Source organism: Cottoperca gobio, chromosome 12, assembly GCF_900634415.1.
Source record: "Cottoperca gobio chromosome 12, fCotGob3.1, whole genome shotgun sequence".
NCBI classification, from domain to species: Eukaryota; Metazoa; Chordata; class Actinopteri; order Perciformes; family Bovichtidae; genus Cottoperca; species Cottoperca gobio.
This window is the reverse complement of record NC_041366.1, coordinates 8907936-8980024: the sequence shown is the minus strand read 5'-3', so window position 1 is coordinate 8980024 and position 72089 is coordinate 8907936. Positions and strand designations below refer to the sequence as shown.

Genomic DNA, 72089 nt, shown 5'->3' with positions numbered 1-72089 from the left:
CACTTCAAAAGTGCTCCAAATAGTTTTTACAGCACATGTTTGATATCTTCTTACACAGGGACAAAACAAGCTTTAAATAAGTCAAAATGTTTTGATATGCTTTAACTTTATGTGTGTGGGATTTGATGCCGGAATTTAAACATAAACCATTATCAACAAAATATGAAGAGGTAACAGTGTTGACGTTGTGTCAAAGACTTCTCTGTGTTGTGTTGCAGAGATATCTACTGAAGTTAGCATGCTAACTGACTAGTTCCGCTCCGTCCAGTCTGCAATACCACTTGTTCCTCTAGAGGTGGTAGTGAGTCACTGTAGCTCCAGTCTGCCCTCAGACACGGGGAGAAGAAGTACAGCTGCCTGACTCGCTCCTAAATATTACAGCCATGTTCATGTCTGGTTTATAGTTTGTTTATTAGATTACATTCAAGATGGCAGAAACGAGAAAACACCCCCCCCCCCCCCCCCCCCCCATCACCTCGCTTCGTCCTCACAGCTGCCAGGAGGCTGTTTCTCTGAGTGTATATCTGTCTGCAGCCCCGGGAAAAGGCGTAGCTTCAGTTAGCAGTTAGCTCGAGTTCAGCCACAGCACCGGGGACCTGCACTGGAGTTTTAATTAATTAAATTGAATGGTGAAATTAAAATGTCTTTTTTTTGCTTCTTTATATCTACAAGCTGCGCTACAAAAGGGTCGGACACCATTAAAACAGGCCTGTAATGTATTTCACAGTATCGATTCATACAAAATTCCTCTTTTTTAAAATGTATATTCAGTTAATGAAATATATATTGTATATGAAACTTACGTATGTACAGCGTCAGAAGAAAGTAGTGTAATATATATGTGTCAATTTATTTTTGAGTTAGTATAAACAACGCGGAGCCAGATTGATTTTCACATTGTAGTCAGGGGAAAGGTAATACACATTATAATTCTACTGCTGTAATAATTATAAGTATGTGGGTTTATATGGGAATTTGTCATGAACAAAGCTATTTAGCACCACATGTACTAAACTCTGATACAGCCAACCAGGAGTACTGCTCCTTGCACTGTGTGACAAACTTCAGAAAATATGTGTGTTTGCCACAATAGTGGTGATAAACAATTCATTCACATCCTGAGCAGGATGTTCTTGTCAGCGCAAAGTTATTAAAACAAATTAAATATTAAACACATAGACTCCAACTAAACATTCTCTGCAGCAGGTACATCTGAGATTCCCGAGTGTGCCATCAAAATATAAAGTAAATATGACAAACTGCATTGGATTAAATAACATCATGTGACATAAAGGTGTCAGAAGAAGCATCTTTCCCCATTTCTGCCCGAAGACTGTATTTAGTATGATAAGGAAAGATGCCACAACATTTGTTCTGATTGGTTTAAAGTCTTGAAATCTTGTACCGACATACTTTCGGCAAGTATCAAACAGTATAACTGCAACGCTTTTAGATCGCATGAAAAATGACACTTTTTTGTCAATATTCAAATTCCGGATTTGAATATGAGACACTCATATTGTGCCTATTAAATGTTTGTGCTCCTTATAGTTTCTGAGATACAGCAATTTTATTATCATACTATATTTAGTCTTTGACACATGGGACTACTGTTTTTTCCTAAAATATAATAAAATACAGAGTTCAAATAAAATATTTCAGTTGCGGGTTGTCAGATATTCATGATATAAGCAAAACACCATACTTTCAGTTCAATGCATTTCAGACATCCAAACAGTTTTGAAAGAAGTTAATTAATTACTTTCCTTGACCCTGAAATGAACCGTATCATCCCAATGATGAAAATCAAAGTCACAAAAACTATAGTCAAAACTGAGCTGTATCTTTTCTGGGGGGGGGGGAGCTGAATATTCTTTATCCGCCGATCCTCCCTCTGGAAACGCATCAGATACAAATACCTTGTGCCTGCAAACGTCACAATTTTCGCCTCGCCACAAGATGATTGACAAGTGAGACATCGACATGAACCTGTTTGGCTCAATGGACATCTGTCATTGGTTTCTGCTTCCATTTTTTACACAATATAAAGTCATGACGGCTGTCCGAATTATCTCTCAAAACCAGGAATAGGCTTCATTGTATATCTAAAATGTCTCATTTTAATAATTGATCTCTTGGGTCAATAGTTTCCAGAGGTGGCGAGTTAAACCGTCATTTAAATCCCCCTCCATTATTCACTGGTTCAGCTTCTGGCTCAATCGATTTGTGGCGAGGTCTTGCATGCTGAAGGCTTGCAGACAGCTGAGCGTGGCAACCTCACCCGGCTACGCAAGGCTGAAGTCTAGTGTGAGGTTATATTAGTCATCACCACTGCTGAGCTGCATTCAGAATTTTTCTATATGTGACCAGTGGGAATAAAACATCAGAGAGGAGAGTGCACATTTTTTATTCCTGTCCGAAATAGAAACATTAGAAACATGTAAAAAATGTGCTAATAGGTCAGTTCAGAGCACAGGGGTGGTGTGTGTGTGTGTGTGTGTGTGTGTGTGTTTGTGTGTGTGTGTGTGTGTGTGTGTGCGCGTGTGTGTGTGTGTGTGTGTGTGTGTGTGTGTGTGTGTGTGTGTGTGTGTGTGAGAGAGAGAGATATTAAAGAGTTTCCTGTAATTGGAGGGACAGTTGGGAAAGCCCTTCTGGCATTTAACTGGGAAATCCCAAGCAGTGGTTTGGAGGAGGGGGAGGCGTGTGGGAAAGATGTTGGGGAGAACCTTCCTCAAAGGGCGGAGGGAATGTACACAGTATGTAGCAACGTGTGTGTGTGTGTGTGTGTGTGTGTGTGTGTGTGTGTGTGTGTGTGTGTGTGTGTGTGTGTGTGTGTGGATTTAGCAGTAAATGTGTGTATTGTGGGTTTAATGTATTTATAATTGTGATTTCTGTTTGGGTGTGTATGTGTGTCCTGCTATGCGTGCATGCATGTGTGTGTGCATGCATGTGTGTGTGTGTGTGTGTGTGTGTGTGTGTGTGTGTGTGTGTGTGTGTGTGTGTGTGTGTGTGTGTGTGTGTATGTGTGTATGTGTGTGCGCAGCTGTGGCACGCAAAAGAAGGCCAGGGCCCCCGAGACAAACGTGGCCGCTTACCAGCTCGGTTGCCATGGCGATGAGGAGATGGGAAAGGCTCTGTTGGAATTGCCATTAAAATGGAGAGCAGCACACCACTGCATGCCTGCACACACATGCCCACAATATATTCACATGAAGACAAAGCAAGCATAAAATCTCACTCACACACACACACTCACAGAAACATGCACGCAGTGGTAAGGTTCCTCTGCATTACCAGCGTTGTTGTGCTGTTCATCAAGAGAGATGTGAATGATCGTGTTGAAACCCAGACACAATTACAATATCACAATTAACGGCTCGTAATTCCCCTGGGTACAGTGTGTGTGTGTGTGTGTGTGTGTGTGTGTGTGTGTGTGTGTGTGTGTGTGTGTGTGTGTGTGTGTGTGTGTGTGTGTGTGTGTGCTTCTGCTACTGTATTTTACATATATACATATAAAAGCAGTCCATATATCTTTGTGAGTGACCACATTTTTGAAAGCTAATATAAGTTTGAAGGTTGAGGAATGTTTAAGTTAACGTTAGGGTCAGGGCATGAAGGTTAATGTTAGGGGATTAGGAAACGGATAATGTCTATTATGGGTCCTCATAAGCAATTGTTGAAGAGCTATTGGCTGGTCTCTGCTGCCAACCAATATATATTGGATCATGGTGGAGCAGAGAGACCTAAGTGCTCAATTTCAAATATAAGAGTCAAGCTCCACTTTGCCCCTCGTCAATTATCACAAAAATAATGAAATCCCAGTTATAGGAGAGAAAGATAATATTTTCCCTATTCCTTACAGGCCTAAATGTAGCTAAGCTCAGTAATTCAGGAGGATATCCCATTTGACTGTTCGCTTTTGTCCGTTGTCTGTCCTTCTTAATTACTAGTCTTGTTTCCATTCAATCACATCAAACCACATCAGATGGGTAGTTTTGTCAGAAGTTGGCAGTATAGGCTACACTTTACACATGGCTGTAAGCATTAAAACAGAGTAAAGGTTGCAAATCAAAAAGAAGAAAACAAGGCGCCTTGGCCATGAACCCATCTACTTTATTTATTTATTCAAATTCAGGAATTTGAATAATGTTAATTTTTTTCATGGATGAGACCAAGGAATACTTTGGTCTCTTCATCGGTCCACATGAACCTGTAGTTGCTACTACCAGCCATATTTTCGCACGTCATGGGAATAGCCAGGAAGCAGCGGAAACAGCTGATCAGTCATATGTGTTTAATGTTAGCTACGTTAGAAGTTATTCAGAAAAACTGTTCCATATTACATTTAGCGCATCAGCAAGTAAAAAACCCACCTCAAGCAAGCGTAAAAGCCTTTTTGCGCAACTGAGGAAATGTTATCAAATGTTAATCTGTATCCATACAGCTTTTCTAATGCAATACTTCAAAATGCACATACAAACATATTTATGGAAACAAGGTCACCGTTGCTATGCCTTTCTAGTTTTCCATACTCATATAGCACTTATACTGTCTCCAGCATATTTTATCAGCTGTAGCAAGCTAGCTAATTAAGCTAACGTTAGCTTCATGAGTTGGTTGAAAACGCTGGCTCCAGCTGACTTTTAAATGTTTCAGCTGGCTCATTTTAAAACATGAACCCAATACAATGATCTTAAGTGGCTGTATACTGTACATGAAGAAGTGCTAGAAGACCTGCTGATGAACCAAATTACAGGACACGGACACAAAGACACTGCATTGCTGCTCTGTATTGTAGAGAGAGTGAGTCAGAGAATTATAATCTTCCACCAACGTTTGATACATCCATGCTGCACTGTCATGGAATTGCAAGCTGACAACAGTAAGCTTACATGCATTTTTATATTATCCTGCTGATTTACATTGGTGGCTTTGTGTGTCTGACAGTGGACGAATTCTACTGTGCTGGATTTCGTCGAAGGCATGAATACATTTGTGTGTGTTTTCGTTTATAGGCCGAGCAAGGGTATTCAGTCCACACACACAAAAAAAGGTGAAACTAGATGTTATAGAAAACCTCAGGGCTAAACGCTTGATTCCCAGCTGACTTTCATGTTACAAAGAAAAAATGCATTCAATGAAACATTGGTATGAGGATCGCTGCAGCTTTGATGTGATTTATACAAGTTTTAATGGGAGATCCTGTACATGTATTTGTATTTGAGTCTGTTTTACACTCTGTTGGTTGGCTTGTGTGTTAGACCTAACAGATTCAAGTCATTGCCCAAGGCCACAGCTGCAAAAATACGATTTCATAATAATGCTGCTTTGCCGCCTGCATAATCCTTTGTTTTTTCAGTCTCTGGATCCCCCTGCCTTCATATCCAGGTTTTATGTATCCTCTCTCCTTTCTTCTTAGATTCTTTCCCCCTAATTTAGGCTGCACCTCCCACTTCTTCTCTCTTGTTGTCAAAATGTCTTTGTTGTACTGCCTCCCTTCACTTTCAATGTCCTCTAAATGTCATCATTTATTTTTAGCCTAAATATTTTATATCTATTTTTAGTAATTGAAATACCTTTTCACCAGTATTTGTATCATTTGTCATTATTTGAACTTGCCAGATATAATTGTTTGCATTAAAGACAAAATAATTATTTCTCATTTTTTGCATTTTCGGTGTGACATAAGAAAAACCCATCAGCTCATCATGACTTCACTTGTTATGGTTGAGACACATATTGTACACAGTTGGACAAAATGACTGTCTGTTTCCTGTAAAGTAAAGTTTTAAATAATTTCTAAAACCTATTACAAGTATAGGAAGTTGTCTACAGTCGCGTTGGAAAGAATGGCATACAACCAGAGCTTGGAGGAGGCTGTAATTAACGCAGAGCACCACCCTTCTGCTGTACTGCTCTCTTCTTCAAAGGATTGCAAAAACAAAGAGATTTTAGAGAAAGCTTGGCAGAACATTAGCTTGGCTGCAGGTTTGCCTGGTTTATTTTTAATTTAATTAATGCTGTGTTAATTTGACAGATCATTATCTAGCCAAAAATGCAAGTTTTTTATTTTTTTTATTTATACAGATCTGTGTCAAAGAGTGTGCGTAACAATCGCTAAAATGAAGACTGACACTAAAGCATGAGAATTTCACAGTAAGGCGCTGCGCAGATGTCACATGCCAGGCTACCAGTAGATACACAGTCATCCCAATTCATGAATAAGACTGTAAGCGTGTTTAAAAAATGCAGACAAAGCAGAGAAGTCAGCGTGATGTCCCATTTATGTTGCAGCATCACGACGTGACAGTCAAAATAAAGGTGCTTTCAGACAGTGTGCTGCTTTGCTTGGTAACATCAAGTGAATCCAACTCAACGGAAGGAGATTGACTTGCAGTGTTGAGTGCGAGCTCTTGAGATGGAGGCATACTTGTCAACCCTCCTGTTTTTCCCGGGATTATCCCGTATTTTTCCTTCTATCCCGCTGTCCTCCCATTTAAATATTTTCCTGTATTTTTAAACTTTCAAAAATAAAAATAGGCCTAATTTAAAAAAGTGTACAGTGGTAAAGAGGCCTCCAGTAGAGCAGGTGGCAATATTATGTTTAACTTTAGCTGAAAAACATTATCCGCCAGTAAACACACAGAAGAAGAAAACAGGAACAATAACACAGAAGAAGAAGACGACAACATATGGATGAGAGTCACAGTGAACGGGAGATAGATGGAGACGCAGTTGTACCTGCCAAACAAGTTAAAACTTTATGCAAGTACCTGAACAAATGAGAGGAGACCTTCCCTTCTTTAATAAAAAGCAGTCTTGAAAAAGTGCTTTTTGTAAAATGTGCCATTCAGACTTTAGCATTGCAAGCATCCAAGCAGAAGCACGCCAAGAGGCACAAAAACATTCACTGTCAATGACTTCATGTGTCACAAGTACTGTTTCGGAGGCAAACCAAGTGACCAAAGCTGAGGGAAAGATGTCAATGCTTTGTGCCAAAAATAATGTAGCCTTAATAATAATAATAATAATAAATTGAATTTATACAGCGCTTTTCAAGACCTCAAAGCCGCTAAAAAAAGGTAGTAATTCAGACGGAGAAGCAGCGAACCAACAACGCCAGCGTCCTCTCCTCTCTGAAGCCTTCAGCTTCTGCGATGATTTCAGTCGCAGTGTAGCGGACATGTTTTCCGACTTTGCCATCGCAAGGAAGTACTCGTCGGGGAAAACAAAAGCCACACAACTCAAAAAACCACAACAAACTAATACTGCATGGTTAGCAACATTGTTGTTTTATTTCCAGTGAAAAGGCTAGGGGCCTGTTCCCTAGAATTGGGATTGAGTGAGGATAGGCGGAGTCCGCCAGAAAATGTCCCTTATTTTGAAATTCCAAAGTTGACAGGTTTGGATGTAGGACATATGTATTAGTAGTGCCTTATGTACACACTTTGTAGTGTATTGAGAGGGGACCCTATTAACTGTTACACTGCGGTACAGCTCATTCTCCGCCAATGTTCATGTGAGTTTTTTCACACAAATGACGCGTATACTCTAAGATTACTAGGTCTTTTCCATGGCAGGTGTCTTGCTCTGCACCTAACAAAGAGCAGAGTCGAGTGTGACGTTGTTTGCTTACAAATAGACACATTTTCAACGGGCAATTTAGCAATATGACACAATAAAATAATCAAGCTAGCAAGTTAAGCTAACACTTATATATATTTGCTCACTGACTGGGAGGCCAGCTCTGTCCTGGGGAGCCCTCTGGACACTGTGGAGGTGGTGGGAGACAGGAGAATGACGACCAAGCTGTCCTCTCTATTGGACAACATGTCCCACCCCCTCCAGGACACTTTTTTCGCACTGTGCAGCTCCTTCAGTGACAGGCTGCTTCACCCACGGTGTCTCAAGGAGAGATACTGTATGTCCTTTCTTCCTGCAGCGGTCAGACTGTACAATCACCACGGCCCCCCTGGTAGACCACCACACCAAGAACAGACTATTCCACCAATGCTGTGCAATTATCACTGTCATGTGCATTATTCACTTTTACAACTTTTGATCAACCACTTTGTACTTATATTAATTTTATTCTATTTAATTGTGTACTCGCCACTTTACTTTCTTGTTCTTTTGCTGTAACAAGGTACATTTCCCTGTTGTGGAACTAATGGAGGATTTCTGATTCGGATATATCAGGGTCCTCATACCAGTATAACTGCATTGTTTTCCTTGGAGAGGTTTCTGTTTTTGCCTTGGTCAAGTCACATAAAGCACATTTAAAAACAACCCACGCTGCCAAAGTGCTGTACAGACCAGAGCAGGTAGCCAAAGACGGTCACATGGTGAGTTTGGCAGCAAGTTGAAAAGGTTCCAACCATTGTGAACTCTAGCAGGAAGTCTTTGATGACATAACAGAGGCAAATAATAGCAGAAGAAAATGTTGTTATCAAACGTCACATCCTGGTGATGCTGAATGAAAACCTAATTTACCAAAAAGAAACTATCAACTGAAATCAGTCTCAGGATACATTTAAGTCCTGTGTAGACCATGCAGTTACTTCATTTGACATATTAAACATACTGTTTACTTTTACTGTTTTACGGTCACAACAGTCTTTTTTTGCAAGGCTAAATGTCTCCGCGTGGAGTCATTTCAGTGACATCTACAAAACAGTGATGTCAAGCCGTACATATTACATTACCCCCCTTTCACATTCTGGTGATGTAATTACCGCAGTGGTGACATTTATAAAGTCAGCAGCATGACATCGATGTGTGTATGATTGAAGAAAAAAAATGTACTGCTGCAATCCAACATTATGTTCATATCAGTTCACTGCATTTATGATGACAAAGTTGTTTTAGTGAGACATCGGTGACCTTTGCATCGGGGCCACCGGGAAAAAAAGAGCTGAAAAGACATCACATTCTGCTCTGTTCTGTTCTGTGACACAGGAATCTTACAGCATGGAGGATGGTTATGCACAGACGGCTTGCTGTTTTATTTGCATCACATTTGTTCTTGTGCTGTGTTCCCTGACCTGTGAGAGTCTGTGAGGGGAGGAGAGGTGACAAAACATGAGCGAGAGGAAGGGAAGAAAAGGTTGTAGGTGTTTAAAGAGGGAGGAGAGGAGGAAACAAAAGATTGTATGTTGTATTATTTATCTCCTGCAGATGTAAGTCTACATTATTTATCCTCATGGGCAATGCATTTCTTCTCTGGCCGGCAATAAATTACATCCTTGGTGTGGAAGGATAGTTTTTTTTATCACAGTCTACAGCCTCTGCATGGAACTCGTGCCCATTGAGTACGCTTACGATGAAGAATTTAATCAAACTAACTCCACAAAAATGTAAAGTATTTGGGATACATTCTCATTTTATGTTTGTCTTTTGGACACTTCAGTGCCCTGAGCATGTGTTTGCGTCTCTGTTTCCTCAGCGTGTGCGATCGTGCGTGTATGTGTGTGTCTGTGTGTGTGTGTGTGCGGGTGTGTGTGTGTGTGTTTGTGTGTGTGTGTGTGTGTGTGTGTGTAGGTGTGATGAGTCACAGTGAGCTTTCAGCCCTGAATCTCTAATGGATATGAACGCTGCCTCCTCTACCTCACTACACAGATTTAATCACACAAATAGGCAGCCCAACTCACCTGAGTGTGTATGTACTATGTGTGTGTGTGTGTGTGTGTGTGTGTGTGTGTGTGTGTGTGTGTGTGTGTGTGTGTGTGTGTGTGTGTGTGTGTGTGTAATCCTCTGTCATTGTTTAGGTCAGACCACACGGCACAGAGTTTTTTGAGAGAGCACCCTAAGGCCTGCATATGAAATTGCACTAAAGCGTGTGACAGTGTGTGTATTTATGCATGTTAGTGTATGTCAGAAAGTGTGTGTGTATTTCCATACTTGTGAGGACAGTGCACTCACAAGAGACAGAGAAATCTGCGTTTTGAGGACATCCTCCAGCTCCCTCACATTTTAAGGAGTTATTTTTAGGTCAGACCGCAAGTTTACGGATGAGATTAGAATTATGATGAATTTGCCTGAGGTGAGGTTAAGTTTAGGATGTGAGTTTATCAAGAAAAGAAGGTAACAGCCGATTGAGGATTTGGGTTTTAAATTAAAATGTAAATGAATAAGGGTAAGATTAAATTTCAGCCTGAAGTGCCTGAAGGGAATGAATTCAGTCAAAGAAAATCCTAAATTTTTGTTTGTGTCAATTACCTTCTTTGTATCTCAAAATGCAGCTTAATCGGTATTTCCATGGCAACCATTTGAAGTTCTCTTCCAGTGACATCATAACACCATTCATGCTTCCCAAGCTACTCAGAGAACATCTGCTCCCATTCAGTTCAAATTGTTCACCTCAAGTCGTGACGTCTGAGCATCTTCACTGCTCACAGAGCCACAGCTCACAGTCAGCTGGATCTGCAATAGGACAACGTTTCTATTTTCCGTGAGCAGGAGTCATCTTTTACTTAGATTTTTTTAGCCCTCTGTGACTTGTTTGTGATTGTCATAGAAAGTACAAAAAGCATCAGCATCCGTTTGCATCAATGGCTTTTAATGTGCAGCATCCTCGTTTAGATGAAGATGAAAACTGGGCCACTGTGCTTCGTCAAGCTGTACACTCATTGTGAAGAAATTGTATAACAGCCCGAGACTGAAGGAGACTGGGCTCCATGTTTCTGTTTCTTTTCAGAGAGAATTATTTAGTATTTTTCAAATATGTAATTAAATGTGTCTAGTGTTTACGTAAACACTCATTAGTTCTTTTGTTTTGAAGGATAGTGGAAAGTCCTGTCCCACTTTGAACACAATGAAAGAAGCTATAACTTATCTAGTCATAAATTGTATATAAGAAGTGGACATCACCTGTTGGTTTGTGGACTAACTTTCACGAGTTTGATATTTTGGCCGTCACCGTCGTGTTTTTACATTTGCAGGCAACCCAAATGTTAAAACTAACTTTCATCAACTGAAAACACACTGTGAAAGGGTCAAAGTTTTAAGACGAAAATACAGACAACACCCAAACTCTGTGGTTGTGACCTGTCAATCATAAGGTAGCCACGCCCTAGAGCATACATTGCTTTATCGTCTCTGTAACCCTAAATTGGACCATCATTTACAAAATGAACATCAAGTTGTAATGAAGAAGACTTGGAACGAGCAATTGAGAACATGTTTTATTGAAGTAATGAATCAAGTAGGAAGTAGGATAATTTTCTCATAGACTCCTATACAATCAGACTTCTTTTTGCAAACACTGGAGTGGCCGTCTGCTGGCCGTTGGAAAGAATGCAAGTTTAAGGAACTTTTCAGATGTTGCCGCTTTGATGAAATCCATCCCATAGTTTGGGATGTAGTTCAAGTGTAACAACCAGACTTTTGAAATGTCAGATTTAATAGCATTCTGCCCCCATACTCCAATTCTGTAGGAACTGTTTGAAAAGTTAAATATACTGTGCACTAACACGGATCTGAAGCAAAAACTTTCAATGTGATTTTGTGTCTTGTGTTGTAAGAAAAGAAGATATCTTCTTTAGGACAACACTCTGGACGGCTTCACTCTTGTTGGATTTCTCTGGGGAAATCCCCCTTCCACGGTCTACACATACGCCGACGAGTATTGAGACGGAGAAGCGGAGAGATACAGGAGAGAAGCTGAGGGATGGCGAGTAGTCGCAGGAGCTGGAGAAATGCAAAGAACAAAGAGACAGATGAAGAGAGATGTATAAAACAGAGGCAACAACAACAGAGAGGGTTTGCCACTGGCTGTGTTTGTGATCACACAGATAAACAAAGAATGAAGAAGGACAGAAGAAAAAAAAACCACAGAATGGGGTGTGATGATTTATGGCTGTTGCAGATGAAAAGCTCCCGTTTCCTCTGCAGCTCCAGGCTTTTGTCTTGCCTCACTAATCCTCCCTGCACCCCCTTCTCTCTCTTCCTTAAGCCCACATCCTCCCGAACGTCCCCAGTCTGTTTCCCCATCATCCCTCTCACTCGCCTCACTTCTCTTCCCCTTCAAGTGCACCATATTTCTGCCCTTTGCTCCCCTTTAACCCTTCCTCTTTGATTTCCCCCAACATCTCCTTCTCCCCTATCGCCCCCTCTCCCTTCACATCAATCCTGCCCTCTGCACCCTTTTGCCTCCCAGCCACGACCCACCCCCTCCTCTCCCTGTGATCCCGTTAAAGCCTCATGTCAGCATTAGTGTCGGTTCACACAGCTGTACACCACATATTAAGCCAGACAGCCGCTGTGTGAGTCTGGAAGTTGGAGGCAGAAAAGAGTCTAGGTCAGCACCAGCATCTGTCCTGCAAGGCCAATGTAGGAGTGGAGGTCGGGGGGTTAACAACAAAGGAAAGTGGCTCTTTTTAGTAGAAGCACATTGTCTTTTTGGTATAAATTGGAAAAAGTAAAATAGTTTATAGGAATACTTAAAGTAAAGGCCACTTGCAACTTGCTCCAAAGTTCAAAGTATACTACAAGGAGTAGTTCAGCATTTTGGGATAAACGCGTATTCTATTTCCTGGAGTTTTGTCCAGGAAGTTACTGTTCCCGGCAAAGAAAAAAAGTCATAAACTCAAGTCATGCACTCATAAACCACAACTTGTCATATAACAAACAAGATACACTACGGTTCAAACGTTTGGAATCACCTGCCACAAAAGCTTGATTGGTTTCATTCAGATGCCCGAGGGGACTACTGCATATTTCTGAATGGTCTTTCATGCTTTTAGGTTGTAGAAAGTCCTATTCAAGTTATTTTGAATGAATGGAATGAATGAATAAAAACCTTTATCGCCCCCAGGAGAATTTGGTTTGCACAAAGATCATAAAAGAATATCACAAGAACACCAACAAGCATACATGATAGGAAAACAATATAACATAAAACACCTCTTAATACAGTTAAAGAAGAAAAGAAGAAATCTGGAGTCATTGGTAACGGAAATTACAAGCTGAGCCTCAAAATATGTGCAGATTTAAAAAGGTTCCTGTTTCAGTGTCAAGTGCAAAATAATGCCGATAACAAGCTTGAATTAAAAGGCAAGATGTTGAGCTACTCTTCAAACTTCTCAATAGAAACAGAAGGTTGATCGAGGGTTAGCACTGTTGGAATTGGATCAGGGAATATCAGCTGAACAAACAATGGACTGACAAATCACAGTTTAGACCTTTTATAAGGTAACCAAGTAGACTGAAAGATGCCCAAAACAAAATCGCTTCCCAAAGATATTTACTGCACCGTTGTAGTTCAATAACGATCGAGGGTTGGTTACGCTTTTCTTGACTGGAATACAAATTAAAAATTGAAAGGTATTTGGGGCAATCAAGTTCAGTAGTTGTCTTTAGACCTGCTGGTTGGCAGAGTGTGTTGCCTTTAGACAGAGCCAGGCTAGCTGTTTCCCCCTGTTTCCAGTCTTTTATGCTAGGCTAAGCTAACCATCTCACAGCTCCAGCTTCATATTGAAGAGACAAATAAGAGAGTGGTATCAATCTTCTGGCGCAACAAGGAGACTCCAGCCCAAACCATAAAAAACAGTTTTAGATTTGAAGCTCTTGACCAAATTGTATGCATTATAGGATATAATGTCTATAATATATTGTCAAATATACATTAATAACTGAAGAGACTGTACTCTTTTCCCTTACTCTCAACTCCCCTCCATATTTTCTTCTCATCCTATAACACTCTTCTTATTTCCTATCTTCTCCTCTTGCGTCCTCTCATCTCATCTTCTAGTTCTCATTCGTCCTTGATCTTCTTCCAATCCTCTTTCTTACTCCACTCCTTTCTCTTCTCCAGACTCCTCTTTTTATTCCTTGAAGTGTACTTGCATTTCATCACCACTCTCTACCTATCTATCTTCCTTTCTCCTCTCATCCGTCACCGTCTTCTTCATCATCTCTCCACTATCTCTCTTGAACATTGACTCTTTTCCATCTCCAGGGACCGATTCATCCTTTCCGACCTCCCTCTGCTGCCCTGTCCTTCCTCTTCTCCTTTACATCTTTCCTTTGTCGCCGCTTGTCCCTCCATTCAATGTGCTTTTCTCTTCAAGGAGATGAGCGCTCCCACCCTGGTTTGTTGGTTGCCACGACAACCTCCTGAGCCAAGTTATTTATAGCAGCTGATCAGCTTGACGCCGACACAATACAGGCTGTGTGGACGTGTGTGTGTTTCTTTTTTTATACATTTGTGAACTTTCCTTCTAGACATTAACTTCCTAACAGTCATTCCTAATTGGTTCAAAGCTCAGTTGAGCAATATATATACAAATGCATGGATTTCAACTTTCTCGCAGATATATTGCTATTTAATTAAGTGTAGGTCACAGATGCTCACTCTTTTTTGGAGGAATTTACTGACCTTAAATACAGTAGTTAGCTTAGCCCCAGTGACTGCAATCTCAATCCTCCAATGCTTCCTGCATGTCTATGGCAAGCCTCAAAATTTTGCGAAAACTCTCGCAAGGCTCGTTGACTGACGGCCCTTTCCTTATCGTAACCCTTCAAGGACGATGCCTGACCTTAACCATCTCACGAGAGTTTACACATTGAGGGTTACCTTTCGGTTGAAGCTAACAGTCTCACCACAAGCTAGCAAGCTAACCAAACCAGACCAGTGTGAATAAGAAGTGTCTTCTTCCGCTGTCTGAACCCCATGAGATGTGCCTATTGTGTGATACTTGATATCCATCATATTGGATCCATTATGAAAATGTTCTCTAAACAGATTATTGTCATGGAAACAGATAAGCCCAAAGATCTTTTTGACAATTGAATGTCTATCAGATTAAAATTGTATACTTTTTTTGTCAATCCAGTTAATTTGCAATGGTCACAAACTGGCCATCTCGCTTGTGTGCACATGCCAATGTTAATTTGAAAGTGTCTGTTGTATTTCTCTCTTTACACGGTTAAAAAGAATAAGATGTAAATGCTGGAAGCTGCTGGATCTTTCTCATTTCCCCTGAAAGTCATAAAGATGACAGCAGAACAGATGGGGGTGTGAATAACAGAATACTGTGGTGAGTCTGGTAGACAAGTAAGTATCATGAACAGAAAAGTGTAGCATCCCTTTGAAACTCATGACTGCTAGTAATTAATATTACTTTACACTTCATCACAGAATGTTACCTAAGTGGATCTGAGGAAATATATTTCCTGTAAAGAGAGTGTTTACAGTACAGTATTTTCTGCCAAGTTAATAGCCTATATAGTTTAGTGAAATGGATTGAGTCCATTGTAAAGTGATATTCTATTTTCTAAATGTACATTATTTTAGTTACGTTAAAGAAAAAGCTAATCTCTGGGTAGCACTGGAAACAGACAGTAGTACATATACAACCTCTAATTGTCTGGTCTTTACGCTGTGTGGTTGTGTGTGTGTGTGTGTGTGTGTGTGTGTGTGTGCGCGCGTGTGTGTGCGTGTGTGTGTGTGAATAGACGTTTGCAAATCTCTCCAGCAACATTGATCACAGCCAAGGCCGGTGCTTCGCGGCCAGCCTGTTAGGTTACCATGGAAACGAGCCCACCGCTTAGGAGCCACCGAGAAACCAAACACCCTCCGATCAATAAGCTTCTTGAATAATGGGGCCGTAGACACACACAAACACAAAATACAGACACACACACACAGACACACACACACACAGCAGTCTCAGCGCGACTCTGAAGCTCCATCAATACATAGAAATTCAGCTACTCATTCAGATGGAGTACAGTGAGGGGGAAGAGTGAGGAAGAGTCTTTTGAAACCCACTGAGACACTTAACTGAGTGCCGGAGAGAGGAGTCATGGTAGTTGGCACACTGCTGAAGAGGGGGATCTGGAGTGTGACTATCATTCGCCTCACAAAATGTAGTGAGATGAGCAGAGACTCTGAAATACAGAATACACATGGTGGATGTTATTAATGTAAAGATGACTTTCTCATGTCACTAATAGGATTATGTGACAATAGGGAAAAGAACACATCATTTTCACTGGTTTGTGACATGAAAAAGCTAATGGTTAATATTCTATGTTATATTAGGACTTTTATAAAGGTATCAAGGTTAGCGTTATTTTAACACAAGCCATGTTTCTTTATTGTTACATACGAATGTGGTCACCACTTTAAAATAATTTTGATGTGACAGATATCCAATTATTATATGTGTGAGATGTGATGTGTTTTTCATTGATGCAGCTTTTCAATAGCCTTGATGCGCTTATAATTACCCTTATCTCTATCACTTCTAATTGTTTCTTCCCACCAGCCCTCACGTCCTTATACCCACTGCAATATTTAAATATTTGTTATGTTGTACCTTTCAGGGTAAAATGAGGTCATCTAAACTTTAGATCAGCCTAAGAAATATTAAACTTTAGACTCTGGTCTTACTGGATTTTGATATGTCATTCTGCATCAGTAGGCGCGGTCAATAATAAAACACAATCTTATTATCGAGTGACCTCTTACCGACATGCTTTATTGCACTCTCTATTATCAGATTGGTGAAACACTGCACTGTCTTGTTGAGTCTGTGTGAAGCTTCTTTGGCAGATGGAGAGAATAGCAGCCATACAGTATATGAGATGACAAGCCACTGTGATGTAGTGAAAGCTGATATTCCTCTGTGTGTGTGTGTGTGTGTGTGTGTGTGTGTGTGTGTGTGTGTGTGTGTGTGTGTGTGTGTGTGTGTGTGTGTAGTCCCCTGGAAAAGAGCACATATGGATGTACAACACAATCGTCAAAAGACTCCTACATACAATGTTCAGTTTAAAAAATGTTTTGCATGTGTTGGATGGAAGTTATTCTTTATCAAATCATTACCTTGTCATCATCATACAACAAAGAACAAGACACTTTACAAGAATGTTTCAGTGCAGGAATCTAGCCTTGTCTACTTCAACGTCTGAAGAGTCAAGATGCACTGAGATACCTGTCTGCATGCCAACATTACGAAGCTGTTTGTGTACTTGTAAGTGTTTGTTTGATTGACTCTCAACTGATCTCTCTATTGTTCCCTTTTCCACCCAAGACTGCAGCTGACTGGATGAGTTCTCGCCATGTTAAACTGAAGGAATTCTGCAGCGGAAAAACGGGAGTAGCTGGAACCTGAATACATTAATTGACATTTTTCTTGAAGTCTTCCAAACAGCAGCTTAACCTTTTAACCCTGTCATTATACTTCATTCTTGCACCACTGGTGGCTATCATTCACATTCGTCATTATCTTAACACTAATTTACAGGATTAATAAGAAAGAAATCCCCTCACCCATGTCAGTCAGGCCGTTCTTACACTGTTCAAAGCTATACCTACAAAAAAGTAATGCAGTGTAATTTGTAAAAGTCCCACAAAATCCCTTCATATATAATCCACGCAATCGTCAAGCAGGAAGAATAAATAGCAACAAAGTCCATGTAAGGAGGACGTTTAGCTCTTATATACAGTCTACTTGTAGAACGCACAAACAATGAGGAATAACTTTTCATAAGATATCTGTTGTATGAGGATACGGTATTTCGGTATAAGCTTCATGTCACATGACTTCTCTGGCAGAATAACTACATATCACACTCAAAAAGAGGATACGTCTCATAAATCAACATACAGGAACCACACATTTATTTCAGCGAGCATCCGTTTCTGCTGAGAGTGCCAACAAAAACCTTTGTAAATTTAAACAACTCTCAAGAATCTCTTTCCCACAGCAGAACTTGAGATATTAAAATAATACATTAAGTTAAATACATCCATTATGATAATATAGCACTCAGAGCAGCTGTTTTCTGCATATTAACAACTATTATTCTAATTCTTAAATACATTTGCTCATAATACTTCTGTAACGTTTACAAAAGTAAGATTACAATGCTAATGTAGTACTAGAGTCCTCTTATAATAAAATATTTCTTCTTTTACCTAAGTAAAGGTCTGAATACTGTGTTGGTGTTCACCCTGTTTGTTCAGTTAGACCACTTCTTGGTCCAATTATCCTCAGCTCTATTCTGATGAGATCTGGCAGTCCTCTGGTCCATACTGGACCTAGTGCCATTTAAAACAAAACAAAAACAATCTATTTATATTTGTCTGACCTTTCATAGGTAACTTTCAGATTGGGTTAAACATTCAACCTTTAAGTTCATTGGAAGTCAACGATTTCACACAGTGACACACCAACATACCTCAGCACTGACCTATAGATCCACAGTCTTCTGCCGTCAGCAACTGGACACATGCCCTGAACCAATAGAGGTAAAATGCCTTGCTCACGAGTACCTTGGCAGGTGCTTCCTACGCCTACACCTTTTGGTTTCATGGGAAGAACTCATGAGATTTTGGAGGAGATCCGAATCACAGGGTGGGTACACACTTTTTTTTTCATTTTCATGAACATTGGGAGATAGCGCATGGCCTTAGTGAAGGTCTGCGCTCTCCGAGTGCCCTTCTAGTTTAGATAAGAATTAAAAATACTCTGGGAATGTCTACCAGTCCTAAACTCCATTGTCTTCCTCAAAGCTACAACTGCCCTCGTTAGGATCTGGTACAAGACCCCAAATATAGTGCCAAACTTATCCACCACATCTTTAGACCGCTTCAGCGCTACTGTTAAATATAACTTGTGCTGACTGCACTTTTCTTGATTTGACAGTAACATCAGTTTTTCTGCTCAGTTTGATTAACGTGACTGAAGGCCACAGATGAGAGATGAGTGTAAAAACTGGGATGAAAAAGCAGAGGATTGGAAGTGGGGGAGTCTGAGTGCAGAGTGTAATGTAGCGTGCTCCCTGAATCTAGATCACTGAACACACCAGTGTTCCTTCAGTAATTTCTTGTAGCAGAGATGGGCACCCTGGTTTCACTTCAACGTTTCTGTCCCAGTTTTGGCAGCAGTGCGTTCACAGTGCTAATGCTACGACTAGCCGGGTCACAGAGACTGCAGACTTGTGGGACAAGTATGTTATGCAATAAGGTAGAGCAACAACTCGATGGTGTAAAGGGGGAGACAGAGATGGAAGTTGTTTAGTTTCACTAGGAATGAGCATTAAATCCTGGATAAATCCCTGGTAAAATGATCAAAATTCATTGTAGTCTGTTAAAACCGTTTGTGTTGTGACTTGATTGGCAGCTGAATAACTTTTATGTGATTAAAGCATAATGTATTTATATTTTTAAGACATTAGTTTCTTTCAATTAGCCTTGGCTGTCACTGCCAAATATCTTTAAATATCAACCACTTGTAAAATATTTATTAGTCAGAATATTGCTTTTTTTGTGCCATTCACACACTCCACTGTAATCGTTGTTAGTAAATTCTTCATTTAAATTTAAGATTGGGAGACACACTGATTCCGGAGTTTCTTGCACTACTTTGCTTAATGGTAATGTTATAAAATTGTATCCTTGGACTTGATGTGTGTACATTGTATTTCTGTTAAATCTAAATCTAGTCTGTCTGTCTGTCTGTCTGTCCCCCATTTGAACTTGTATTGTTGTAATTGTGGGATGTTACTATATCATTGTAGTCCTGACATGCTAAATCCTGTATATACCATGTAAGACACTTTGCAACCTTCTTTAAAAGGGGCTGTGTAAATAAAGTTCATTATTATATCATTAATGTGGAGCACTGTATTCTTGAGATAAATAACAATGTAAAACGTTTTTTTTTTGGCAGACAAAGCTTCCTATTCAAATGCAGTAGTACTAAATATCGGTTTACATCGAAACTATTCTGTCAAAAATGGCAACAGTATGAATCTTGAGAATCTCATATGAACATCAGCAACTACCTCAACAGCAAAGCATTCAGCCTGTCTAACTGTGAAAGTGTGAAGCCCCATGAATATGAAGCAGGATTGAAAAATACACAAAGCAGTCTCCCGGAATAAGGAAAGAAGTGTTCCTATAGGACCTGGAGGTCTATAGGGCAGGCTGCCTGGGAATATGCGGGCTAGACAGCCGACTTGCTTGTAACACAAGGTCCCTACACAGAATTAAGTACGCTTCACTGGACTCGAGTGCGCGTCTTGTCCCCGCCCCCCTCCGACAAGCCACAGCATCCATCCTCACGCGCTCACACGCTGCGTGATCCCCATCACAAACCGAGAGCGGCGGCTTTGCTGAGCCGATGGAGTAGTAGTACTAGTAGTAGTGGGAGTGCTCGCGGCTTCCTTTCGCCCTTTTCTCCTCCTTTTTTTCTTTAATGGATTCGCCTTTTCTCTGGAATATTGCTTCATCCCACCGCGGTAAGTGTGTGTGATGCCTGCAGATGCTGTGGGGGAGAAATACGAGGAAACGGGTCTGTGCAGCTATTGTCTGTTGCTGAGGCAAGTTCGGACCTTAATCAAGTCACAACGCGGGGGACTCGATAGATACAACGAATCAGAGCTCGCGATGAAAACGGTTCTGTGAACGCACCATCAGTGGGTAATGTGTGTAGAATAGTGTTTTAATGATTGTAAAGAATCGATATCGGTATTTCAGAGAGACACCTGTCTCTACCAGCAACAGTGACCGCCCTCCAGGGCTTTTTTACGCCCCTACAAATATACATTTTTCCGAGATTGTGTGTCCCGGTGCAGTGCAATGGCTCTTTTTATGGCAGTGAGACAAACGTTTGTGCAAATGTTTCCCCTTCGTTGCCGAGCAAAATCTTCTAGTCCAGCAAGAACAATTCGGCCCCATCTCCCCGCCCCCCCCCCCCCCCAACATCACAGTCAGGGTGGCTATTCCTCCCCAACCAGCCCCCCTTAGACATGCAAGGCGCAGTTGATGCTTTTCAGATCACTGAAAGACTGAAATCCCATGCTTGTTAAGATGCCTTGTTGAACCGTATATAGGGCAATTAATTCAGTGCAGCATGTGTGTCATCTTCTGATTGCTTGTCCTATCATGATGTTCAGAAAACGGCAGTGTGTATGTGCAGGCTTGGCCTTTGCTTGAATTTGAGAACTGAATAGAAGAAACGAACCTCATCTTCTATTAGTTCTCCTAAAACAAATGCGAAAACAATATGAACGTAATCATATTTCTGATGTAAACAATAATATGTTATAAGTGATCATTTTGGTCCTGTCTGACCTCATCATACAGCTGCCTTCTGCACGTAAGGTCAAAATGCATGAGGGATATATTTCACTGTACATTGTATATACAGTAAGGTTGTGAATGGGATCAAACAATAGAGTTAAAACAAATCTAGCGTGATTGCAACAAAACTATGTGCAGATTTACAGTTGAGAGGCGTTGCAGATGAGACAAATTGCTCAGCAGACCAGTGACCAAATGGTTACTGGACCATCGATGTAGCACAAGTCAATGTTTCCCAAATCTATTGTTTAAAAAGTACTGCTTATTTTGAATCACTTGCTCTCTTATTATTGGATAGTATTCCCTGTCTAATCACTATGCAACTGCCTGTCTGCACGTTGCCATCAGTATTGAATCCTCCTTGTGTCTCTTGGCTGAGCACTGCAAGTAAAGATGGTATCACCCACCCAGAGAGGCACATATATTTCTACCAGCTATTTGTAGCGGGCACCTGTGAATTTGTGCGTTTTGCTGTGTGTGTTTTTATTTGACAGGTGTATTCATGCTCATCCCTGTAGTATAGCAGGCAAATAGTATTATTCAGCAGACAGATGGCAGGTGGCTGGGCATCAGGTGAGACCTTTCTTGGTGGTCAGCAGGGCCTGCTGAATGCAAAGAGAAACCTCTTGGCATGCACCCACCATGGTTTTCTACATAGTGGCACAAGTGTGCATTCATGCTGTGTGTGTGTGTGTGTGTGTGTGTGTGTGTGTGTGTGTGTGTGTGTGTGTGTGTGTGTGTGTGTGTGTGTGTGTGTTTGTATGTTGAAGTGTTGAGTATGCAAATGCTATGGTGCATGCAAGTGAATGCAGGAGTGCATGTGTAAAAGGTCTCATTCCATATTACTCATACAGAGACCTTGTTTTGCTGTAGGGTGTGTGTGTTTGTTTGTCTTTCTTTGAAAGGTTATGTCACTTTTAACCAATCAGACAGCAAAACAGGCTGAGGTCACAGTGACTTCATCATGACTGGCAATGATATACTGTAGTGATGTTCGCCTGTGACATCATCAGCAGCATCAACACTTTTTTAACGGATCGTGATTGTTACTGTTGTTTTATTATTTATTTATTTTAGCGGATTTATCAGTGTCATTATTGTGATTATTATGTTTTATTTAGTTCTTGTGTTTTGACAAAAAGTGCCAGTTTTAGTGACATTTAAGTCATTTTTTAAATTAGATTATTGTTAGTTTTAGTTTAGTTTTGTTTAACCAAATACATTTTGTTTTAATTAATGATCTGTTTAATGTTGGTTTATCACAGTATACAGTAGTATATTTAGATTTAGATATAGGAAATTCAGGTAAAACACTCTCTAGCGTATTTAACGTCTTTGGTGTGAAGTGGCTCCTTTTAGTTTTTACGACTAACTGGGCAAAATATCAATATTAAATATCAATATTGTGTTATGATATTAGATATCGTAACATGGCATAAGTGTGTCATTATATTCACATTAATGATGATTACTTCATTATGTAAATCTTTTCTGAAATCACCAACAGCCAACCCTGCAATATCAATATCCTGGTATTTGGTCAAAACATATCGTGATATTTTTCTAAATATGGCCCAGCCCTGTAACAGACTGTTCTTTGACCCATTTTTCATTATCATTCAGGTTAGTTTTGATGTATTACTTCATTTTAGTCCTGGAAAAACATCGATGAATATTTGATGTCGTAGTTTTGTTTTTAAAAACTGTGACTGTGTGGTTAAAGCTAAAGCAAAAACATGCTTCTCTTATCATCAGAAAGCTCCAAGTGAACGACAACGAGAGGGTTGTTTGCAACAGAGCACAGCAGTTTTGTCAAAAATGAAATTCAGCTCTAGTGTATGACAGCCTCTTCACACATCACGAGTAACAAATCAAAACATACAAAGTGAATTGCAACATGCCTCTTGAACAGTAGTGAGTGGGTGCTCAGGGAAACCGCATGCACCGTCGCTTCTAGCTGTTTACAATAAAATAGTTTCAGTTATTTATTTTCTGCCTTTTGGAGCCCACAAAGCCCTTAACACGTGCTTTTGAAAGTTGTAACAAATTACAAAAAATGACAGGGAGACACCGTCAGATGCATTATGTTGTTAAAAAACCGGCAGGCGGACGTATAGAAGTAAGGCTGCAGGAAGCGCTGACCTCTGAACTCATGTCTGATATCTAACTCCTCCTCCACTCCCACACTAGAGACTGGCTATTGATCACATGCACACACACACAGACATACATACACACATAAAACCCTCTCCACGGTCCATTGATAGCAGGTATTTGATTACCACAAGATGTGTGGACAGTGTTATTAGAGCAGTGGGGGTTTCCTGATTGGGCAATAGATCTGTCGCTATGATGTCTCCAGGGAATGCTTAGCTCTAAGGTGAGATAAGCCCTGCCTCTGGAGACTGAGTGGCCCTGCCTTTATCTTATAAGGCTGATACATACAGGTGATATGGTCGGTGTTAGAGGGGCACTTCACTTCATGAATATTGTTTTGCTCCGTTTGCCAGAAGCCATACAATACAGTAACAGCTAATGTGGCTAAACATCTATATTTACAAGGATGCTTGATTCATTTGAGGAGAAAGTGGCATGTTGTTGGCGCGACTACACAAATAAACTCAATACGTGTAGCTTGCCAGAATGCAGCGCAAGCTTCTCAGCCCAGACTCGTGTATATAATTAGTTTGAATGGGAGCTAATGGAGAAATACTTGAAATTGCAGCCAAATATCCCTGCTGGCTGAGAGCCCCGGTTGTGTTTTGTTTTTCACTGTAACTTCCTATTACAGAGGAATTTGAGATTGCTAATTTGACCTATTTCAGGGTATACACTGAAAACCAATCAGAAGTTTAATTTAAAAATGTAAAGAGTAATGAAGAGTGGTATGATTTGTTTAATTGGTCATCACTAGTTTCCATTTTCCAGTGTTTGTTAATGTGAAGTCTTTTACCTCATTAGCCGATTACGTCGTCCCGGTGACCATCAATAATGTGTTTGGGACGCAGTTAACTCACTATGGACACGTTCAGGTGACACTCCCCATTTTTTCCATGATAACGCTACATTGAGAACCACAAATCCGTTTTGAAATCGGCAGGAGAACAGTTTGCAGAGTGCAAATGCAGGTTGTATGTGCTAACGGTAATGGTATGAACAGCATTTACATTTGGCCTGAGGGAAGAAGCTCTTCCTAAGCTCTTCTTAATAGTATATAGATATTAGAGAGGGAATTATGACCTGTTTAACTTCCTAAAAAAAACCCACTGTGCAAATGGTAATAAAGTACATGGGATTTATAGTTTTTTACCATGGTATCAAGAACTGCGGTATTGGTATCGACTACTAAATTCCTGGTACCGTGACATCACTGACAGTAGGTGTATGTGTTGCTAGCTACCGCTAATGTTTGCATGGTTGATGCCATAGTTATTTTGGGGCTAATGAACGCAAACTACCAGGGGTGGAAGAAGTACACAGATTCTTTACTTGAGTAAACATTACAAGACCTTCATTCAAAATCAAAAATGACAGAATTATGGTAAGCAAATTTGGCTTAAAGTATCAAAAGTAAAGGTGCTATACTGCAGCCCAGTGGTTTCAATCTAGGGTTTTATTTGGCTGGATAATCATGACATTTTCTTAACCATCCCATTTCTGCTCACAACTGTCTTTCTGCGCCGCTTAGGCTAAACACGTTCTTTCCTACTAGTGCGATAGGCCAGTTGAGTCGAAGTTTTCTTGCAAAACGTAAAATGTTGCAGCAGTGAAATACAGTCCACAATGGGCAAAGTTATGATGTACTGCATGAGTAAATATCTGACTCTGAAGTGTCATTTAATTCAAACATACTCATTCCTCTGCGCGACAGACACATTTCAGTCTATACCTAAAAACATTGAGGTTTGATGTCCAGTTAAGATTAAACAGTTAAGACACTGATCAGTCCAGAACAGACAGGACCATAACTCTGTCATATCTATAGGAGTATCCTTTAGCTGGATGTTTAATGCCTCTCTGTTCTGTTCTTGAAGCATCACGTGATGAGAGGTTACGGTATAATAAAGCCTTTCTACACACCTTACATAACATTACAAAAGGTACAAAAGCAGATGTACTTGTGAATTATTCATTTGTAAAGATGATTAGAAGCTTGATATTGAAGGAATATAGAGAAATCTCAGCGGGGGCGGGGGGGCGGGGGGAAGACTTCTTTATCTCCAGCTGCGTCAGGAGGAGGATGGAGCTGTGATGGTTCTGATTAATATTGGGCTGAGTTTGTTTCATCTAATAATACACCGAAATCTGGAGATGTTACAAGGGCAGCGTGACAATTGACGAAAAACGTTGCACAGCATCATCCAGCATTCAACGCACGGAGCGAAAACAAACACACACACACACACAAACACACACACGTACAGAAGCCTCTGGGGGACTGGTGGAAATGCATTTTTCCAACTTAAGAATTTACATGCATGCATATGCAAATGTCCCTAAAGCATTTGCAGTTGTTTACTAATGTCATTTGTTGGGATGCAAAGCAACAACCTCCAATCCCGCTACATTACTTCACTGCATGAGCCTAACGAGGGCTGTTGAGTTTAAACATGAATATATAGAATCTAATTTAGAAGAAATAGAATAATATAAACTCTAATTCGAATGAAGAATCAATAATTAGTCAATGAAAATAGGTGAAATGAAGAAAGGTGAAAAGCAAAAGCGGACGGAAAAGCGTCATTAAGGTGTCGCCGCGCTGTTACTCACTAGCAGAATATGAAATAGTGGTAATGACAAAAAGGATCACGTCTGTGGCGATGAGCTTCAGAGACAAATACCATTTTGCTTAATCAGGAAGAAGGCACCAGGGTGAAACTCAGGCCAGCAGCTGAGGCAAACCCTTGATATGTGGAAGTACAGAAATGTGTTTGAAGACTTTTGAGACTCAACTTGATGCTGCTGGTTAGCAGCTTCTGAAAACAAGCTTAATATCTCCTTCGCTCTTCTCGGCTGCTTCTTCATGTCTTCCTTCTCTTTCTCATGTACTGTAAAGTGTCTCTCTGGGGGAATGTTTCTTTTCCTTTCTCAGTTTGAAAAGTTTCTGAAAAAGGATGTTCCAGATCTTTTACTGTCAACTTCGTTCTGTTTCTGGTCTCGTCTGACGTGTTTTGACATTCTTGTGTCCTCTACTGTATCGTCGCAGACTTTCCAGCTAAGCTTTTTGTCAGAAAGACAAAAAAAGCGATTCCCCATTGAAATTCATCACAATCAAGTGATACTAATCTACATTGTTTTCATTGTAATCTGAAGAATTTAACATGTAGTAAAGACACACAAAAAGTCTCCCATCATGTATGCTTTCAAAAACGACAGATACCACACTTTTAGCACTGCACTTCTTTAAAATAAAAAAAGCAAAGCTGTCTTTTGGCCTTTTTGTCTTTTATTAGAGAGAGAGGAAAGATAAACTGGAACGAGAGAGAGAGAGAGAGAGAGAGAGAGAGAGAAACAAGAGAGAGAGAGAAACAGAGAGAGAGAGAAACAAGGGAGAGAGAGAAAGAGAAACGAGAGAGAGAGAAACAAGAGAGAGAGAGAAACAAGGGAGAGAGAGAGAGAGAGAGGAACAAGGGAGAGAGAGAGAGGAACAAGGGAGAGAGAGAGAGAGAGGAACAAGGGAGAGAGAGAGAGAGAGGAACAAGGGAGAGAGAGAGAGGAACAAGGGAGAGAGAGAGAGGAACGAGTGAGAGAGAGAGAAACGAGAGAGAGAAGAGAGAGAGAGAGGAACAAGGGAGAGAGAGAGAGAGAGAGAGAGAGAGAGAGAAACAAGAGAGAGAGAGAGAGAGGAACAAGGGAGAGAGAGAGAGAGAGAGGAACAAGGGAGAGATAGGAGAGGCACAAGGGAGAGAGAGAGAGAGAGAGAGGCACTGGTGTGATTCAACTTATAGTATTACAGGAGAGATCATTCTTGATAACTAACTCCATGACTCTCCCTGATTTCTACCTTTCCTTATTCTTTCCTCCTGCATATCTCTATCTACCCCTTCCACTTTTCCTCTCTCTCTCTCTATCTATCGTCCCACTTCTCCTCTCTCACTCCCATCTTGCCCCCTTTCTCTTCTCCCCCTTCCGCCCTCCTCCCCCCCACCACTATCTCTCCTCCCCCATCCCTTTACCTCCTCTTCCCCCCTTTAGATCCTTCTCACCTTCATTATACCCCGCTCCTCTACCTCTTATCTCAATACCCTCTACAATTTTTTAGTTCATCTGCCCCTTATATATATAGTAACATTCAAGTAGAGTATTAACCCTGGATATTTCTCTATTTCTATCGCATCTGCTGAAGCTAATTAATATCTCATAAATTAACATTATATATAAAAAAAAACATAAGATTGAACAGATAAGAATCAGTAACAATATAAGAGTAAGAAGATAAAAACAATTATATAGAAATAATAATAAGAGAAAGAAAATAGAGAGTAACAGGAGAGAGATATGGAACGAATGGAGATAAGATAAAAGCGATATATTCTCCACTAGCGAGGTTAAACCGCGATAGAGTTCCCTAGCCCTATCTTGTCCCAACTGATAGCTATCGTCGATGATCTCGCTCTCGCTCTATACTCTGAGATCGACGAGGCGTGAGGCGATGACAAACCTTAAGTAGCCCGCTCTAGCAGGTGAGCTATCTGGACACCGTGTTTCATCAGTTTTTGTTACTGTCAATTATAGGTCCGGTAGTTTTATGGAAGTGCAACGTTGCATCAGGGGAATGTGAGATATTTTCTACGGCTACAAGGACACGATCACTCCCCGAGCTTCTCACACCACAACACTGGCAATTAACTGTGTTAGTCGGAATGCGCGACCAATTGGAGGGCTTGAACCTGGACCGTGGGGATGAATGAGTGCTTTGCTTCTGCACCATCTGTGTCAATACAGCGAGCTAATGAGATTTGATCGCTGATGCTGAAGCTGTTGAATATCTTCAGTAAGGTGGAAGTGAAAATGAAGTAAAAGGGAAAGTGGGGGTTCGGGTTTTTCTTTATAGTATTTATTATATAGTATATAGTATTTATAGTATTATAGTATTAGTATATAAAGTTTTTTTTATTAACACTGGTTCTCAGGGCATTTTTAAATCATGCATTTATTTATGGCAAGGGGGGGGGGATTGCACTGCTAATTGATTCTTATTTTGTTTTGCAAAGTAATTTTCAGAATTAAATATAAGCTACAGTAAGATCATCTTCGGTTTGAAAATGGAAGAAACAGCATGGGTCTTTGGAATCCTACACTGTATATGAAGCCTTCATATCACTTTCCATATGTGCATGGTAGGTGTGATGTGTGGAGGCGCCAATAACTGGGGCTGCCAGTAACAAGAGGAGCCATATATTAACGCTTTCTGTAATTGCTGCAAATGATAGAAGAGGTTGCAAAAAGTTCTTCTCCCCCAAATGCACCGCCTTCTTAAACACGATTTACTCCTCCTCTGTTTGTCTTTCTCATGTCTGTTTCTCCCTCTGCCGATGTTTTCGCTCTATCCTCTGTGAGTCAATGTCTGAGGTTTAGCTCTGAGGGGAGACAGGAGAGGAGAGACAATGGGATTTTACACTATGTGCATGAAAGGGTGAGTTCATCACCGCCTGATATAGTTTAGAATGATATTTTTCAAGAAAGGAGCGCAAATGTACTGAACGTGCACTGACAGAAGTTGCTTTGTGAGAAAATACTTTATTATTGTTTCCTACAGAAAAATGGATTCACCACATATAGGAAAGCCACAAGGGAAGGATGAAAACTGACTATTATAGCAACAAAGACGCTCCGTTGGCGAGAGTAGCAACCATGGGACAGCTCTGTGTCTGTGAGAGAGTGTGTGTGCACTGCTGAGCAGTCAGCAGATAATGAATTCAAAATGTGATGTTTGCACCTTGTTGGTCGTAAACCTTTTCCTCAGTTGGAATTTCAGGAAGAAGTCTTGTGGAAAAAGGAGATTTATGGTCTTTGAGGGTTGTGTAATAACACGTTGATAACAGCAGGAGCATTTTCATCATCCAAAAACATTTGTCTGTAGTCAAATAAAAAGGGTGTAGAGTAGGTGTGGAGGTGTTGAGTTGATCATGATGACATTCCTTACAGTGGTTTTATATATACAATTAGAATAAGGGCTGTAAGACCCAGTGAACATGTTCTGCCTTTTAGCAGAAGAGTCTTAGGTTGGCCATATATTCACTTTTGTCATTTTTATACAAATAACAGATTTTGTTTGAAAATGAAAGAAATAATTTGACATTTTGGGAATTATGCTTATTTGCTTTCTCAGGCATTTATATGAGAAGATGGACACCCCTCAAAATGTTCTTACTCATGTTTTTCCATTAAATAAAAGGCTAAAGCCAGCAGTCAGCTAGTTAGCTTAGCATTAAGACACAAAACGGGGGGAATTAGCTAACCTGGCTCCATCCAAGAGTAACAAAATCCACCTACCAGCACGTCTAAAGTTCACCGATTGTTTCAAAACTAGGCAGTCTCTGCTGGTTGCCTGGCAACCTCATGGTGACAAGACTACAAAAAAAGGAGATATAATGTGTTAATTAAAATGCTTCCGGAGAGATAGGCTAGTTTTTTCCCTCTGTTCCCAGTCTTTGTGCTAAGCTAAGCTAACTGGCTGTAGCTTCATATTTACCCAAAGATACAAAAGGGTATTGATCTAGTCATCTAAGGCTGCCTTCAGACCGCTCTGAACTCAAACATTACCGACCTTCCTACTAAAAGAAGTACACTGGAACTTACTTGTAAACTCGAGGAAAATCCATCTTTCCCGACTTCGTGAAGAAGCAGTTGTCTGTTACACAACAAAGCAAGCGCACATCGTAAATGGTAAACCATCAACCTCAAAGCAACGTAAAGTACATTTGTCAGAATTTAATTAAAATAATACATACCATCATTTAGTCAAACCTGTTCTGAATGTTAATTGGTGTCCAAATATGTCGCCAATGTTATAAGGCAGCTGGTAGCTTGGCAACACAAGTGAATGTTATCTGCGGAGACTGCACCGCTGAGAGTTCAATTGTGTGTTCACTTGCCAAAGAAACATCAGTTTGTCACGGTCAGCCATGGTCTTTGTTTGCATTTGGCGTTCGTGCACCTGGAATGCTTGGATGGTCGGATGTTGGAAATCTCACCTGGGAAAAATCCGACCTCGAGATGTCGGAAACACAGCACAATTCTTGAGAAAGGAAACAAATAGCTATATTTCCCAAAACTTCTGCAAGGGGACATAAAAGCTGTATCTTTGTAATCAATTAATCTAGAAAATGCACCATAGGGTGACACCTCAAGATTGTTTCTTATGTCCAACAAATACCTCAAGATATTATTACCACCATGTCTTGAAGTAGCCAGTGCTTCTTTCAAATTCTGCCATTTGTAAGACAAATGCTCAGTTTGGTCGAGTACAGAAGTACAGAAGGGCACAGGGTCAGCGTGCCGGTAGTGATGACTGAAGTTATTATGGACCAGCTCTATCACCAACTCTGTCATTGTGACAGTTCAGGCGCATTCAGACAGTCAGCCAGAGCAACTCAGCTGGAGAGCCGGGGATGGTCAATCAGATGATATTTGCGGGCTCAATATCTCACAGTCAGCCGTCTCTGAGAGGAGAGCAGTCACGTCTAGACAAAGTCATCACAGGCCGGCTGAGTGGAGAGGAGAGACTGATGAATCCTGACAAGACCTGCAGGCTGCTCGTTTGATGAGAAACTCGCCTCCGGGAAGACTATCTGATCACCTTTCATCCGACTGTAATTAACCGTCTCTTGGAATTGGAAGAAAAATGCTCCTTGGTTATAATCTTTTGAAGCTGTGATTTCTGGAGGCGAGAGAAAAGGAGAAATCATGTTAGGACCTCACTGTGACTACGTCCGATTGTCGAGCGGCGCGACCACTCGGAGCTGCGACGCTGTTCTGGGGAGTAAGAAATAAACGAATGTAGTGTAAACCTTTTGACATGTAGTGCGGCCCCCTTAAATCTTTCTACTTTCAATCATCTGTCGCAGAGCCCCCAGTCAAATCATCAAGCTCACAGTCCAACTGTCAAAAACTGTCAGTTTTTTTTCCTTTTTGTCTATTCCCTCTGCAGCATTTCCCACAGAACGAGGCAACATAAAAGCTTAGACTGAACAGCTTTTTAGAGTCCGTTGTTTAAAGTTTGGAGTCTTTGTAAATAACGGAGCACTTGTCTCTAAAGATTTAAGGTTTGTAGCTTCTTTGAGCATCAAAAAGACAGTACTTGCCAAACATTTTTAACAAATCACAAGTTCTCCTACTTTTCAGGCAGCCATTATTTCTAGTTATATTACTACAAAATAAAGTACATCTTGAGATTTAGATTGTCTTCTTGCATTCAAACTTTACTGTATGTCTCCATTGCACTATAATAAACCTCTGTGTAGTACATTCTCCAACGTGTAGTTTGGTTTAGTTGGTCCGTTAATAAAAAACATTTACGGTGGCCTTCTTTCTGTTACGACTCAGACACGGGGAAGGAAGACTCAATTGCACGACACACGACTCCAGACACAAAGGTAGTGTAGAATAAACAAAACTTTACTTCCATAAATCAAAACAACAACTGAAAACACTCACTAGGAGGATATACAAAACTATCAGATAAGCACACTTCATGGATCACTGGTACGGGCATAGGCTCTGACAAGGATATGACCAGACGAACTGACACGCGACTAGGGGAGACAGGACAATTTATACAAGAGGTGAGTGGAAACAGGTGCAAACAATCAGGGGCGGGGCAGACGCTGACGATGGCGGGAAACCACACAAAGACAGGAAGTAAAGGGATCTGGGTTGAGAAACAAGAGGTAGGTACAAAATAAAACAGGAAGTGACAAGACAACATGAACAATTCAACAAATTCGAGGAGACATGACACTTTCTAGTCTGTTTCGCGTTGACTCTTATAACAATTGAAACTAGAATGGCACTAAGAGAGAACAGACTTTCACCAAGGCCAACGTTCACGTGCTCCTCGAGTGGTCCCATGGCCCGGGTTTGGAAGTTGGTCACCAAATGAATGCAGCGCACATGTCCCATCTCGCAATGCTAAAGAGAAGTCAAACATAGTTTGTGTATCCGCTGTGATTCCGATCCAATATTTAATGGATTATTCCTATTCAATGCTACACCATTGCACCAAATCTTATGAAAATCGGGCCAGTAGCTCTTCCATAATCATGCTGACAGACAGACTAACAAACAAAGCAGAAAACGTAACGTCCTTGGCAGAGGTAAAAAGAGGCACAAACAGGAAGTTGTACTGTTTGAACTGACAGGTAACTCGTCTGTTGCACAGTTTTGGTGCATGGAAATGCTGAGAGAATTCAAATTGCGGTGCCTGACTAAAAGTAATGCATCGCTTCAGTGTGCCTTGATGTGTTTATTAACTTCTCTGGTGTCTAAAAAAGCTCACAAACAAATAAATGATCATGAGTGCTTTCAGTCGAGAATGCAACCAATAACTCATATATGTCAGTGGTTTCGTTTTTGAATAATGACGGACAAGAAGAATGGAACTCTGTTCTTATTTACATAGTAAAGCTTTGTAAGTTTGTTTCTTAACGGACGTAATTTAACAGCTGTAACGGTTGTAGCTTTTTCTCAGACGCGGAGGGATACTGACTTGTTATGAAAAGTAACTACAATTCTACCCGTGATATACGCTCATTATACCACGGACTAAGAACCAATCAGATTGCTTGATTTGACATGTCCGTTTTATAATATGTATTATATCACATCTCTGCATTTATAATCTGTTGCTCATTACCGACAGGGAACAATGCTGTAGATTACAAAAAAAAGTTTTAAAAAAGATCACATTTTCCACTGAGATAAAAATCACAGTTGGCTCCAGAACATGAACTGTTTCCATTTGACTGGCTTGATAACAGCATGGCTCAGTGGACCAAGCTGCAGAAGTGATGAATAATTTAACTCCTGTCGGTGGTCGCAGACAAAATTAAAAGAAACGCCACATAGTTCGGAGTAACTGAAAGTATAACTGAAGTGTAAATGTGATTATTATGGTCATTCCTTTGTTTTTTACCACATTACAAACATGACTACTACATTCCCTCTCTAGTTGACGGCTTCCCACCTGCCATAATCTGAAAAGTCACTGAGTCACTGTTAATGTGCACTGAGACGGATCGCAAGGATTTCTCGCTGTAGTGTTTTTCAATGGATTTAGCAAAAGCAAATTAAATGTGCACGGCATGTAAGACTTTTAATGTGGGTGTTCGTAGTTTTACTGAAGCGTGAGACTGTCAGTCAACTGGAAAATCCTAAATTCAACCTCGCCTGACATCCACGCTGCTGAAGTGTCAGGAGAGTGATACTGCATCCCAAACACGCATACTTTCTCATTTTACTTTCAGTATGTACTGCTGGCCTCACAAAGTATGCACTGCGGCACGCAGTATGCAAAACAATTGGAATTTACACCTTCATAACATGGCGCCTTGAACTTTGACCCTCGTGTTCATATTATATCCCCTGCACAAAGGATTGTGGCTCAGAATAGACAGTAAAGCATGCCGGCTTGTCACCTGAAGATGTGCACAGGTGTTCAACGTTTTAACATGTGTGTTTCATATACAGACACCAATCAGACTCTTTTTGCTCCGTGAAGAGCTGAAAGGCTAGGGGTCAGATTTTGTTCCATCTAATGTCGGGCTGATTAGCACGGATTGAGCTTTAAACCAGATGGGACAGACACTTAGGGACTGATTAGACAGCATCAGCGTCACTGTCTGCCTGCGTCCAATGACTCAGCGAGATTGAAGTGTTTGCTTTCAAATCAGGAGAGTTTTCACTAGTGTTTTCCTCCGTCAGTGGAACTTCATGTGAGCCGTTCAGTAGCAGGAGGAAGTTGCGTACGGCATGCCTAAATCGTCAACAATGACCTGTGTCATGCACAGAGCTTAATAAAGTCTTCAGGATATGCAGCAACTGGTCTGATTGGACAGATAGGAAGGGGTGTTAGAGTGTTTTTTAACTGTGCAGTAGTTTTCATATTTCTCTTCATTCGTAGATGAACGTCAAGATAGCGATAGTCAGTTCATGGAGTTAGTCCATCACAATCAAATTGCCACATCATACAGGGAGAAATCCACCGAAGAGGAGACTATAACTACAACCAGCCCACCCTTTTTACATTGTTTCATTTTAAGCAACACTTACAAATATTCTTATTTGTTTCCTCTCCAAGAGTCAGAGGAGACGGTTGGATGGTAAGCAGCGATTGAGACGTAGAAGTGCGATACAATGATTGCAGCAGTCGGAAAACACAACAGCCTGAATAATAAGGCTGATTCAAATCCTTTAAAAAGATTAAAACCATCACGCAAACTGATGAGATAGTACATGTCTAAGATTTATAGCCAGAATATGATAATGTTTTCCTTTGACTAATCTATTTGTAGCAAATATTCCTATGCAAATATGGTTACGTAATGAAATGATGACAGTAATGACTGCTGACTGAGTTTCATCGTCCGTCACTAAATGTCTAACTGATGTACAGATCCACTCAGGAATGTTAATAGAGTTTGACTTCTTGGGATTTCCTTAGATTTATTTTTAGATAACTTAATTACCAGAAAGAAATAAAAAAAATATATATATAGAGTATCAATATATACTTGTGTCTTCCATGTTTACACTGCTGCTGTGCTCCTTGTTATCAGCCAGACTCTTTTGTTGAATTCTGAGCTGCTTTGTTCAGATAAAAACATTATATCTCCACTAAAACCCATTTTTAGGTTGTGAACTGTTATTTAGTACCACACAGTTGCGTATACAATGCAACAAAAAGGTGGCAATCCTGTCAATATTTTAGCAGAAATATGGCATCTTGATCTTCAACCTGAACCTGGCTTCATCGTCCAGCCGGTGTTCTAGGACGATTCATTATCTGGTGCAAAAGAAAACAAACAAACATCAGTTGGTAAATAAAAGAAAACAGTTTTAAATGTAGAGTTTGAAACGCTCCACTGCTCCTCTTCTCTCCACGCTCGCTGACTTTCAGCACTGCGGGAAGAGAGAGAGAGTTCAAATCAGACATATTGTTGCTCTGCAATGGGGAATTAAGCCTGATTAAAGCCCCATAACACATTTATGACCATTAAATATCAGCAAGGGGTCATAGCTTTGTTAATTAATACCAATAAATCCATAATTACTACAGCAGAAACTGGCTTTCCTAAACCACCTTTTAAAACCCACCTAATCTACACCCACTGACACCGACAGCTCACACTTTCTCTGTCAGACTTCAGCAATTTAAGCATTTTCTACAGCCAGAAAAGCAAATATATCGCGGCCATTTTATTGTTCCAGTATTCTCCTCTCCTCTACATATTTCTATTTGATTCCCACTGACTAACAAGCTCACTATTCTCTACGGGAAATGCTCTGCTAGTGTTTGGGACAATTACAAGCTGTAATGAAACGCAGTAAGGAAGCAACGGCAGATACAAGTTGCATCTTAGCTTTGTGTATTTTATTAACAATGTGATTTGTTATTGTAAAAAAAGTGAAATATTATGTCTTATAGTTGAGACTCAGTGCTGTTAAAAGCAGGCTTTAACTGACACAAAGACACATGTAACAATATGTAACAATATCACAGTTTGCAGCCATTCTTCAGCTGACGTTGTACCCAGCGTGTTGAAGGCCTCAACAGATAACAGTCATGAATCATCGTTGTTTGTTTAATGTGAATAAAGGAACCAGCCAGGATGAAGTGACTGAGGGGGCTGTTACATTTGAGAGGGGGCAATTGTTTTCATCAAATAAAAGGAATTGATTAAACCTTGCAATAGCATGTGGTAGGTACATGTCAAATTGCATCGCATCAGTCAGTGGGAGTGGGGATCGTTTGCCTCAATTAAAGTACAAGTGTTGAGAAGAAAACACTGATACAATTAAGGCTTTCATTCATAACAATATGATATCAGATTCCAGAAGTTGCCTGCTTCTGCAGTCTGTGGGTAAATCCAGTACAGATGCTATTTTCTTTGAAGTCTGACTTGCAGAATACGATTTTCTTTCTTTCTAAGAGGACTATAATTGACAGCATAGACACACATTTTATAACTTTTCTTTTCATTACATTTCTGACATCTGTCTGGCACTGCGCTCTCCCTAGCTTTAGCTACTGTTCACCGTGCTGATGTTTTCTGATTAAGTGAGTTATTCCAGATGTTTTTAAAGTTGTTCCTCCACGGCTTATTTTGGATTTGCAGATGTTACAAGTCGCGAGCTTTACGTCTTCTTCACTCGTGCTGACGAACTTCCCCACCGACGATATGGTGTGTGTGTGTGTGTGTGTGTGTGGGTGTGGGTAATACAGCCTGGAAGGAGACCTTAAGGATAGATTTAAGATACAACTCAGGGATTTAATCTCCTGGCTGCTCCGGGAGTTCTTAGGATCTCCCAGAAGGAATTTGCGAACGAAGAAGATTATTATAGCTGTTCTGCTTGTCCTTTCTCTGCCACTGATGAAACGATGATGATGATGATGATGATGATGATGCCATGATCAAATCTGAATGATCGGCTCCCAAATGTAACAATTTTGACAAATATGATTGAAACCTCACCTCATCCATTATGTTTGACTCTTTATTCTTTATTAAGATGTATGGACAAAGTTCAATGAACTGTCACCAAGTCTTTGAAATGTAATAACCTGTGATAATATTACACGTTTCAAGCTGTAGGTGATCCGTCAAACCCGAGAGCGGCTCTCATCAATGCTCCCTTTCACTGACCTGTTCACCTAATAACATAGATGTAGTGTAACAGGTGTCGTTATCAGATAATGAGCGCTGACACTTGATGTTCCCTTCTCTCTGCAGAGTGAGCTGCCGTGAATCCTGAGAGGAGAAGTCTCCCGACAGGAGACAAGATGGCGTCCAACAACACCCTGCGCAGCTACTCCATCATCCCATGTTTCATCTTCGTAGAGGTGAGAGGCTGTGTGGGAATTTTAATCCGTGTGTGTGTGTGTGTGTGTGTGTGTGTGTGTGTGTGTGTGTGTGTGTGTGTGTGTGTGTGTGTGTGTGAGACAATTTAACCATTGGCAAATGACCTCTTCTGGTAAATTATACACAGCTAACCAGAGCGTAAAGTGTTGGATTAAGTGGAAAGCTTAATGTGTGTGTATAAGAATTGTTCTGCTCCTCCATATTTAATTACCATGTCAGCTGAAAGTCCTTAATCAAAGAGATGTCTCAGGACGCCTTGCATTACTCTCACACACACACACACACACACACACACACACACACACACTTCTCTGATGAAATATCCTGCGTCTCAGATGAGTTTACACCTCTCCTTTTATCTCATGCCTTCTTCTTGACTGACCTTGTGTGTCATATTTCGTGACAGCCTTCCAGCATTAGACTCTTTCACACTCTAAAATGAATATAATTGTCCGCTATGTGTGCCTGGGTACATCCTCCAAGATAAGTGAAATGTGACTGTTTTATCATCGATGCCTCTTTGATTCATGATGTTCTTTCTACCTTGCCGCTTTTGGAGCAGCCTCGTGGGATATTGCCTACTTTGTATTTATTTTTTGCCTCAGTATTATGTAAGACTCACATTATTGCTCTGCACAGGACATTAACTCAAGACACACCTAGTTATTGATAAGTCAGATATATTTAAATGGAGCACTGGATCTGCCTCCAGTTGTGAGATTATTTCTACTCCGAGAAATCAGTGTTTTGACACAGATCGCAAATTTAATATCAGGTATGAGCTATTCCCACTTAACCCTTCTGTATTCACTCAGACATGGTAATGGGAACGAACAAAAGAATACATGATGCACAGTCTAATCTTGTTTGTGTTTGTCAGAATATGTCTGACACATAAATGCTATGATTGCCTTAAATCAATTAAATAATGTCACTTTTACTCCCGAGCAAACAGCAGTGTAAAGCAGCCGTTAACGTACAACTACACAGTGGATATGGACGCATTTCAAGCACCATCCTCCTGTAAAAAAAACATTTGTGACACAATCCATCGTCACAAAGTGCTTCATCTTCTATAGAAACTCCTGCTGTCGGACAGCCGCTCATCACTCTGCAGCAATTTGCTCATTTACAACTTTCAAGTGTCTTGGCTTGAGCTCAGCATTATATGCTCAGTTGGACATACTGATGGCTGTGCAATTAGTTTAATTTGGATGTGTAGAGGGGGGATAATGGGTAACTGATTAGTATGTTGGTGACAACAAGCCCGGTTCAACATCAAGGTGGTAAACTATATTCATCAGGATGTTTAAACAGTAGTACAAATGGAAACATTGTCCCTCATAGCAGACCACAGCTGTGCAATTGAGTCGGGTTGCTTCTTGTTCTGGAAAATAACATTATTTCACGAGACGTTGAGGTTGGTATGAAATATAAACAAACATTTAGGGACCGTTTCATTTAGAATTTGCATATTTCCCTATGGTAATAGTAGAGTGACATTGTACGAGCTGTCAGACTGTGAAATGTCCTCGTTGTTTACGATGGGACCATCGGCTAATCAGATCGCCTGTTAAAAATCAATTTCGGAGACTTCACAGTTACCATAGCAACGTGTGCGTCTTCAAAGTTGTTCATCGCTGTCAGCCGGACCAGAATGAAGAAAATCAGCCAGCAGCTGTTATTGATGGATTTGCACCAGGGTTTGTCTGAAGAGAGAAATACAGTCCCAGTAATGGCTGTTATATGACTTCATTACATCAGTGAGTATCACCGCAGAACTATAGTGAAAGGGAAACGTTGACGGTGTCGTTCACAATGTTTGATGGGATTAGAAAATGTCTCCCTCTTAAATTAACCTTTTTATACCTTTTGGATCTGTTGTTGAATCTGATAGAAACTAGACAGGGTTAGTTCAGATCTGGTGTTAAAGGGACACTTTAGCGCTTAAGTTCAGTTAACTCGTCACAAAGAGAAATGGTTGTATAGTGTCTTCTATGTCTCTGTAGGGACATTAAGTCTGAAAAATAAGTGGGATGATGTCATTAGGGCTGCCTCAGGCCGGACTTGGTTGGAGACGACACATTGTAAGCAGACAGCCTGCGTTACATTGAGTTTGAAGGACGTGAGATGCTATTCGTATGATGTCTTACGTTCTCATTACATGCATACAGTCTTTTGGGTTAAAATACGTACCAGATTGGCGTTACATGACAAATAAATCCACGTTGACTTCGGGTGTCACACTGAACAGCGTCCTCCTGGGTGAAAGTCCGTTTTTCAGCCACCCATCCACCCCAACCATCTCCTTAGCAGATGTTGTCGCTCTTTATACTTCTCGCTTCACGATTACGAGAGTTACATACAGATTGATTTTGTTGGATGTACAAATGACAGAGCGTTACTGTTCGTAAGTATAACTACGAACAGTAGAAGATCAGTCTGCAGACAGTGAGGGTCTAACGAAAGATACTTTGCTGCCAACTTTATGGAAGTGTAAAACTAAATGATGATTGAAATCAAGATTAATAACTATTTTTTTCAAAGATTTAGCATTTATATCCCAACATGGATACATGCACGATTGCATATAATGATGGGACTGTGTTCCACTGTGCTTTACATCGGACACAACTCTTCAAATGTGTAACACACCTACTTCAATTACTAATCTAAATGATTTATAATCACCATCACAAGTGACCGAAATGATTAATTTGTACAGCAGTTCTGTAACATGACACCAGTGAATTGTTTCCTAGCTCTGATGTTAAAGTTCAAGATTACTTCACAAATATGTTGACTTTATTACACAATCTTTTCACATGCAAACACAAGACTCAGTGGAATTGTGCCTCAATATCCTAAAAAAGGTATCGCACCATGTCCATGTTGCAGCAGGCAGCGTGCTCCTGAAAGAGACTCTGTAATAGCCCATTGAGTAGCAAGCTTTCTGTAATTTTCCCTTACTCCCCCTCACCGCTCTCAAAGGCGTCCTATCTACCTCCCTGTCTCACTCTGCCCGTCCCCGTTTTCTCCATCTCTCCCTCTTTGATGTCTCTGTCACATCCTCACAGCCTCATTTCTCTCTCGCCCCTCCTTCCTCCCCCAATCTCTCCTCTCTTCTTGTTTCTTATGGCGTCCCCTTCTTTATCCTCCTCTGTATCATGCCCCTCACTGTTTACCCTGCTCCTTTGTTTCTTCTTTTATTTTTTGCCCTCTTTATCTTACTCACCCTGCCTGTCACAAACAGAGCGCAGGCAGGGGGACAGTGCCGTCACATGGCCGCAACAAAGCGCCCTGATTGGAGCAGCTCCAGCGCCAGAGGCGGTGTGACAGAAAGGATGCTTATTTATGGTGATTTGTTTGTTTAGTCATGTAATTTAACCTCGAGATCATTATTTGTTGCTGCCATTTACCATTACTGTGGGATATGGGAGGAAAGGGAATACGGATAGAGTAAGAGGAGTGGGATTAAGTACAACAGGAAGATGGGACACGAGGGAGGAGAAGGGAAGATGATATGGGTCGGATAGCCAAAGTACAATAGAGGGAAGTAAGTGAAAGGTTGCAAAAATTGTGCGAAATTAATTAAAAAGGCAGAGCAGTGGAGGTGAGCAGTGAAGAACGAAGAAAGAACAGATATATCTTGTACCTCCCCATGGATGAGATTATGTAATACACAGAGCCCCGGGCTTTCATTCATCTAACTAGGACCACTTAGATTTCGCAATCTTTTCAAAGCACAACCTGCACCAGGCAGTAAGAAGAAGAATCTCTCGACTCTCATCTGTGAACATTCCCACTGCCAACCTTTTGGAGATGATTTCTATCTTTCATCTAGCTCAATCTCCTCTCCTCAGTGTGATGTAATAATGTTCTGAGGTGTCATTATTTCAAACAACAAAAGAACACCTCCCCGCAATGAACGATTGTTTTTGATGTCGCTCCGTCTCTCTCTCGGCTGCGCTGACGCAATATGATTTTTAACCCGGGGGATTCTAAAAAGGGGCTTTTATCTGGGGAATCACATGTTTAAATTTAGTTTTTGAACAGCATGCAGCCTAATTAAAACTGCTAGCTTTAATTAAATATGGACAGGAAACGTGTCTGCAATCTGCGATGGCTGATGCCAGGTAGTCATGTATGTATGGTGCAGCAGTGATACTGTATTTTGAAATCTGTAACGCCCACTCATTGGAAACACCCCATGTTACCAGCTGCCACAGCGACGCCGTTTTCACCTTGTGAGTTTGTGTGTGTGTGTCATCACGGCACAATCTACTGTTAGAGACACTTACTGTAGCAGGAGCTGCAACTGAAGCCGTTTCAAGTACTTTGCCGGGTGTTTATATTTCAGTGTCTGTCTGTGGACAGGTTTTGTCAACACGACAGCATCGCAACTGTTCAAGATGCAGTCACACAACTTTACTGATGTCCAGCTGAGATCAACATGAAGGTCTAGTACGAAAATGGCCGTGGTCCCAGCAAAGGACCCACACTTTATGCTTTATAGATATGTAGTTGACATCCATATGAAGGCAGAGTTCGAAAATAGGTGCGGCCCGAGCAAGTGTGCCGAAAGTAGAGCGGAAGGCAAGAAGCCATAGGCCCTCCCGCTTTGCGCCCCGGCTGGTGTGATCCAATCGCAACATGGTGTCTGGTCTTGTTTTCATGTCTGTTCCTAATCTGACTGTTGCAAACGATGGACCAGGCGGAAGCAAAGACAGTGGACGGGCCGAGGTAAAAAAAAATCCAAAGGTCAGGCAGGCAGCACAGGGCAGCACGTCACTAACAAGGACGCAGAGACAAGGCTTGAACAAATGGCACGAGCACAGGCTTGTTTGCAGGTGATCACTCTGGCAGGGAGCAACTCCTGAGAGACACACACACACACACACACACACACACACACACACACACACACACACACACACACACACACACACATGGCAACGCCACTAGAGAGCAATATCCAACTGGTTAGAATATGTGTGTCCTTACAGTATGTCCCACAGGACAAAGAGTAACAGCTGTATGCCTGAATATACCATTTGACCCACTTTAGAACAACAAAATTACTGTTACTTCTTTCAAGACTGGGCCAGATTGATTTACGCTGCACATTTGCACTGCGTGTTTTATAGAATGTGTGGCCACAATCTGCAAGTGATTATCCTCAGATCTATTGAGGCAGCAGGAGGAGATTTTATGAGCTAGTTTAGGATTTCTACTAGTTTGGCAAGTTTGGAAAATAATGTGGCGAGAAACAGATATTATCCTCATTAGATTATAATATTAAAGTCTTTAGAACTGGTTATATTCAATACTTTATAGGAAATGAAAAGTAGATTGAATGAGATGCACAAAATATAAATAGACTACACGTTGGGCAGAATGTGTTACATCTCACCCTGAAACACAGACACACAAGCTTTAAACGTCTGACCCTCAATATACATACCCCAAACGGCACAATGAGCTGTATTTAACATTAATAATCCTGGATCCTGGATCCTGAAAAGACACATTATTTTTGTCTTGATTCGGGGCCCGGCGTCACATTTAACAGCAGACTATGTATCATTATATCCCAGGTTTAAAAAAAAAAAAAAAAAAAAAACCCTGAAACTAGTAGCTGTCTTCTGTGCCACGTAAAGACAAGTTTGACAACAGAAGTGTAGGATCACGGTCTAAATCCGGGCGAGCCAGACTAAGATGCCCATTTCTGTCAGTCTTTTTCTTTGCAGTCTGCTAACGCAACATGACAGTGACATGAAAAACTAGGACTTGGTGTTGGATTTATATAACGTTTCCCTGGTTGTTTTCAGGGTGTGAGGAAAGGAGATGGGCGGCGGGACTGACAGTTAAAAGATTTTGGAGTGAAGGAGATGAAGAAGTGAAGAGAGGGAGGGATGGGTACTGATGAAACTGGCTGTGTCGAAAGTAATTACAAACATATACCAAAGTAATATCGCAAAGTGGTTTTAAATCTGCCAGAAAAGCAAAACGTACAGTAACTCAAGTCATGTGATGAGAATTTATAACCACCAGCGAGGATATGTTACTTTTACTTTTGGACTCAATAATGTTAGTTATACAGCAATAACTATGCTTTGCTAATATTAGCTAACATTAGCCACCAGAGGCTATTGGTCCTACCAGACCAAGTGATGCTAGTAACAGCAACCTTTTGTGCAGCGCAACAACTTAAATACACAAAGTGGCACAAGGCCACCTACAAAGTTGATATGGGGAACATGTTAGCAAACAGTTGGAACAGTATTTAGCCTACACATCCACACACATTTGGTGTTGGCAAGCATAGACTGGGTTTTATATGAGCTTAAAAACGCTAAAATCCCGTGGCTGAATCCCAAGGTCTGCTGAGGGTGGAGAATGTGATGTTAGTGAGCAAAGCAACTTGCAACAACTATACTGTAAATCTCCATAGAGCTGAGGGCGACCGCAGCATCGAGTGATAACTCTCTGAGTGTACGAGCGACAATTCAGGCAGGCGTTTGATCCGGTTTTAATTTGAAATATAATGATTCAAAACAGATTCAAGGTTGAGGTTTTGCTTTGTTCGAGGCCTATAAAGTAGTTGATTTATATATTTGGTGGTAGTAGGACATTTTCCTCCACTCCTCTGAAGTGATATACTTACCCAGAAGTCACTGAGAAATGTAGCGTGTTAAAACTCCGCAGAGGTAGATCTCTACCAAAATGCCCTGCCTGAATAGAGAGGTGAATTGTACCCTCCAAGGGAGAAGGATAATGGCATGCTGCAGTAACTTTGTATAACCATTTTACGACAGCCAGTCTTGTCAGTCTGCCCTTCACACAGCTAATACAGCATGACACCGGCTTGGGAGGGAATATAATGAAGCCACAAGTTATGCTTTACAGAGAAATGGACATTTGTCCAGGTGTAGAACTGTCACAGAAAAGCCTGCTCATAAAAATGTCACAAAGGCCCCCAGCCTCCAGGGATTACACGGCACCACTACTCTTCTTTTGTGTGTTCTTAGTGTCAGTCGTTTTTGCCACTGCTAGTAGAGGAACAAACACTAATTTTACTTAAGTAAAGGATCAGTGTGTAGGATTTAGGGGGATCTATGGAATATAATATGTAAGTGATCATGTACAGCGAGCGGGTCATAATTAAAAATGAACCCCGACAGGGTGAGCAGGACCCCGACGCACTTATTCCAAAGCTCCTTACTAAAGAAATCAGAAGATTTGACACAATATATTGATAAAAAATATAATTTTATTGCCTCCGCTGGAACAAATAGTCCGCTTACTGTGTTCGGAGATGGAACCGCATTCATAGTCTTTTATTCATAGCGGAGGTCTGCTATAAAGAAATAACAGACGTAGAATGCTGTGATTGACCAATCAGAATAGAGTATTCCACAAAGCCATGTAATAATATTATGTTTTCATTTATTGCTAATAAAGACACTATATACTTTTACTTAAGTCAAATAATTTGAATTTGGTATACTAACAGTAAAAGTACTCATTATGCAGATTGACTCATTTCAGAATATGTATTATTGTATCATAATTATTAATGTGTTCGCATCACTTATGTTAGAGCTGGTAAATGTTAACTACATAATATACTGCCAGGTAGCTTGATCCATAATAATACATCAACAAGTTATTGTATAATATAATGAATACGTTGTATTAATAATCGGAATATGCAAAGTAAGTAGTAAGTAACAGTCAAAAATAATAATATTGCAGTGAAAAGTACAATATGTTCCTACAACATGCAGTGGAGCAGAAGTATAAAGCAGAACACAAATGGAAAAACTCAAGCAAAGCACAAGCACCTCAACATTCTAGTTAAGTAAAATAATTGAATTATGAAGTAAGTGTGAGCCTGACGGAGCCGATAAGACGAGAGGAGAAAGATCAGGCTGAACAAGATGAAATTGCTCGTCTCTCGTGGCCTGTTTTGGTAATTTGCCACCACCCGATGACTCTCATCACGTCTAATGGCTCACTGCTTGTTTACCGCTTCTTCTGATTTATAATGTGGAGACGCAGAAGGAGTTGGGATGAGTGATAGAGGGACATGTGAGTTTATGGAGGTCTTGAATGCAGGAGAGAAGAAATGCTTTATTAAGGACACGTGGAAGTTTCCAACCAGCTCAATGCTTCGTAGCAGCAACCTGAACTCTTCACGCTGCTCAATTCGCATTCGCTGTTGAGATTGAGCTTGAGGCAAGCTTTGATATTAAAATAAAATAAAATGCAAATAAGGTGAAGGTCAAAGTAAATTAAATCATAGTAATAATTACTAAGTTTAACAAGTGTACTCTGGTATGCAGCCCTCTCATTAATCCGTCCAAGCTCTTTTCAGGTATTTCCTTGTAAACCAGACATCCTTGTGCCTGTGATCCCACAAGGTATTACATGGCAATATCTGCAAGCGCAGGAATTTACATATTTTCAGAGGAGGCCTATGAATAATGTTTTAGCCGATTATCCTGCTGGAACGTGTTTGTGGATAAACATGAAAATCATGAAATTATACCAAATCTGTCTGTCTCATTTGGATGCTGACGAGCTGCTTTAACCCGTTTGTGCCTGAAAGGCTGATAAGTGAGTGCTTCTTACCTTACTATATTTATTAATTAATGTTTATTCCTGTATATTTAATTATATTTTAGTAAAACAAACAAACAGAAAGCCCATCTGCTCAAAGACTAAATATAATATGATACGAAAAAAAGACTTGTAATAAACACAATGTGAAAAAGTTGACTATTGATAAAAGAAGGATTTTGCATGTGATCTAAAAATGTCAAAGTACTTGCACAAAGTATGTTTGTACCATATTTCAATACTTTAAACCAATCAGAACAAGTGTTGTGGATTCTTTCCTTATCATACTAAATATAGTTTTTGGGCACAGATGGGGAAGAAGCAGCTTGTCAATAAGAGGACGTTTTGTACAATTTAAAAATAACGGAAAACTATTGTTCATATGAGTATTTTCACTTTGCTGTTTGCCTTTAGTTATGAGTAAGACTCATTGTGAGGCCTTGCACAGGCTATATTATCTTTTTTATATATGTCTTATATTTATATTTTTATATATTGCCAATATAAAACTTAAATTAAATTCAAAGTTTAACCATGATGTGGCAAAGCATGGTGCCACAATATTAGCGTTCCTCAAACCAGTAGTTGTTAATGGAGGTGAACTGTGTAAAAATGTTCTCCACGGCAGGGCTCCTTTGTAATAACAGGAGAAAGCTAAAAAATATCGCTAACTAGCTTAGTGTTAATGAAAAAGTTGGCACAGAAACCGATAACACACACACACACACTCACACACACACACCTGGACATCTCCACATGGCCATCTGTCACAAGACTAGATCTGCCAACTCTCCTCTCCTCTGTAAACACAGGCCCCTTCTTGCCAATCCCTTTCTGAACTCCACCGACCATATTGTGTGGTCTGGTTCACACACCCTCCATACTTTACAGTGGATACAATTGTTCTGCATTAAACAACAGTTACTTTCTTATTTCCGGCCAACTGATTTGATTGGACAGCATATATATATATATATATATATATATATATATATATACACACACAGCATATATTGTTTACACACACACACACACAGCATATATTGTTTACATTCAGTAAAACGGCTCTAGTGTGTTTTACTTGTAATGTAGTATCTGACTAAGGAAAGCCATGATGTGTTTAATATATGCTGCTGCAAAATCTATGTATTTGAGGTGTTATATATAGGTCACTGTATATTGTAGCATCAAGCCATCCTCACAGAAAGAAATAGCTGTACAGGTCTTCTGTGCAAGCAGTTTATTAAACCCCATATTTCCATTTTTGTTGTTTGTATGGTGGCGCCCTCAAGTGGTTGTGTTTGTTATGATGGGAGCAAAGAGGGGAAGTCAGGTGCTTTAATATAGACACAAGTCTGCGCACGGAGGTGGTCGGTGGGTGTGGTTGGGTCAAATATGTGAAACCGTAAGTGAACACAAGTTATTTTAAGGTTAACGTTATTACGTTAGTATGCACGTATCTACATTAGTACGTAACCACGTCACGTAATAAGTGACCTTATTTTAACCCAAACCAAACCCAAGCCAAGTAGTTCAGTTTCACAACGTTAAATAAAGCGCTCATGTCTTAAAAGCTGTCACTATGCGACACGATCCTTTCACATTGTTAATAGAAGGGTCATATCATATATTCTTTCGTTTAGGTATGAGGATGTGTTGGGTAGCATACAGCAACAAATATATACTAGCCTCAAATGTAATGGCTTTTTACCAAAGCTTGAGGCTCGGTAGAACAAAGCCAACAACTATCCACTTACGCTTGGCCCATAAATAACAACTATGATACAACAAGCACACTGGCTCGAGTCTACAGGATACACCTGTGATTGATGGCTGATCTGATTTATTTGTTTTGACTATAATATGCATGTAAGCTGATATCCCCAAACCCACAGCAACTCTGACATAATGGTTGCTTAACATTAAGTGAGGTAATTGATATTTCTTAACTCAATAATACCTACTGCAGAACATGATATCTGTGGCATCTTATCCATACATGTTACCCAGGATCACTGGCTAACATGTATGCTGATGTACTTTTTTGTGTAATGACAGGTTTGGCGCATCAACAATGCATCAGTTTAAAGAAAAAAAGGAAGCTTTCCTCAAAAGTTGGATTTGATTTACTTGATAACTTCACAATTAAAGACCGGTTTCGAAACAGGATAGACAAAGTTTTAGGCGGTGAGAGGTACCCTGCCAACATGTGTTACTGTAACACAGTAAAACTGCGTGCCCTTCGCCCTGGTCTCTACTCCAACACAGTCTGAGATGGAGCTTGTGAAGGATCATATCAGTTAGTTCACAGCAACCTCATTAGTGAAATAACTGATGCTATTGTTACTTTGTCCTCAACACAAATGTCCAATATTTGTTTTTACTTTACTCTCTTACCCTAAAATTCATAAAGTGCACTGTTACGTCTTGGCTCCTTGTAAGATAAGCTCAATGAAATGTGTGCATTTATATGAAGCTCAACAGCATGAAGTGTTTTCACTAACAATCTCTGTTCTAGTTGGCTGAAGATGTTGAATAATTGACATTGTCCCAACAGATTATGGAATATAGTTATTTTATTGTACACAACACAACCCTGCAATTTAGTGTCGTCCTCCTTTTGGAGCAATACTCATCCTTCTGCGGTAGCATAGTGACACCTGGTGTTGGGGAGACGTATTACAAATAGCTGGCTTAACCAGGTTTTAAGAATCAGGATTCCATTCATAAAACCACTTCTGTGATAAAAAACATGTGACAAAATGAAAAAAGGATGACCCGACATGACTGCATGTAACCTGTTCAGCCGTCTATTTGTTATAATCAGATACTTTATTGATTCATATGGGATCAATAGAGCATGTTATTATGTGTTTTTTTCCTTTTTTAGATTTTCACTGTGATCATGAGGAGCTCTTAGTACTATAATGCTACCTTTACATGACTAATGTCTACACTTACTGTCAGTACCATTTCCTGACTTGGACTCCTTGCAGTTCCGGTGTTTTCTTCTGTTTGGCAGCTTTAAAATATAGACAAACACCTCATCACTTTCCTTTGCTATATATAAACCCCAGCACGGTGCCAGCAGGTTGGATAGATTAGCAGCAGAATCGTCACATTGGTGAATGAATGACAGGATTGTGGAGTGTTTTCAGCAACCACATTAAAAAGCCTCGCCGTGCAACGTCTTGCATTCGATATCGCAGTGTTGCTTCGTTAGCAGTGACTAAGGATACCATATATAGAAAAAGAAAAAAAATTGCCTGCAGCCGATTCTGGAAAGAGAGCGAAAAGAGGCCAGAGACAAAAGATGATGTTAGAGGGATAAAAGGATGAGGGGGTGAGGGAGGAGAGGAGGTGGTAAGTGATGGTTGTGCTGGTGGTACACAGGGAGTTAGCATGTGATGGAGAGAGAGCGAGAGAGAGAGAGAGAGAGAGAGAGAGAGAGAGTGAGAGAGAGAGAGAGAGAGAGAGGGAAAAATTATGTTTTTTGAGGATTTATGCACTTGTTTTTTATTAAGAACCTGTTAGGCACGTCACAGCTGAGAGAGGAGCAGAGTGATGTTCAGGGAATCAGCTGCAAAACAACTAATTTAAAAAGGAAAATAGACTTTTTAACCACTTGAAACTGAGTTAAGGAAAAAAGACTTCAGTGCACTGGATATACAACTAACAAGTCCTCCTTTCCCCCTTCTTGTTTTTCTTCTTCTCCTCCTCTTTTTCAACTTTCTCTACTCTGTCGCTCTGTCTCGCTCCGACATGTTTTTCTTCCAGCTCGTCATCATGTCCGCCACGGTGTTGTTGGCCTACTACATGGAGTGCACGGACCTTTTCAGCGTGCACATGCAGGGTTTCTTCTGCAACGACGCCGAGCTGATGAAGCCGTACCCTGGCACAGAGGAGTCCAGCTTCATCCCCCCGCTCATCCTGTACTGCGTGGTGGCTGCTGCTCCCACCGCTGTAGTGAGTAAAACACATTTTAATGTTTTATTTTTACCTCAATTTGTAAAAACGGAGTGTAAATGCCTAATTATTTTTTACATTTGGCATGAATGTGTTAGTTCAGGCTTTACATCTCTGAAAGAGCAAACGTTTGTTCATTGTTTACAGCTTATAGAAACTAGAACCACCAACAATGTTATTCTGAAAGAAACAATACTTCACTGAGTATCATAATGTTGCCAGACTTCATTTACAATTACCCCATGCTGCTCACTTAGCCTGACATGACCTACATTTGTGGCAGTGTTTGGAAGTGCACATAAATGACTTCTGTGTTGAATATTACATTTGTTAAAAGGGCCATCTATGCAGAATAGAAATTCAGCCATGCATCTTATCTGTCTGTAACCTACTCCAGACGTTCCTCTATCCTCGGTAAACTTTCCCTGCCAAAATATGGGGGAAAATGTCAAAGCAGAGAGTCTGACTGAAGACCGTTTTCATATCTTTTTATGGGTCAGCTGATAAGTTTGGTACTGGTTTCACAGACTGAACTTTTGGCTCTCCATTTTGAACTTCACACAGTATCTCTTGCTTGTTCCGCACCACGAAACACCACACTGAATGCACCACTGATTTAAAAAGTGATGCTGTATAAAAGGAGCAGTATGTATGTGGGCTGACTATGACGAAGAAATATTTTCCTGGACAATGATGTGATTTCTTACACAGCATCTCATGGAGATTCTTAGTCACCCAGGCCACAAGGTATCTCCCAGTGCTGGAAGGCAAGTGTATTTCCTCATGTGTGTTGTTTTACCATTCATTCACTATTCCTTCCGTTCTGCTGAATGAAAGAGATGCCCGAGCAGATGTGAAACTTCTTTAACATCAACGGGACATTGGCTTTTGACTGAGTGCCTATTGGTAGAATGTAGCTCTGTCCTTTCACAGCTGTTGTTTAGTAGAAGAGATAAAAAAAAAGAAAAAGAAAGTATCCCAAATCCATTTAACACACAAATTCCAAGCAAGTTTGGAGTATGTAGTGCATAGGGATGTAACGGTTAGCGGTTTCACGATAAACCATGGTAAAATTCCAGACGGTTAGTATTACTGTTTCAAATTGCAATCATCATTAAAACGCGTTTGATTAACTCGTTTAAAAGATTCAAGGTAAATACTGTCCAGCATCAACCAATGTTAGCGACAGTCTTTCAACGTGAGTATGTTTTGCATCAATTTTTGCCTTTTCAGACTTCGGAAGGGGGGAGAATGCATCAATTTGTCAGTCTAACTTTCTAAAAGCTTGTTACTAATGTAAACTGAAGCTTTCTGTGTTTCCTACTCCTGTAAAAACACTATACGCTGCATTCACTTTGGAAAAGGGACAAAATAAAAGTATACTCAAACCAGACATACATACGGAACAAGTGTGTCGACAGACAATAATCTCCAACAATGCACTATTTAAATGGAGGAGCTGGTTACATCTCAGGAAAAAAACTAAATTAATTGTGGTAAGAGGTGAAAGAGCTTCAGAAAACAAATGGTATAAAATCTTACAAAAGACACTTGTTGCCTCTTTGTGAAATGTAATTGTTAGTGATGGCAGTGCGATACTGAAGCTTCAATATGTTCTTTAAACCCAGAACTACAATTCCATAGAACCACTGCTTCAAATCACGTGACATATGACGTCCGAAGCAGTAACTACTTCATTGCCTGAATGAATCACCAGACTGGTTCACGGTCCAATCAGGTGATTCACTGGCACTGCCTCGTTTCGATTCTGACAGGTTGAGACAGTTTTGAATTTGAGCGCCTCAACACTTTATAACAAAAAATGTGTGAGTTGTTGTCGTAGTATGCGTTGTTGCTATTGCGTTTGTATTGGATCATTATGCAGCCAGCCAACTAGCGAAACAATTTGTATGCATGCCAGCATTACATTACATTACAGGTCAGACACTCTTATCCAGAGCGACTTACATTGAACTAACTACAGGGACAGTCTCCCTGGAGCAACTCAGGGTTAAGTACCTTGCTCAGGGGTACAATGGTGGCAGCCTGGTATTGATATCCCGACCTTCTAGTGTTTTGTTTGGAAGGCGTACCACTAGACCAGGGGTGGGGAACCTCCGGCCTCCGGGCCGTATACGGCCCGCGAGACCATTTGATCCGGCCCTCGAGGTAATTCGTAAAACGCACGCAAAAAAAATCCACTAGCAAAAAAAATCCACTAGCAAAAAAAACACTAGCAAAAAAACGGATATATTTTAAACGGGCGACTGACTGTTTTTCCTGGCCAAGGTCAGGGTCCTTGAACACAACACGAGAGGAACGTGTCATCACGTGGTCACGTCATGTCAAAAAACTTCAATTTTAAACGAGACTGTCATTGACATCAGCGAACGCAGCAAGTGTGAAACAGAGAAAGGTGGATGCGGAATGTCGCACTTTCCAGTAGAAATTGGACGAACAATGATTTCTTTGTGGAAGTAAAAGGCCAGTGTGTCCAGTTTGTGTGGACGTACTTGCGGAGATGAAAAATAATCTTGAGCATCATTACACCTCGAAACATGTCAAACTGCACGAGCTGAAAGGACGAGTGAGTTTGGATAAAGTTAACTCTCTTCGGCGGAATTTGGCCCAACAAGCAGCTCTCTGCAGAGCGGAACATACAAACATGGAGAGATAGATAGGTAGACCACCACACCAAGAACAGACTATTCCACCACTGCTGTGTAATCATCACTGCCATGTGCAATACTCACTTTATTTTCTATCAACCACTTGGTACTTATATTATTTTTTATCCTATTTAATTATTGTTTACTGCCTTTTTACTTCATATGTTCTTTTGCTGTGACAAGATACATTTCCCCGTTGTGGGACTAATAAAGGGGCAAAGATACTTTAAATCCACTGCAGCCTTGCACTTCGCCAGTAGAGGTCACTGTACCTGAAGCTTTGAGTAATGAACCCATTTTCAAAACAATTGGCTGAAGTGGTTCAGTGCTTCACAAAAGCTTAATTTGCCCATCACTAGTAATTGTCAGTCACCAAAGTTCCAGTTTGACTGCCATCCCACTTTGCACAAATTGTATCATTTGCAGTAAAAATATTAAGTATGTGGATTATTTTGTATATTTACTGCTAAAAGAGTACACGATGACAATCAGTATGTCGCACATACTGTGGTGTATATAATTAGTAATGTGCAGCAGTATGACCTTGCAAGAAAGACGCAGGTGTAACTAATAACATTAATGTTTCGTCGTAGCAGGAGAAGCACAGGAACCATGCTAACGATGGCTCTGTGTGTCAGTGAGCTGCTGGTGCAGCCTCGTTAGTGTTATTGATTACACCTGTGCTGCCTGCCGAGGACATTTCAAAGTATCTTTTAACATTATTTTCTGAACACAAAATATTAGACCTGTTAATTTTGAAAAGCTAAGTGAGGTGTTGTAAGGTAAGGGCTGTGCATTGCTGATTCAAACGCAACATACAGGAGTAGCAACAAACATCCACCAGGTGTCAGTTTAGCTCCGTGCTTGTTGACTCCAACCCAGCACACCCGACCAGGCACCACATGTCTCTGGATCAGTTCAGTATTACCCGTGTCAAAGATTTTCTCAACACCTCCTGAAGAATGTTTGCATGGGCCTGTTTTAATATAACTTATTTTGACATGTTTTCAAAGGAAACGACGAGTCAATCCCAGAATACAGACACAGTGCGGTGCAGTCCGTTTGAAGTAGTTGATGCTTCATGCTAAGCCATATGCCCGAGTATGTTTTAAAATCATGCAGTAAAATGTTAAAGACTACAGTAGTGCATAACATCAGTTCATATATGATGTGTTTGTTGTAAATGAGTCTTTAAAATAATCAATTCCACTTATCAGCTTGTACGGAAGCCCTGAGGGGCAATACAATTATCCTGCCTAAATAATGATTTTCACCCGTTTTCACTGATAAAAAAAGGTAACGTAGAATATTATCTTGGCAAAACGTTCTTTTTCCACCTGTTCTTTTCTCAGGAGGGACACAGTTTAGATAATAGAACTTTGTTGCTCACTTGAGTCGCAGGGCTTTTGTAGACGTGGCTTTGACTCTCAGGGGTTGCAAAGCAATGACTGTGGAAACAAGATAGCTGAAAATACCGTATTGTAAAGCTTTAAGTTGTGAGCTGAACATACAGTAATGGTGTTTGATGACAAAGCTTTAAGCAGACATCCTAATGTTAACCTAAATGAATAGATTGCACCATGTTTGTTCTCATGTGTACTAAACCTTAGAAATACACAGTTCAAGGTTGTCAAATGTGTCACATCAGGCACTTGCTCACTTGACATAAATGTAGATAATAGCATTGTTGCATTATTGGTATTAATTCTACTTGAATGGGGAATTTTAGTGTGGCTATCTGGCACTGCAGGGAAGTTGAGAAAAAAATATGTTGAATTCAAGAATGGCTCGGGAGGAAGAAATCCATGCAAAAAAGGTGGAAGTTTAATCAATAAAAGAATCCCAACAAAAGTCCTGGGAAAGTTAACAAAGAGCGACCAGGCCAAACAAATAAGACCGCAGGCTTCTTCCAACAACCCCTCTCCCACAGTCAACGCTAAAGTGGCTTTATATACCCCTCCTTAGTTGGATTAAACTACTGAATGGGGGTTACCTAATTAGACCAAACCACTTACCTAATAGGACTCATCCAGCGCATGGGGATTAGACAAACCAGTACGGGACATTTCCACTGAAACCTGATCCTAACAGGATATTAGCAAACATTTGAATTCCAACAATATTTCAAGGTGAGCAACTATTAATAAACTCCCCCTTGGATGAATGTCATGCTCCACAACCCTTAACTAGCCATGAGAAAATCACAATTTGCAAACATCACTGAGGGTAATGTACACTGCACAGTCAGGAACATATACCTGGTTAAGGAAAACCTATTTAATTTAATATCTTATTGATTTAATTAGAAGTAAATCAACTGATTGATGGCTTCACCCTGTGCCTAACAAGGCCAGAGTGAGAGTGATTGCTGTAGGAAATCTGGGCATGTGAAAATACTTATTTCACAAGCATGCTTCTTTATTGCCCACTACACCTCTGGATCATGTGTTAATATGTTGATGTCATTATGGAATTGGGTGTCAGTCACTTGCTTGGTCGAGCACCACAAGTCATGTTCTATTGGATGCAGCAAATCTAAAATTTAGTTTAGAACTGTAACGTGCCGTGAAAAGGCTTTTAGCAGTGTACTGTGTGTTTCCCATAGTTCTATCCTTTCCTTTCCAAAGAGACATCTTTTTCTATTACCATTTCAAGAGGCACTTAATCTGGGATGGGATCGTAAAAGATTTCTGCTTCCTCGACACATGCCACCCATTTATGTGTAATAAGATATTACTGTACCTCTTTGTGTCTCGCGCTTTTTGTATTTATTCTCTGGGACACTTGGTTCTTTGCTCTCAGGCTCTAAATATTGAGTGTGGTTACTGGTATGTTTCTGAATACATAGATTACTGTCATTTTTACTGAAATCTGGCAGAGTGCTCTGATTTTCCAGGAAATGTGACATATTTTATTATTCACAGCATATTTGGTTAGAGTGCATCTATGTGCAGTTTTGACAAACTTTTCTGCACTGATTTACTTCAGATTAGTTTTTATATATATATATATATATATATATATATATATATATATATTATATATATATATTATATATATTATAGGCTGACTTATTTTATAATTATAAAACTGACTAATTATAACCAACAACTTCAGTGTACATTTTGGTACACAGTACTCTTTTGTCATTATTTATCTATGTTGTCATGTTCTTTTGTCTATTATCGTTACACAATTAAAACAATTTATGAGTTTTATGTTAAACACTGCTGGTCATTTCTCTATATTTCCATCTCATTCTTCTCTCATTGGCTTATATGTGGCCGTAGTCTCTTTATCCATCCGTATGCCATCCCAAACTTTTTAATTGTGCCCTTTGAGAGTGCTGTGTCAGGTGCTTGAGTTGTGCTTCACACTGTATCTTGCTTTGTCGCCGTATGCTTCATAAACCAGAGAAGAAGCCAATCAGAATTAATGATGACAGGGCTGGGATGTTGGCCAATTAGCGTGGAGACAGTAATTTATTCAGAATGTTCCACATGGTCAGGACCAATGGGAGGTTGTAGAGGTTAGATGGGTCGTTTTAATGTAACGGTCTATAAACCTGTTCAGTAATGGACAGGCATCATAAAAGGTGATCATTCACTGTCAACATAATAAAAAACATGATGTTGTTCTTTAATGTCAAGTGTGGATACAACAGAAACTTGTGGCGGACTAATGTAAGGTACCGAGCGGTAGTCACCCGGACTGACTAGAAGTTCCTCATGATAGACTCTCTGTGGAGAGATATCAGAGGACGCTGTTGAAGTTCTCCAAAACATTTTTTCCGTACCAATTGAGGTCCTTGATGACTAATTCCACTTCCTTTTATGTGTGCATTGCTCTTCTTGGTGGCAATGCTGAAAATAATCGTCTCATTAAGAAGACATTAAAGGGGCATTAATTGATTTTTTTCTCCACTTTTGGGACGCATAACAAGCTGTCAACACAATAGCTTTACTTATTATCACCTTATAAAGTGACTGTGTTAATGTGAATGTGAGAAAACGGTTGCCTATTTACATTTCCAGCAGACAAGGAGCAACATTAGCATTCATCCAGTGTCGTGTTTCTGGCCACCCAGTGAGTGTAAGTCCAATATTCTCTTTCATTTTGGCTCTGTTTTGGTGTCCAATGACTCCCTGAGGGAAATATCTGTTTTTTTTAGTTGCTAAATATTTTACGCTAACGTTGTCTGTCAACAGTTTGGTGGTGGGTTGGAAGCGTACAGTGGGTTTGTTAGATCAGCGATAGTGAACCAAACAGTTCAGTTGTGTTCTGTCCAAAACATTGTGCTGAACATCACGTCCTCATAGCTAAACGACTTCGTAGAGAATATGTACGTTACAATAAGTTAACGTAGACTTTTGGTTTCATACGGATATGAATAGTCTTCTGGATGAAAGTTGTGTTCCTGTGTTTGTTTGGCCCAATCATCCACTCCAACCTCCTCCCTAACTCCTTCTTCGCTCCACGAGGTGCCTAACAATAAACGTAAATATGGCTCGTAATAAGCAGCTTGCATTCGACTTATACTGGCCGTTTTTCATGGGGAGGACGGTCTGAGCTGAAAGACCCTAAACTCGCCATAGAGCTGAGAGGGACAGCAGAATTGGGTGATAGTTCTCAGTTGGGTTCATTGCTACACCTTTTACATTACACTCAGTCATTTGAAAAAAGAATTGTTGGCCGATTGTCTTGGTCCTTTTGAGGTTTGTTTTAGCCTAAATAATTAGTGAAACATGACGTGCGTATCCGCCCCCTGATTCGGATCCACTCCAAATTGTAATGGGTTCTTCCTTGGCCCATTCGACACACTCCCACCAAGTTCCATGAAAATCGGGCCAGGAGTTTTTCTGTAATCCTGCTGACAAACAAACAAACAAACAAACAAACCAAACTTACTCAAATTGAATTACTAAGATTAGTTTTTATTAAAATTTGAAAACATTAGAACATACCTAACAGCTTGTAAACTCTAACAATCAAGCACGTTTTCTGTTGCCTCAGGCTACATGCTTGATTTTTTTATTTTTTTTAATGTCAGACTTTTGGCAGTCAGTATGATGGAACGAACCGCACCATGAATCATTTATGGTTTCCCACAGGGGACAGTTAATATGTGAGTGAATAAAAATGTGAAACACACACAGAAAGGTACTCCTAAATACTGTGGGTAGTCACTGTCTGTCACTTCAATGTCACAGGTACTGAACTTTATGGACTTTTGAGGGTATTGCGGAACCGAGCTCCCATAAATCTGTTACTCTCTTGGATGGGTCAGTGTTATTAATCAAGATAGCAGACGAACCAGAAGTCTGTTCTTTTCATTTCATGTCAGGCAAATGACTCCAAAGAATTACATTAGCCTGTTCTTGTTTTTCTATCTGTTCTTTAACCTTTTCATTTTCGGCTCAGACAGTGAACAGTTTCAGTAGAATGCCGAGTTGTTCCTCGGTTTTCTGACATTACATCTGGAGATAGTTGTTTCCTGTCAGTTCAGTTTTCCTGACGTTGGTATAAAGGAGAGTGGGCGTTACAAGAGTTGAAATAAGACGATGAGTCAGTGGTAGCTAACCTTTTCAGTGCTGACGCAGACAATTACTAGTTGCTTAAAAAAAGGTCAAAATTACACCTATTATTAGCACGCCGAGGACCTGAGAGGAAATGAACACATTTTGATAAAGTTATTTTAAAGGTTTGCCAGTAACTGACTAGAGATAAATGTTCATCCTCACCCTTCATGGCAAACTGACCTATACTATATTTTATACTATATTTATTTCAGATATAGCATTTGTTTGCATATGCACGCTTTAAGCAAAAGTCAAACAAAATAATTTGTTGACTTTGATTATGTAATATACACACAACGCTTGAATAATTTAGTTTACTTTAAGATCATACATTTCTCTTTCAATAACCCAAGATTTATAGCCTGTAGTGCATGTTAGTTAACTCTTAACACTTGTCCTCGACTGCAAAAATGCATTTATATTTTTCCCAACCACTGCTCAGCTGTAACAAAACTACGTGACACGAGTTGCCTGCCTTTTATTGTCACAGTCTGTTTGAAGATAAAGACCTTTTTTTTTGGGGGGGGGGTAATGTAGCCTTTGAAGACAGATGTTTCTGGGTCGATATGCATCAAAAGATGGATTTCTTCTGTCATGATGCGTTTATGAGAGTTTCATTTGGTATTTTCATGCTTTATGTCAGTCATCATGCAGTGGGAAAAGTGTTTGAAAATAATAATTCATCCTCCTTCATGTTGACAAATCCAGACAGGACAGAATCCTCTGCATAGCTTTAAAACGTTCATACCCTTTTCTAGTGACTGCTGTCAGTCCCTCTTTCTTTTTAGTTTTTTTTTGCCTTTCCCAAAATCCCCAAATCAGCCGCTCGCGCTGCTTGTAGCCGCAAAGAAAGATATATATTAGAGTTCACAAGAACATGTTGATGATAAAGAGGCATTCATGAGGAATGGAAGAAAACACAGGAGTGTCCTGGGGCTCAAAACAAACTATTTTATGAACACAAACACAACACACACACACACCAAAGACCAAAACCTTGTGTACACACATACACACTTACTGTATGCACACACTTTCCCTCACACACACATAGTTTTTGTAGCAGCCTGCATCACCTAAGGCAGCCGGCGATGACTTTCATTCTGTGTGTCCAGCAGCAGTTTTTCCATTAGACCTGATGTAATGTCCACACTATAATTGACCTGAAGAAAGGCTACATTAAGACACAGTGGTTCATGTGCACAGGCTAGACGGGAGCAACATGTTCCTCTGACCTATAATGGCACGTCTAACCAAATGTTTTCTTTTCTTCCTTGTCCGTGTTTGTTTGTTTGTTTCTGAATTTCTTTCAATTTTTTTGTGTCACTCTCTGGCATTTTCCGTGTATTTGTGTGCGTGTGTAGATTTTTATCGGAGAGGTGTCCATGTACGTGATGAAATCGACGAGGGAAGCCCTCCTGGCCCAGGAGAAAACCATCGTGACAGGAGACTGTTGTTACCTCAACCCCCTTGTCCGCCGCATCATACGCTTCGTAGGTAAGACAGTTTTCATGCCAAAGAGTCCAAACTGCTCCTTCATGCGGTACAAGGTAGTAGCTGATAGCCCAGAAACACACTGAAATATATGAGCATGTCCTTTCACACGTACACATGGGCGCAAAATCAGGACTTCTATTCTATTTCAAATTGACATTAGCACTTTTTTTAAATGGCAAGTTTGTGTCTCACGGGATACAGTGACCATTCAGGGAGAAAACAAACACTAATTGAATGAAGTTCGGTTGTGCTGGAGTCGGGAGGATCATTTTGCTGATTTGGATTATTTCACTCGACTACTATGACAAAATCTGTTCGTCAGCGGCCTTCTTTTCCATGACTTAGATGAGACTTTGACGACGTCATTAAACGCTAACTGACGATATGAACAGGAAATATAATTTAGGAAAAAAGACATTTTATAATTTGTTCATGTTCCAGATCAGCTCTCTTGCTGGTGTGTCTGACCTCCGGCGCACAGTACTAATATGCACAGTCAGGAGGACTTGGTGTAGCAAAGCTTCATTCTTAATCTTCCAACCTGTGCTTTTCAACAGATATAAGATACAATCTCATGTGAAATAAGTTTGACTAAAATGACAAATGATTGTTTTGGCTAAACTACATTAACGTTCAATATAATCAACATTTTTTATTGACAAAAACTAAACCAAAATATTTAGGGTTTATCTTTGACTAGGATAAGACAGAGATGCCCAGACCTTTATTCAACTAAAACATGACAATAAAAAACAGGATAAGGTTGACTAAATATGATTAAAAACTAACATAAAATAGCTGAAAAAACACCATTGAGATACCCATTCACTGACTGCGTATATATATATATATATATATTGTACAGCAGTTGCAAACACCTCAGCCTTGTTCAAGTGTGAAGACAATGACATTATAGTGAAAGAATACTAAATAACCATGCACATGCATATCAAAGACACAATATTGGGGCTGTTCTATATTCCTCTAGAGTTTACACTTTGATACACCCACCCATCCATCATCCATTATTTGTTACCGCTTATCCTTAGAGGGCCCCGGGTGGCTGGAGCTGATTCCATCTGACATTGGTTCACTCTGGACAGGTCGCCAGTCAATCACAGGGCCGATAACCAGACAGACAAGCATTCACGCTCACATTCACACCGATGGGCAATTTAGAGTCCAATTAACCTAACGTGCATGTCTTTGGACTGTGGGAGGAAGCCGGAGGACCCGGAGAAAACCAAATAATAAATAATAATAAACCAATGTGGCTTCATTAGAAGTGGTTCCCTCCGCCAAGGAGTTGTTATTTTGGTATTTTTGTCTGTTGGTCAGCAGGATATCATTAAAAGCAAAGGTGTAGCATGTGCCAAGGGAGAACCCATTCACACAGATTATTTTCCACTTTCGTTAAACATTGCAAGAGAGGGCATTTGGCCTCGGTGTGGGTCTGCGCTCTCCGAGGGCCATGCTTGCACACCGTGGTTGGATCCTGATTGGCAGACGACACCATCTGCTTTGATTTAAACGTATCTTAGGTCAAACTTGCTGGTTGAGGCTTTTCAGTTTAAATACGGCAAACTGTCCTGAGCGAACAGATTTCAGTAATTCTCCAGTGGAGGGAGCCAATTGGGATCAAGTCCAGCTGCGATGCATTTACTGCAGCCACTGAACCAACGTTGAATTGAAACCTCTTTATCGAACATGTTGGATCATATACATGGTTTACAGGTTTGTACCCTCACACACCTTTATCATGAGTTGCACTGAGCAAACAGACTCTTCGCTATCTGTTCCAGTAATTGAGGTCGGCTGCAGGACTTCCCTGGCATAATCAGTAACCGCATTGTTCACTTTTAAATAATATCCCTTCAATTTACAAGACACGCATCAGACATTCATTAGGAAAAGTCGCATGATTTATATTTCCGTCTGCTCCCAAACAATCTCTCAAATTTGTAGGATCACTGGGGCTTTTAGTTTCTCTCTCTCTCTCTCTCTCCCATCTCCTCTCACCCTAATTCCCCCTCTCTATTTCCCTCAATGATGCCCTTCACACAATCGTGTCCCTGTACCCCTCACTGGCACCCCCCCCACCCCCCTCCTCAGCCCTCTGCAGCCCCCCCGGATGAGAATACAAAGCAGAGTAATTTCATGGCTAAGCAGGCCAGATAATCAGCAGTCATATTTCACAGCAAAAGGAATGCAGACGCAGACATTGGTCAGGGTTGGTGGGCTAAAAAGTGTCAGTGCAATCATTCATATTAGATGATATTTTTATTCCTGTGCGTTTATGTGTCTTTCTCCGCCTGTTGTCCGATCTTTATTCCTTCCACATTAACTTAACCTAAAACTTTAATTCCAATATTTCCGTAAAATAATGAGACCAGATCAATACAATGTGCATCCAAAGTTTTAGAGTAGAAGTCTTTCAGGGCATTAGATATTCTGGGGTTTACCTCCACCTAATGACAGTTGGGAGCTTCTTAGCGAGCGCTGGGAGCCATATTTAACCTCGGATATAAGGTGATTACACAATGGTGTAAGGAGGAAAGTGAGAGAAGCTTTAAAAAGCTTTGTGTTTATGAGTTATTGTTTCTTTTCCATGAAGTTTTGTATTATGTGCTATAAATACTCATTGTGTGTCTGTGTGCCCCAGGTGTGTTTGCATTCGGTCTGTTTGCGACAGACATCTTCGTCAACGCGGGCCAGGTGGTGACGGGAGGTCTCTCGCCCTACTTCCTATCCGTCTGCAAGCCCAACTACACCGGCACAGAGTGCCGCTTTAACCACCAGTTTATCGTCAACGGCAACATCTGCACCGGCAACCCCGTTGTCGTAGAGAACGCTCGCCGCTCGTTCCCATCGAAGGACGCTTCGCTGAGTGTTTACTCTGCTGTTTACCTGACGGTGAGAGGAATGTACTGGACATGACTGGATGGCCCTTTAATGACGTTTAATGTGGACATTTTACAGAGAGTTTATCTCACTTTATTCCTTTTGACACTTTAGAAGAACTCAAATGTTTTCTTATATTTGCTTGTATCAATATACAAGCATGTAGATAGAAGACATATAAGAGCACGCCTGTGTGACTGTAATAAGGCTTTGGGGGAGAAATGTTTCCTTTTGGAGGATAATGAGGTCTGTAACCCTCGAGGTACTCATCAGTTTAACTGTGGGGAATTAAGAGCTATTTAGCTACTGAACTAAAAGATACGACTTTAATTATGCAGTTTGAAGTTCAAGTCTAAGTATGTGTAATTGGTAAGTAAAGTTCAAATCAGATTAAGGCTATAATAGTACATACATATAGTAAGTGTATACTGCAATATGCAAGTAATATTTATTCAGTACAACAACATAATAGAGCGTAAACAAAATGTTTCTTCTTCAACACAGTGTGAACACAGTTAATTAAAAATCAATGTCAAGTGTTCTCGTGGCTCTAGAGTTACTCGTTTGGGACTGAATGTAATTATGAGACATCTAGGTGGGAACACATTTTGGAACAGTAAAATAAAACACCAAACAATCAGAGATGACTTGACTGATCACAGTTATACACTAAAAGGCTTTGAATACATAGCTACATAGCACATCTATATTTGATAGAGGAATTGGCAAGGAGGGACTTCATATTTCTTGAAAGTGTGTGGAGGAATGTTTCACACTAGCGTAAGGGTGGGTTCAGGCATTTTTTTGAAAATTGGCTGGATGAACATATGAAGAATGGCTTTATGAAGGACTATCTGAAGAGCTTCTGTTTGATATGAGAGTGATGGAGGGGCTCAGCTGCTGGAGAGAGAGAAGAGAGAGCAGAGGTGCAGATTTTATCAGAGGAATGCAAGGACAGGTTGTTGATGAAAAGAGGATTTGATACGCACAACTCCACGGTGTGGCGTGGGAGAGGGTAAAACATTCAAGAAGTGAGAACATGTAGGAAGACTGAATGTGTGTTTTTGAAGCCTTCTCACAACGTTCACTCACAGTTAAGATGTTCCCTTTTTAGGTTTATCTTGAAATCTTTTATTCTCTGTGAAAAAAAGTCTTTGTTTTGCAGAGGTATTTCACACCTATGATGTAAGTTTTTGACATATTTTCTTAACCGTTTTGCTGTGCAATAGAGGCTTTTTGCTCTCATGAAGTGGTCAAATATTTGATTCCATTTGTGTGGGAACACGTCCAGTTGCTCTGCAGGAGATTGCCTCTGAACCTTTGGGGCACAGTAAAGAACTTTGACAGTCTGATTTAATGTGCCCTCTGTCCTTTTTTTCTTTCCAGATGTACATCACCAGCACCATCAAAACCAAGTCCAGCCGCCTCGCCAAACCTGTGCTCTGTCTGGGCACGCTCTGTTCGGCCTTTCTCACCGGCCTCAACCGAGTCTCAGAGTACCGAAACCACTGTTCGGACGTAGTGGCCGGGTTTATACTGGGATCAGCCGTCGCTCTGTTTCTGGTGAGGACGATGGAAAAAGAGTGAAAGGTTTGGGGAAGTGTGGGGGCGAGGCTTAGAGGAGAAGAGTGAAGACAAGGTGATTATTCTGAGGTGGATTCTGGTCATGGCTTATTTTCAAATTATAATAATAATTTCCAGATTCTTTTTGGAAGCGTCCCAAACAAGTAATTAAATGATTAATTCAGGGCTGCAGCCGTTACCAAAGCCTGTAAAATGTTTTTTTTAGTATTCGTTTATATTGATCTTTAGTGACATTATTAAGTGTTTGTAGAGGTCACATAGTGGGTGTAAAGGTTAGCTGCGTATTAATGCTGTGCATAATGAGTTCCTAAACACTAAATTGGTAAAGAAGTTTAAAAGAGCAGTTTGTGAAGAATTGTTAGAGGGAGAGGATGTGAAACAGGATGAAGGGTGGTTTATACAGAGCCTGGAGGAGGTTCAGATGCAGGTGAGATGCACTGGTTGATTGGGGGGAAAGTCAAGAAAGAAACCGAGGTGGCACCTGGATTTCCACTGAGATCAGTGAGGAAGGGTAGCGAAAGGCAGAAGGACCAAAAGTGAGAAAAAAGTCAAAGGAAACACTAGTTTGAAATAGTGGTTGTGTTTAATTTGGAGGTGATGGAGGGAACCAGTGATCTGTTGACTTGTGCTTCTGTACTCCAGAAGAGGGGAGAGGATCTCAAGTGTTTCATTAAAATAAATGCGGTAACGAGGTATACACTGTGCTTTACTAGATTTTAAGAAAATACATGTGCGCTGTCTTTAATGTAAAATCAAGTTGTCAGCATCAGATTTTATGCCGCCTGCTTAAAAGCTAGATAGTGATAACAGCTGAACCCCCCCTAAGTTGTTTTGGGAGTTGAAGCTGAAAGCCCATGGAGGAGAAAGAAAGGTGAAGGGAACCCCCCCCCCCCTCCGCCACATACACAAATCAAAGAAAAATAATCCCAGTCTTCATTACATGTTAATTATCGCAGGGCCCCGAGCCTCAAAGCAGGATGGAGTGTGAAAGAGAGGGGAGGGAAGAGTAGACACGGAGGGAAGACTGAGGATGTATTCACAAAGAAACTCCTCAGATGTTCTGAGGCTGATGGGAATGTCATTAGTTTTGCAGTTATTTTGTCATCCACCTAAATTTTGAACGGATATAATGTTGACCTGATGATGCGCTACGTGGAAAGCAAAGGGATCGCCGATGTTAGCACAGTTTACAGAGGGCAGTTAACCATCCTCTCATGGTGGTGTCAGAGGAAAACGCATCAAAGTCATTATTGTCTGGGAACTATAAATATGTTTGTTGTCACAAAATTGGATATTTTACTTGAAGTGAAAACTCTGACCTGCGGGTGGCACTAGAGGAAAAGTTAGGAAATCGCATGAATGTCTTGACCAAATTTCAATCCAACCAATACTTATTGAGATATTTCAGTGTGGACCTAAATGAAAATTCATTGAGCATATCAGATACAACATATTTTAGTTTTACTATGTGAACATAAAGTACAAATATTTGCATACTTTGCACCTAGATGCCGAAGACAACGGTTTGCATAGATATGGAAAAACCTGCCTGTACATCTTTGTTTCTAAAACGTATTTTGCACCTTACATACACAATACTTTAGTAGTGCAAGATGATTGGTTAAAACCAATGTGTAGGAGGGCAATTAATAGTGACCGCAGTGAGATTTACAGACGGCTCCACAGATGGTGAGGGGGGGGGTTCAAATCCTGTGGGGGTTTCTTGCATTAGGAGTGCAAATTAGGCCCATAGAAGATCTTCAGGTGATGGTAGATGTTGATCTGAATAGATGGTTACAGAGCTTCCTGGGGGAGTAGTAGCAATCTTCTCCGGTCTTTGCCGTTGTGGACACGCAAGGAAGCTAAAAGCCAGCGATGTGCTTTGGTCAACATGTAGCAGCTTGTCCTTGGACCATGAGGAGGAAGAGGAGCCACAGTACCCCGCTCTTTAATGAAGAATATTACCTTTCAATGATTGATCTATAAAAATTGACATACCGTCAGTGATCTCCAGGGAAAGACGAACACAAGATCAATCGTCACCTCAGCAGTTTCAAATTTGCTCATTTCCAGCTTATTATCAGCTGAGGAGGGCTGCCTCTTCACTGCACACTGACCCTAATGGTCCTGATCAAGCCCATCAAGGTCTTGTCATCTGAAAACGGAGGCGATTTATTGGACCGCTATTTAGAGGGAAATGAATCGGTACAAAGAGAGTAGAAAGGTATAGCTCAAATCCCCGTGCTATCAGTGCTGACCGTGAGGAGATCTTCAAACAGCAACTACCTTTGGTGTTACAAGAGGTTTGTCCTCTGCAAGGAGATTGAGGGATCAGTGTTAAGCACTTGGTCGAGGATGATGTTGGAGACAGAGGTGTCCACTTGATCCAAGACAAGGATAGAAGCAAAGCTATTTGAAATTTAAGACGGCTTGCAAACTTTCAAGTTTCAATTCAAGGCTTTCAAAGGTATGTAGAATTGCCATATATAAAACCGTTTAGTCTGATATTTATGTTACAACATAGGATAGTCCATGCAGATCTGAAATCCAAAAACACAATGATTTTTCAGCATTTCCATGGCAACAAACATATGTCAATTTGGTCACCTGAGACAAAAGATGGCAGCTTGGCCCAGACTGTCTTACCATTGTTGACAAGACGCAACAATGAAAAGAAAGCAGTCTTCAGGGACGCTCTTCAGTTGAGTGAAAACAAGAAAGCAGAAAGCATACCGTAATGTATTTGAAACAAGCAGGACGGTTGTAACTTAAAAGATGTGTTCAAGGGTAGATGAGAACATTCACGTGAGAACAACAGGTGGTGAGTAGTATAGATTCACTGTGACAGACCTTTCTTGTAAATAATTCTTATGTCTTTATGAAACTGCCCAGCAGCTGGGATTGATTTCCCTGGTTTGGAAGTGCTGGAGAAGCACTGTCCATGAAATGCCACAAACAGCAGCATCCTCTAGCTGGGAATCTCCCCGCTTCATTGTCTCCTTTGCCACTGCCTGAGGGCATGGTTGGCCCGGTGAGAGGGGGGGATTCCCCCTCGGGCTGCCTTCTTTTATTAACCAGCCTATGGAGGAGTACAGAAATACAAAAAGCCCTGGTAGTGTCTCTACTGTTAAAATAACCTGACACAGAATTCACAAGTAATTGTCATTTATAATAATTTTATGACGTAAGAATAAAGAAACAAGGCGTCAGTTCATTGTGCCTGCCGGGCGTAGCGCCACACCACAAAGGGAAACACCCCGGAACATGTCTGTTAAAGTAATGGCTACATCGTGTGGATGTTTGATGGAGTTTTTTACACCCCTAATAAACTTCTTATTACAGCGTTACATCTAAACAATATGTTCACATCACTCCAAAAAACTCTTAATTCCTTCTAATGGGAACATAATATTGCAATGACACGAGGGCTGGCAGGCAGTCTGATTAATTTTAACAATGGTATGACTCTCATGCTAAATCGAGGTGCATCTGTTGAATAACACTACACTAATAGGAAGTTCACGTTTGTCTTGAGGCTGCATTTACACACCCTTGTATTTCCTCTTGGAGGTTGGTAAGAATGTTGGACAGCTTGCGGTGCAGAGCAAATGTTAATATTATTCGGTGTGCCAAGACTTTATCAAGGCATGAGTTTTAGCCATGCTAGCGGCATGGCTCTAGGAAAGCCACATCAGTCTGTCAGAGCACCACTTACGTCTAGACTGAAACATCTCAGTAACTATTCAATGGATTGGCAAGATGTTTTGTACAGCTATTGAAGGTTTCAGAGGCAATGAAGACTAAGGACTTGGGTGATCCACTGACTTTTCCTCTTGTGATTTGTTTGGTGGTCTTTTAACTTTTCATATAGCGCCACCATCAGGTCGAATTTGGTTGGTTTTGGTTTAAACCAATGACATTACCATCAGCCCCAGCTGTACCTTTTTGGTGCTAACCCTGCTAACACACCTACCATTGCTACCGTGTTAACACACCTAAAACAGAGAACATTGTAAACATTATACCTATACTAGTATGTTAGCATTTTTTTCATTGTTAGCTTGTTGACATTGGCGTTTAGCTCAAAACTACACTATGACTATGGACATCCTCAGAGCTGCTAGCATGGTTGACTCTTATTGTAATGTTATAACAAGTCTGATTTGCCAAAAAAATGTGTAGTTGGACAGTTTATGGGGATTAAGGTTAGGAAAAAATATTTTATCATGGATTCATTTAATTTATTCTCAAATAAGCTAATGTGGACCCAGCCTAGTTTGGTCAAATAAATCCTTTTTTTTGTTGTTTCTAACTGTTCTCATAACTTACAGGGTCTATGTGTTGTGAACAACTTCAAAGGCGTCCACAGTGCAGCAGCTAAACACAAAACTGAAGACTACCGTGGCCTGCCTCTGATGACTTTCCCCCGAGTAGAGAGCCCTCTGGAGACCCTCAGCGCACAGGTACCTAAAAACACTTAACCTGGATTCCCAAAAACGTTATCTCTACGATGCACATTATCTTTCCCAATTAATTGGCAGAGCTCCCTCCAGACCGTAAGCTTAAAACTAACAAAAGTAAAACTTTATTTCTTTATTTAATTGGCCACTCCTGGAATTTTTGTAATTTGTTGTAATTTACTTTCATGTCCTGCTTCAACTCTTAATTTCTCGCATTTCCTAGAATTCCTCATGTGAAAGGGTGTAAAATTAATCAGCTAAAGAAAGGTTACAGTCACAGATTTTGTTGACAATGTGTTTTCTTTCTTTCTTTCTTTCTGTCTTTCTTTCTTTCTTTCCTTTCTTTCTTTCTTTCTTTCTTTCTTTCTTTCTTTCTATCTTTCTTTCTTCTATCTTTCCTTTCTTTCTTCTTCGATCTTTCTTTTTCTTTTGTCTTGGTTTCTTTAATTATTTTTAGTGGTTTGTTGTTTTTTTTTCGTTTTTCTTTCATTCTTTCTTCTGTATTCTTCTTCTTATTTCTTTATCTTTTTTCTTCTTTTTTTCTTTCTTTGGTTAGTTTTTCTTCTTTCTTATATCTTTCTTTCTTCTTCTTTTCTATCTTTATTTCTTATTTCTTTATTTATTAGCTTTATTTATCTTTCTTTCTTTATTTAATTTCTTCTTTTCACATATTCTTCTATTTCTTTCTTCTGTCTTCTTGTCTTGTATGCTTTCTGTTGGATGTCTTTCTTGCTGTGCGGTATTGGATTTCTTTCGTGCGTTCTTTCGGTCGTTTTTGGTTTGTATTGCTGATGAGGTCGTTTTATTTATTATTTTGTTTCTTTTTCTTTATTTATTTATATCTTTTATTTATTATATTATTATATTTTATTTATTCTTTATTTATTTCTGATTTTTTTCTTTATTTTTTTTTCTTTTTATTTTTCTTCTTTTTGTTTTCTTTCTTTTGCTTTCGGTTTTTTATGTTCTTTATTTCTTTTTTATTCTTCTATCTTTCTTATCTTATTCTTTTTTTTATTTTTCTTCTTCTTTCTTATTCTATTTTATTCTTCTTTTTTTTTTTTTTCTTTTTTTTGTTTCTTTTTGTGATTCGGTCTTCTGTCTTTCTTTCCTTTTTTCTATCTTTCTATCTTTCTTTCTATCTTTCTTTCCTTCTTTCTTTCTTTCCTTCTTTCTTTCTTTCTATCTTTCTTTCCTTCTTTCTTTCTTTCTTTCTTTCTTTCTTTTTGTCATTCTTTCTTTCTTTCTTGCTTTCGGTCTTTCTTTCTGTCTTTCTTTCTTTCTTTCTTTCTTTCTTTCTTTCTTTCTTTCTTTCTTTCTTTCTTTCTATCTTTCTTTCCTTCTTTCTTTCTTTCCTTCTTTCTTTCTTTCTTTCTATCTCTCTTTCCTCCTTCCTTCTTTCTTTCTTTCTTTCTTTCCACACAAAGCAATGACACATGTTCAGAAGAACATACAGGCATGACACTTTGCACTACACCCCTGTCCTCCTTCCCAGACTCACAGAAACACACACAGGGCACTCCTGATACTGTTTGACAATGATTTCCTCTACCTCTTCCTTTCCGCACCTTTCCTGTTACTGTCTTTCTCATTTCTGTCAATCCTTATTCCCTCTTTTTCTCCGCCCCTCCCTCCTCCCATGTCCATTTTCAGAACCACTCAGCATCGATGACGGAGGTCACATGACTAAGGGGGCAGCACCGGGTCACGTTTGCGTCTCCACAGCACTTCCAGACACAATGACGAGGACGCATGCCACGTGGCTCCGAATGCTTAACAAAAAACACTGCTGATATATCTGTTTAATTCACCAGAGGGACAAAACACACCATGTTTCTAATGGTTCTCTTTTAGTTGGGCTATGCTCAATTCAACCTGCCAAGGCACACCTTATTGCATCAGTGGCAAAAGTATCACAAGGCAAACTTAAGCACAGATAGTTTTTTTTTTGCAGATATTTGAAACCATTCGAAACTTGAGACGTTTTTCTCCCTCCATGGTGCGCTGTTTGTAGTTAGAGGACGGTGTTTTGTACATTTTGTATGAGCGAGTGCTGTAGCCTATCCTAACGGTGTTAAACCTGCACACTTCCTGTCAGCTGACTCACTCTGTTTTACATCACATCCTGTCAGGTGACTTGCATTGTCAATCACCACATCCGTTCCCCCTCAGTCTGAAAAAATCTGCTATGGAAAAAATATTGATGTTGTTGTTGTTCTGTGATGTTTGTCATTTGTACAGAAAAAAAAGACAGAATCCTTCTTTTTATTATCTCTCTGTACATTAATTGACTGGTCAGGTCATATTTTGTAAAGATTTTTGTCAATCTGTATGACTATTATGATCCATTTGGACCTGTTTGCCTGCTGTGTAAACCTGGATATGTTTTGGTATCAGTTTAGGTGTTATGGGGAACGAACCCTCTCCCCGTTGGAGGAAACGACAAGGAAGAGTCAGTGACATCCTCCGAGTCAGAAAATGGGGTTTGGCACTTGCAATGCCATGTTATCAGCCACAATCAAAAACAAATATGATTGGTTGAACTTCTCACAATGAGTGTGTTTCACCCCAATTTCCTGATTCACTGTGATGTTAAAAGGATTTGTTTCTACATAGAGGTCCGGTGGGGCTAGCCTGTGCCAGATCTACCTGAAGATTTCACTGGTATGGCTGTACAATTAAATGTAAACTGAAATCCCAGTGGAAGACATCCTTATAAAATACACAGGGGAAAAAGAAAAAAGAGACAGAAATGCTCTTTGGAGTGAAACTGAGTGACTTACTTAAGGCCTGGCTAGCCCTTTTAATGGATTTTAACCAGGCTAATGACTCCTGCTTCACTTTTCCTCCTTGAGGCACCCCTGCCCCCCCCCTCCCTCCCTGACCCACCAGTGGATTGTGATGCAATGTTGTGACTCCATTTCCCATTGGAAGATAAGCCCAGCATGAGGAGAGAAGTCAAGATGTTTTTATAGATATTCATGATTTCAATTATGCTCATTATCATTGTGATTATAAACGTCTTTTACTTTCAGAACAAAAAAAAGCATTTCATTTGAAATGCTACATATATTTTTTTTTCTTGGTTTGTCCACAAATTAAATAGTCAGTAGCAACAATGTGTTCTCTTGTGTTTTTCATTATGTGTCAGAATGCTGAAATGAAAGTGGTAACTTTATTTTCCTTAAAAAAAAAATGTGGCCAAAGACAAGGGGGAGAGGAGGTTAGAAATAATAGCCCCATTCTTTTTCAATTTCAAACTGTAAATACAAAATAAGTGAGGAAAAAAGCAGGACTCCATCTCCATCCAGTTTAACCAAGTTACCTTGCCGGAAGAAATAAAAAACATGTCTGCCCTTGTGTTTGTTTGAATATTTATTAGATATTTGTTTACTTTACTTCCATTTTCTATGCCCTGAATTATTCCTCGCAGACAGACCTACAGTAATTATTCTGTTGAATACAAAACCCTCCTAACCTAAACTGTGGATCATCTACTGCCTAAAGGTATGGTGACATTAACATATTATCACATTCCGCTGTACACAATTGCCCCAAACTCAGCCTTGTAAAAGGATGGGATGTGGGTAATAAAAAAATATAGTGCAAAGTAAACACAAACTGAAAATAGT

At 40.2% G+C, this 72089-nt stretch overlaps 1 protein-coding gene across 2 annotated transcripts; it reads left to right on the top strand.

The window, feature by feature from the left end:
- The first annotated feature begins 20055 nt into the window (after nucleotides 1-20055).
- Nucleotides 20056-71813, top strand: plppr1 (phospholipid phosphatase related 1). 2 transcript variants are annotated; one of them, XM_029445124.1, is made up of 9 exons: nucleotides 20056-20250; nucleotides 37048-37157; nucleotides 49579-49767; nucleotides 59380-59512; nucleotides 62175-62425; nucleotides 63800-63976; nucleotides 68329-68460; nucleotides 69885-69913; nucleotides 70111-71813. In XM_029445124.1, the coding sequence occupies exons 2-8, from the start codon at nucleotides 37098-37100 to the stop codon at nucleotides 69888-69890; spliced, it is 948 nt and encodes a 315-aa protein (XP_029300984.1). In that variant the 5' UTR covers nucleotides 20056-20250; nucleotides 37048-37097; the 3' UTR covers nucleotides 69891-69913; nucleotides 70111-71813. The 2 variants fall into 2 exon arrangements, with proteins under 2 accessions (XP_029300984.1, XP_029300983.1); XM_029445123.1 differs by lacking the exon at nucleotides 69885-69913.
- The last annotated feature ends 276 nt before the right edge of the window (nucleotides 71814-72089 follow it).

Coding starts and splice junctions, on each gene's coding strand:
- plppr1 (XM_029445123.1), top strand. CDS start 37,098: ATGGCGTCCAACAACACCCTGCGCAGCTACTCCATCATCCCATGTTTC. Junction 59,513..62,174: donor CCGCATCATACGCTTCGTAG/GTAAGACAGTTT, acceptor TGTGTGCCCCAG/GTGTGTTTGCATTCGGTCTG. Junction 62,426..63,799: donor ACTCTGCTGTTTACCTGACG/GTGAGAGGAATG, acceptor TTTTCTTTCCAG/ATGTACATCACCAGCACCAT.